The 72,089-nt window shown below is 47.4% G+C and overlaps 1 protein-coding gene across 1 annotated transcript; it reads left to right on the top strand.

The window, feature by feature from the left end:
• Window positions 1–13,527: 13,527 nt before the first annotated feature.
• Window positions 13,528–65,100, top strand: LOC144134104 (uncharacterized). Its single transcript, XM_077667088.1, has 10 exons — window positions 13,528–13,581; window positions 14,687–14,693; window positions 15,580–15,684; window positions 18,209–18,431; window positions 22,056–22,206; window positions 25,011–25,156; window positions 28,466–28,589; window positions 40,518–40,685; window positions 63,204–63,332; window positions 64,542–65,100. The coding sequence occupies exons 1-10, from the start codon at window positions 13,528–13,530 to the stop codon at window positions 64,713–64,715; spliced, it is 1,281 nt and encodes a 426-aa protein (XP_077523214.1). The 3' UTR covers window positions 64,716–65,100.
• The last annotated feature ends 6,989 nt before the right edge of the window (window positions 65,101–72,089 follow it).

Here is a 72,089-nt window from a genome sequence, read left to right as displayed (position 1 = left end):
GCAAGCGAAAAACCACATCCGATACATTATGCGATGTTGGTGAAAACCGCCGTCATTTTAATGCCTGATGTGTTGCTGAAGACGTTGGCCATCAATAGTTTGTACAAGACAGAAAACAGAATGGTTTGCAGTTCCGCTGCAGTAGGCCAGTCAGGATACGTGCAATATACTTTCGTTATTTTTCGTTTGCAAACTTCCATTCGTACCAGAAAAGACGCAATTCCTTGTTGCAGCTAATTTTGCCCGAGCTGTCTCTCAATGAAGGAAAAAAAACAACCAGATTTGTGAAATGTCAGTCGGGGGTTTCGTGTGGTTTACAACTAGGCGGTGTACGTTTTCCATGTTGCATGCAAGCGAAGCGACGTAGATAATCTTTTTATTAAAAATAATAATAAAGGGTGTTCAGTGTCCTGCTTTCAGCGTATTTCTGCAAAACTGTGCTATCTGTCTTTGTATGGAATATTTTACCCCAAACACAAAAATTTTAGCTTAAAAATGTGTTTACGTGCAAGGGGTGGATATGTACCTCTTGTGCCATAACAATTAAAAAGGTAAATATTAGAGATTAATCGTTGTCATGAAACCAACACACATTCATTTACTTTAACTACAGAAAATATATCTTTTTGTCGCTTTTAAAATATTTATGTCACTGGGCGTGAAATTGGAAAGCAGTAATTCGGTACAGTCCAAAGGTGGTAAGTTCTATTCCACGCATTGCAATTAATGTAGTGGTACTTCTTAAGCGAGAACAGGCAAATCAAATGACCAATTTGGTTCAAATTGTCTGTTTATCAGTTTATTTGTTTCGTGATCATTGGGTCTTCTTCTCTCGTGAGGAAAAATTATAGCAAATATGCAGTAGAATTTTTTTTAAAAGTGCAGTGTTTTTAGTTTGAGTCGTTGCAAATTGTGGGCGACTTGTGCTTCTGTTGGTATCGGCACAGCGCGAATTCCGCTGCTTTCTGACAACGCAGTACCGCCATTTTTATACCATCGCGAAGGACAGAAATCACAGCTTCTGCTGGTTTGCAATGCTGCATTTCTGTGAGCAAAATCAGGCGCAAACTTGGCAAGAAACGAGCCAAACCAAACCTTAAGGTTTATTCGGCATTTGGCGTTCCATACTAATTAATGCTAGAATGATGTATCGAAAGACTGCTTGCAGTCTCACTTGGAAGATGAATGTTTACTGACAATAACAAAATCAAAATACTTAAGAAATATACAGCATGAGACCCCATGGTACAAAACCGCTGGCGATGCTTCGAATTGCATGCAGGGCTAATTTTCGGCCCGCCTTCCAATCGAAAAGCGATTGCTGTGCCATAAGACCTGTGGGCAGCCAGTGATGGAAAGGCCAACGGCTTAGTTTGGATATGCCAATAACTGAAAAGGCACTGTTCGCTCATACAGGCCACGGATCGTTGTTGAATGTCGGGCCATTGTCGGTAGTCAAACTGGCTGACTTTGGCCCAGTCCTGGCATGGACAATGGGCCAGTGATAGAAAAATTCGTTTAGGACTGATTTTAGTGCCTATTTTCGCCACCATTGTGCCAGTGTAAGTCAATTGTGGGTGCGCTGCTTGGGCTGCGTGTATACATGGCTAGACAGTTTCTCGTATCAGGTTGGAATGTAGTCAGGATCACCGTCGTGTGTTTCTACCGCAGTGAAAAATCCCTGTAATAGGAGAGAACGACCACAGAAATATGCCGCTGAACACCAAGCATCGGCGGCTGCACAAGTATACGCGTATCAAGCGAGCAGCCATGACGGAAGCGCAGAAGCCGGCCAAGGACCCTTCAGACTTTTAAAGGGGCTGCGAAACACCGCTTGAACGGACGCCAGTTACACTTCAGATGGATTCTTTATGTCGCACAGATGCTGACTCAAAAAGAATTACGAGAATCGATGCATAGGTACGGAGTTATTCAATGAGGAAATTTCAAAATACAAGCAAACAAAATGCCCTCAACTGCTTTCCCGCAGCTTCCCATTCCCATTTCACTCTCCCAATGACGACACACAGTGCGACCAATCAAAATAGCCTATTTTAGCACATTGCGGAAGTTTACATTCCATAGTTGCCTGTTCTCTGTAACTCGTCCATGCCAAGGCTGGCGGCGCCATTTGCATGGTTACAACAACCATGTGAACGTCCAGCTGACCCAGCGATGCTTCATCGTCACCTCGACGGCGCAGAAGGGAACACTGATCAGGGACGTTCCCTGACTTATGGATCCCAACTCGAGCGCGAGATACTGCGATGGTGTGATGGCCTGCACAGGATATCAAACACATTTAGCATAGCGCGTACCGCTACTGCTTACCGCCAACCATCGCCCCTAGCGCGCTGGTTGGTCACGGCGAGCATGGAGCGCGCGCTGTTGACGGGAACGTGGCGCCATCTGGCGCCGCCCGGTGATCCTCCACAAGCTGACGATGCGCACTGTCTGCTAAATGTTAACTGAACGCATCATTTCTTGGGACCGAAACAAACGCTTATAGAGTGCAATGGCTCGATCGGATCAACTCCGCAAAGCCGCTCTCAGATACTTAGAGAGTACCCATAAGTATTAGTGCTAGGTCGTAGGATGTTTACAGAGAGGCGCAAAGTCCGTCGATGCAAAAAGTAGCCAGAACCTCTAGTGGTGTATTCTTGTTTTACTTGCTTTACAGTGCTTTTATATAGGGCGAACAAGTTGGTTTTGTTAATGTAGTATAGAACACAAAAACTTGACAAAACGTATCTCTAGTTATTAACACAATTTGCAGTATATTTACTCTTTGTCCAATCATAAAGCTCGCCCTCTGTGATGACATATCCGATGCCTAAAAAAGCCACTGTATGGTGACACCGTCAGCGCCATGAATTTGTTTTTGCGAGCCAATTAAAATATAAAAAAAGGAGTATACGCGGTACGACCGATGCTAATAGCATCACTATAACTCATTCCATGCAACCAACGGGCGAAACAATGCATTGAAAATGTGTTTCGGGGCCCCTTTAAGCTATCGCATTCTCGACACGTAATGCTATTTGATGATACTGATGATATCCTCAGGCTTAATGACACATACACCTAATATTATTTACTGCCCTCTAAACTTTATCTTCCTCGTTGCTTGAGCACAATGCACTGCGTTCTCGCGGAATAGTGATGCCAGCCAGCACTTCTATAGTGCGGACTCAGTCGAAGCCCCTTTCGCTGTCCCAGCATTTTGAGCGGGCTGGAAATGAGTCAGTTGGGACGATTACTTTACTATACTTCTCCAAAATAGGTTCATTTTTATTTTCTGATAGCATTAAATGCCTAATCACAAAACAAGACACGCCTTTGTTAGTCAAATTCTGATGATAGGTCGGGATTGTGATGACATTACAGGGTCTCATGTCTTAACGCTGATTGCTCTTAGGCAGTGCGATGTCATTAGACTACGTGACATTCCCGAGCTTGCGAGTGCACTGAAAAAAAGGTGTTTTCCATAAAAGCGCGGAAATTTTAGTCAGTGGTTAGCCATAAAGTTCGCTGCTTAAACTTTTCGTTACTTTATTCTCCGTATTTTTCCTGATAATGCGAATCTTCTCATTGTCGATTTCTACTCTGTGTAATTGACGTTAACATAGCCCAACCTGCACTTGAAGATTCCTGATCTTTTCAATCATCCAGCGGGCGCCAATTCACATGCGGTTTAATGGTCTATCTCGTACAAGCTCCGGTGAAGCGTTATTAACACCATATTAATATTTGAACAACAAGTTAATCTTACTTCAGATTCATTTCCGATCATGTGTAATATGAACTGATTTCAAGAGAAAAACCGTTGCGCTTCTGCTGCAGTCACATGCACCGAAAAATGACACAAAGAAGAAGAGGCTTCCAGAAAGTGCTCGCAGCCATTTTTCGAGAGCCCTGCATTTCGTATTAGCGACGACATTCAGAGCCAGGAATGTAAGTCTACCTTCGTCAGCCTCCCTATGTGGAATAGAGGATTTGTTCGTGGTAGTTGGCTTATCATGGTTGACGAAAACCAGCTGCGCGAAATGCAATAAGGACGATGAACCCATTAAGCAGTACTCTAGGGCCACCTCCGACTTTTGTACGCGTTTCAGCGTCCGTGTTCTGTTTCGCGCTACCATTCTTCGCCTTGCTCAGCATGCGAAATTTCAACTGCCGACAAGCGCAGAGCGGACAGGCGCCCATTACGCAACCGCTTAGCAGGTTCCTTTAATTGCTCTGTAGTTAAGAAGGAGGGAGGTATACTGCTGTTTCCACAGGAGCAGCATCCAGCCGCAGCACGTTCGTTTCCATACGCTTTGTTGAAGTGATAAAAGATCTGGAAACGAGCTCCTCTATGCAGTAGTAAACCTCAAATAACAGCTGTTTTCAAGCAGGTGAGGTTGCGTTAAGATGGCCAGCTTCTTAATTAACACTCCTTACTTGTGTAGCTTTAAAATTGCAACAACGTGTATCGTGCGGGCTGTATTGGAGCGTCATACGATAAACGGAGATTTTTAAACGTTATAGGCTGCTATTTATATATTACAGATTTTCTCAGGTCTCCCTCCATATTTTCAAGCGGTATGGCGGAAGAGCTTCCAAGTGAGTGCTGAATAACTTCCTTTCCTAACACACATGTAGAGTCGCCGTCAAGCAGTTGATTGCATATCAGTGTGTTCACGCGATGCTTTTCATGAGGTACGTGATCATAAAAGCACGGACTCTACAAGTAAGGGCTTCAAAGTAAGTTGTTGATACAACAGTTATGACCCGGTATTCAGATACAATCAGCGAAGCTTTAGAAACGCAGACAAAGCATTGCCTACTTGAACGTAATTGCAAACCTTTAATTCTGATAACATCACACGGCACATCTTACCAATGTTCTGCCTGCAAGGCTTTTCTAAAGGAGCTCACTCGAGCCTGTTTCGAAAGCATGCCGGCGACTGGCGGTTACCCTAATTCTGAACAATGTTTGGCGCTTCCTACAGGCACTTAAAAAACTATGCTACAGGGCAATGCCTAAGGCTGGCTTCACTTTTACGAAACCTGTTTTTCGTTCTGAGATAAAATCTGCACTTAATGTTTTCTCTAAGAATGTACTGATCGGGAAAGATTTTGACGCGAAATTCAGCGACGTGATTCGCTGTTTTCTTAACTTGTGTTATTGTAATGGAGACCTTCTTTCAAACAGTATGCTAATAAACCTGTGTTTTTGACGGCTTTCGATGACACATCAATGGTCACAGAGCTTACCGTCCAGAAAGTAGAGCTTTGCATTATTACAGTGAACGCTAGACTCGTCGTCATGCCTGTTTTAGACCCGGCAGCCGAGTCGACTGTAAGGCCCATACAAGCACAGGAGACTGATGAAGGCCAGGGCTTGCCTTTGTTGACAAAAGCACGACCAGACTCTTCAAGAAGCCATACTGAGCAACCGGGACATGGTGGGCAAGTCGACGCCAAAGAGCTGGTCGTGTCACCCGAGTCTCCGCGGAGTCCTACTGAGAAACCGCTACCTCGGGACCAAGTCGACGCCAAGCACTCGACCGTGTCGCCCGTGTCGTCCGAGTCTCCGCAGTCGCCTTCCGAGGGACCGCTACCTCGGAGCCAAGTCGATGCCAAGCAGTCGACCGTGTCTCCCGAGTCTCCACACAGTCCTACTGACAAGCCGCTACTTCCGCTCCGAGTTGACGCTAAACAGGCGGCCTTGTCCCCCGGGTCTCCACAGAGTCCTACTGAGAAGCTGCTACCTCGGGACCAAGCCGGTGCTAAACAGGCGGCCTTGTCCACCGGGTCTCCACAGAGTCCTACTGGGAAAGTGGTAGCTGAGCATGTCCAGAAGCATGGCCCGGATGTTCAGGCTAAAAGAGGGACCGGAGACGACGGCCACTTGTCACCTCCGGAGGAGAGGCATGCTGACGGCCGGCCCAGTTTCGAAGAACTGCTGCGTGCGGAGCTCCGTGAGAAGGCCCTGTTCAAGGTGACTCTAGTTGGTCATCGCTACCTACAACGAACAGTGCCGTTAGGTTATCGCAGTTGTGGTAATAAGTGCGATATAACAAATTCCATGCAACGAGCTTGTTTTTTGTTAAAGGCTGCCAACCATTGTGTCATTTAGAAATGAAGCCGTAAACACTAGGCGAGGAAAATGCGCCAAAATTTTCCTTTGAGGGGTCTAGACTAGGCGGCAGCGACATGCGCCTATTTGTTCCACCTTTTCATTTCCCATCTTTTTTTCGACTTTGTATTTGCACGAATACTGATGCCAGTCGATAGGTCCCCTTCTTTATTCATACAGCCATATGCAACTCCAATGGATACTACAATCTGAAAAACAGCTTTAATTTTCACCCGGCAGCCGGATGACACGACAGCCATGCCTTATATTCCGTCAGTTTTGCTGCTGCAGCCTGTCTACTTATTAAAAATGCCAGCTGAACCAGAACATAAGTAGAGATCTGAAGATGGCGAAATTTCTTCGAGTGATGGTGCTCTGAATGCTCTGGAGGAAAGCCGTTCCTCATTACAGGAGTCAAGACGTGGTAGTGTTCAAGCGGCGTTTTCGGCAGGGTGAAGGAGACGCTATATCTATCCATTTTATGACGCGTCCGTCATTCATGCGAGGTACAACAGCAGCAATGTTTACCCCCTAGAAATTTCCCTGTACAGGCATAATTACCAAATGTTCATTGGGTGCTTTTCGATATCACCTCTGGTATGAAGGTGCAGTCATGGTAATAATCTCGTTGTAGACTGGAATGTAAGGGTGGACGGTGAATGGCAGCGCATTCAAAACATGGCGGTGGCAGGTGTTTCCTAACTCATTATTTTCTGCATTTTCAGCACCTTTCTGGCCCTAAACTTTCTGGCCATAAAGCACCTTTCTGGCTGGCCTGTAGCTCAGCATTTTTTTCATTATAAGTTAAAAAGAAAACTGAAGCGAGTTTCACGTCTATAGTCATAACCCCTCTGTTCTCGGCTTCCCTGCTGTTTGCAGACCATTTCTCTAGGAACTTCTAACGCTATTTACCGCGCATATATTCAGGTTGTCTTCGTTGTAACTGAACACACAGGCGTTAGATATGTTAGTTACGTCTTCATCGGCACTTAGATAAGTTGTGCAGGATTCAAAAAGCTAAAGTTGATTGTTCTATTCAGTTTCCAAAAAACCGCGGATGTATGCGCCAATATTGTCGTCATACTTCCTTCAATAACGGAGCATTCATATAGATTGTAATGTAGCTTCAAGATGCAGCACATTGACTATTGTATTACTGCAACTTGGTTCCTTTTCTTCTAGCTTGTGATAAATAAAATGAAACACTCAACCTACTTCTGGCCATTTAAATGGCCCCACCGATGCATTCACCGTGCCGCGCTCCAGGCGTCTCCACAGGAGGAAGAAAAATCTCCAGTGGACATGCTGCTGTTCGGTGGAATTGGGAACCCTACGGACGGCACGAAAGAAGTTCCGACGCAGGGGCATCAACTGGAAGGAGGCGCCAGCCCCCTGCACATGGTATGGACTGGAGGCTGGATAGGGCGCGCCCCGCTGCAGCCGGAGCGTTCGTGCATTCTCGCGGGATGTGACTACAAACGAGTAACAGCAGCCCATAAAATCATTATGGCAACTTCTTCTCTCTTGATTTCATCATTCCTCTGGTGGCTTACAGACGATAATATGGGAGTCAATGTCCTTTTGACTTAGTGTAAAGATGCGGCAAAAAGAACAACACGAAACAGGTACGATGACTATAGCAAAGCAGAGTTTTAGGACTTCTCTCGTGTGCTTCTTCTTCAAAGTTTAAATTGCCTCAGTAAGCTACGAACAGTGCAAATGAGTGGTGAGCTTGAAAATATTTTGTGAAATGCTACCCAGTTAATGCTTATCTATAGACACTACCAATCAATATAGCATGCTGCCTCCATGTAGCATATGTGTAACAGCAGCTCTAGCACGCAGGTGTAGGGCCTAAAGTTTGCGCCACCTCGCAGACAAGGATGTTTTGGTGCTAAGCAGCTTATGGACTAGAGAACCTATCTTATTCACTAATGGAAAAAAGAGCCCTTCACTGTCCTACGCGAAAAGATCCACGAAGACCGCTTTGAGGTTCGTATAATTCATCATTCGAGGGGCTTCACGCGGTAACAGCCAATAATTATGGCGACGCCCGCCGTAGTGGGACCAGACGTTGCGTTACCTCGCAATCACCGTCCTATTTACTCCTTCTTTGTGCCATTTCTTGTTCGTGAAAAAGTTTGTCAACCTGCCGCATCACTCACACCTTGCACCATGAGGAGCTCACTGCCACCACTCCGTTATCGCCGCGCGTATTATTCTGTTAACGACAAATTAATGGCTAATCTAGTCTTCACTTAGGCTGTTTTTTCTTCAAATATGGCCATAGAGACAAACTGTGGTTCGCTTATACCGCAGGTTGTGTTGTACTTAAGCTGACGAAGGCCGATATTCGGGTCGCTACGTCGTTGGCTTATAGACTGTGTCGCAAGTTGTACTGCACTTAAGCTCACGAAGACTCATATTTGGGTTTCTACGTAAATAGGGTCGTTAACGAACGACACGTACTGATCAGCAAATTTACCTTACTCAAGGAAATGCCTAGAAATATGGCTAACGTATCCAACAGCATTTCTTTTTAGTTTGCTTCTTGTGTTTTATGATATAAAAAGAAAAGATGGGATTCACGTTTGCAGTTCTCTTTTCCCTCTCAGAAGAGAGGCGTGAGCGACAAACGCAGTTTATGTGCGGCCACGTCCAACCCTGAAGCCCAGTACTCATACGTACCACAGAGAAGGCCTGTGCCGAGCGTTCACTGCGTCCCGAAAGCTTGGATCCACGGTGTCAAAGTCTCTCTATTTTGGCGAAAGCTTTTAATGGCTCACACTCACGTCCGTTCATTACATCCTAGGTCACGCGACGGTGCCCGTCCATTACATCTTAGGTCACGTGACCGTGTCCGTCCGTTAATTCTTAGGTCACGCGACCGTGTCCGTTACATCGACACCCAGGTCACGTGACCTTGTCGCATGATCACAACCGGACCTGTAAACTTGGGACTTTGGCATGTGCCGGAAGACAACTCGGGAACTAAAAAGATTAGGAGGAAAACAGCTGAAGAATGGTTGCTTCAGATAGATGAGGACCGCACCCCACCCGCAACCCGACGAGGAGTCAGTGTCCAGTTACGGTCAGAGCCTTTCGGTAAGGTGACATGCCAACCTGGAGTGCATAGCATGTTGCACTGCACAGAATTCCCCCACCTGCTACCTCCCACGCGTATGCCGAGCTATCTTAATCACTAAGCTCTGGTGCTGGTACAATGTTTAGTGTAAGTTTTATATTCAGTAATGATATTGAACGATAATGAATTTTAGCGCGGCAAATTCAAATTCAAATCAGTGCAATGACTCGCAAACGGCTTTCGTCTTCCCGCACTTAAGAGATATTTAAGTGCCTCCAACGAATTTTTTTGAAGCGAAAAGCTTCACTACGCTAGTAAACACCGCGCTTCGCGCGATCCGGCGTATGTCGGAGCACGAATGACGTCACGCACGGCGCAGGTGGCCGCCGCCAACTCCGTCGCCTGTTTCGCTCCCAAGTCACTACTGCGCATGCGCCACTAGTAGCACCGAGCCACAGGTGTTCCGTCGCTGCGCAGCGCCGCGCCTTTCCTGAAAATCCAAATTTCAATTTTCAGTTTTCTCTTTCCTCTTTCCCTCCCTCCTTTATCCCTTCCTTTACGGCGCGGTTCGGGATTCCACCGAGAAATGTGAGACGGTTACTGTGCCATTTCCTTTTCTGAAAAACCAAACAAAACAAGTTAGCCGACGGCGTTCATAGAGTTAATTGGCGTTTACAACTTTGGAAAGACTGTTCGCTTTCACGAAAGGAAAGGCGCACAACCGTCTCCGTGGGCCAGTGGAGACCTCAATCTCGCTTTCGCTTTGTATATGCTGGATTAGCTGGGCTAATCCACATCAATTTTTTTTTTCTGAACAGTTTTCCCACGAGCCCCTATCCGGAATGACCACCCATGACCCGCGAACCGGTAGGGGCCTACGGTTTACGGAATATGACCGCAGTCCACGGCAGAACTTCCAGAGCCAAATAAGTAAGGCGTAAAGCTCCTCTTTCGCTGTCCACCAGTGTGAAAGCGATGATTGGTTTAAACAGGTCTAACCAAAACCGCCTCTTCACCGCCTGCACTGCCTCAGTGGCTATGATACTTCACTAATGAGCACGCAGTGGCCGATTCATTGCCAGCCACTGCAGGCGAAAGTCGATCAAGGCGAAAGCGTACATTCCGCAGGGCTGCGCGATCTAAGCGCACGTTAATGAAAACCACATGATCGAAGTGGCCGAGGCCTTTGATTACCATTATGCTCTGTAGAAACTAAGTATGTTTTTGAACTCGCTATTCTTCACCTTTTTTCGCCTAATACATTTCCCTAGTGCAGGGTAGCAAACCGGTTTCTTGTGCCATTATCCCCTTCCTTGCTTTTTCTCCCTAAAGAAACACGCCACAGTAACACTCGCTGTTACGTAGGCCCTCTGCAGGAGTCAGAGTTTCGCGTTGCAGTTCATCCGCCGCTCGCGACCCTATTCTTTTCGCAATCACTTGGCTCTGAAGCCAGCACCTTCGCACTCATTAGCGCTCAACTGTTACCATAGCTTAAGGCGTTCACTTATCGTGATTTCTTTTGTTTTTCTTTCTTAGTGGCACACATTTTCAATTAAAAATTGCCTTTCTAACAAGCCATCTATGACTGGATTTTTAAGAATACATTTAGAATAGCGCATGCCGCACCCTTCGCTGTTCATGTGTATATCGCCCTGGGGGCGCCAGGTGGCGCAACATTCCCGAAAATATCGCGCCCGCCTGCCGCGTCGGGACCGATCGGCGCGTTCGCAGTGGCGGGAACGGTACGCGGTAACGCTACGCGCTATATTAAATGTATCTATTCTAAAGGACGTGTTAAGGGACTGCGGTGTTTCCTTTAGGGCGCCACGCATCCACATTAATGCAAGCATTTTGTTGATAACGCGTTAAGTATGGCTACTACCGCCACGATACTGACGAGCCCTCTCTCACGCTGCGACAGGGTTCCTCGGAATAAACCAGTTTGTGAAAGTCCAAAGTTCGCTAACTGAGCGAGCACTCATTTATATTGCCGCGCCTACCATGCCTGCTGCGAGCAAAAGTAGTAATTTTCCTTTATAATGTGAATGCTTCAGAGAAGAAAATGGAGGACCTTTGCGCAACTGTGCTCCCGTGGAGAGCATAATAGAGCGGCCTTAAAAAGAGGAACGTGTGGGTGAATGGCATGCATGACGTCACGGCGTAATATGACGTCTGCAGAACCTGCAGAATGTTTGACAAACACTGATGCCAGGTCTCCACTAATCGCTATAACACAAATTGTTAGCCTCTATTTTTTACACTTGGTCGTTGGAGAAGTTAGTAGTACATTAGTCACCATTGGGAGCATTATGAGGCCAATACGATTACAATGCATGGCTGCCGATTTCTCCTGCCTGGTCAGAAATAGAACAAATGGCTGTTAGGTCTGCCTTATGTACGAGACGATCTCACGCCGGTTCACCGTGACGAAACATCGAAACGGACAGTGTCGCATATAAGGAGGCCATACTGGACACGCAGCAATAATTTAGGGTTCTCAATTTCTCAATTTGCGGTGAGTCACCGGTGACACGCACCGAAATATGTGCGCACCGGTATGTGCACATGGCGCCTTATCACTTGATCTCATGCTCAGGAGCGTCAAGCCAGAGTCACTGAGCAGCCACGCATGGTAGGTGTGACACCGTGTGATGCGTGTTAATTTAGGAAGAAAGTAAATTTGGTTACCGGGTGATGTCTATTAGCTTCTGAATGAGTGCTTTACTACCTAGCTGACACTAGAGGTCATATACAGAGATGCACGGCACGATTCTTTGATTATTTTCTGCTGTTGGCGCTGAATATTTACGCTGAAAGGTTTGGCGAATCTAAAATAAATGATGCAGAAAACGACTTCACATTTGTTCACTAAAAACTTGTGTTTTGTGCTCTTTTTAGTGAACGCGTAAGTACTCCATTTTTGTTTATATGCATGTGGTAGCTTTCAATACGTTAAGATCAGAAATATGTAGCAACGATAATTGAGGCTAAAAACCAGCGGAGCGCGCTAATGGAGAGCGGTGTCCACAGCTTCGTCCAAGGTCTTGCTCTGTGTGAGAAATACTTTTGTGCGAAGCATTGAAATTTCTGTAAGTATTGCGGCTTTTCGGCCTTTCTGATTCTCGCTTTTACAAATAAGTAATTTTTTGATCCTTCGAACTACTACCTTTCATGGAAAAATATTACAGTTCCGCCCTCTTGTCGAACGTTGTAATACAGAGAGAATCAATATCGATGCGCAAGTAGTAGCCGATCAAGTTTAGCTGTCAGAGACTAAAAGGAGACAAAGAATGGTTGCTGCAATCAACGCTGAAGCCCCGTTTTTAAACACCTATTCGATTCTATCCCGTGGTCCTCATTTTGTGAGGAGAAGACTGAAGCCCATAAATGCATATTAACGCCAGCCTGTTTCACTCGGAAGACAATAGAGCTGTTGCAAATGCTTATTGATATGGACGCATCCTGAAACTGGTCGCGGATTCTTTTGAATTCAAACTTGCAACATGGAAATGCAAGCGCGGCGGCTTCGACTCACTTCGAATGAAAGATTGCAAGTTTATTGCTCAGTGTCATTGTATATGTGACGACAGCTCAGCAGAGAACACGGGAGGGTAGTCGGTGTGTGTCTACTTCATTTGAAGTTAAACCACCACCACCCTCGTTCCACTTCCGCCCACATTCATTCTCCCTGAACATTCTGTAGCTTGCGTCACACTTCAGCTTAGCGTAAAAGCACTTAGTCGCGTAAAATCTCCGGAGTAATCATCGAGGGTAAATATCGGCAATAAATGTGTCTTTCGCTACTCGGAGAACGACATACTCATAAAAGGCCAGAGAAATTATTTTTAATGAACCTTATAGCTCGATGAAGTTGTCCACATGGTTCCTTTCAATGTAGCTGCAAAGGCGGTAATGGCAAATCCTCTATCAACTGTTTTAAAGTGATACTAGACATTGGATTCATTTTTATCAATGCAAGATCAAAACTGATTGAGTTCACCAGCTAGTCGGAATATTTCTTTAACTATGTAAGCAGTGGCGCAAGTCAACTAGCCCAGCATGTTCTTATTTACTAACCTTTCTTAAACCAACTCCCGCAGTTTCATTCCGGAGTATGTGGCGTAGAGAACTGCCCTTTTTACGATTTGCCAATGTTTTAGCCTTAAGAAGAAGTCAAGGCATACGCTTTGGATAGGATGCCTTTCTCTCAAGCGGTAGCCCTTTGCATTGCTTACGCATTTCACCTGAGCGGGTGTGCTCCGGTGAGCCAACGAAAATGTGCCTCCTCTCTCGAAACAGGACAAGCAGCAGCACGGCCATGATCATCATGTTCTCCTGCTTCTGCTGCCTGCTTCTGCTCAACATCTTCGTGGTAATCAGCCTGTTGTGGGCTTTCTGTAAGTGTCCACGCACCAAGGCATGCAATTTAACCTGGAGCTGCTAAGTTGCCCCGCCGCGGTGGCTCAGTGGTTAGGGCGCTCGGCTACTGATCCGGAGTTCTCGGGTTTGAACCCGACCGCGGCGGCTGTGTTTCGATGGAGGCGAAACGCTAAGGCGCGCGTGTGCTGTGCGATGTCATTGCACGTTAAAGATCTCCCGGTGGTCGAAATTATTCGGGAGCCCTCCACTGCGGCACCTCTTTCTTCTTTTCTTCTCTCAGTCCCTCCTTTATCCTTTCCCTTACGGCGCGGTTCAGGTGTCCGCCGATATGTGAGATAGATACTGCGCCATTTCCTTTCCCCAAACACCAACCAACCAACCAACCAGCTGGTAGCTTCTTCTCAACTTCGTTCAAGGTGTCAAAGTGAACTCATTTTCCCCCCTTTTTTCGAAGCCTATGTATTGCGTTGCATATCATTTCCTTCTTTCATCATTATACCGAAACAATGCGCACATATCTCTCCTCCCAAATGGTCCTGTATATCCTGATGTTCACGTGTTGCTGCACCTATGGGGCGCGACGATATTTGTGGTTACTACAAAACGGTGCATAGCACTTTTTTTTTGTCGCGTTTAGAAAACTACGATGGAAGCAAACCTGACTCGGCAGTGGAGGAACGCAAGGTGTAGGCTTTCAACGCGGAACCGCACCAGCCTTCAGAAAGAAGGAAATGAAATTAAACTTTCAGTGAATAGCTTCCTTGACGTGCAAAAAAGGGCGTTTTGAAGAGGGCACTGCTGGGGCTTCTAGGCACACATCATTTCCAGGGCCGGCTGCACCTTCGGTATTCGTCACCAACAGGACCCTAACTGCGCTCACTGCAGGACAAAGGCTTCTACCAAAGCTCCCCCATTCAGTCTGCTCTCCTAGGTACGATCGCCTTATCCTCCGCTAACTTCCTAAACATTTTCTTTATCGCGGCAGCGTGCCTGCTGGCGTAAAGTGTTATTTGCACATAGAGATACACGCCGGAGTCTCGAAGGAATTCCAGTAACGTCTGGTGGTGCGGCCCAGAGATCCTGTCTTCTATATTCAGGTGCGGGGTACGTACTATCTGTTATCTTGCCCTCGCATTACATGTCCTGCCCATGCCATTTTGTCTTAACAGTTTCGACTAGAATACCGTGAGCTCACGTTTGTTCCCTGGCTCACTCTGATCTGTTCCTGTCTTTTAACGTAATACCATTGATTTTCCTTTCCATAGCCCGCCATGTTGTTCCTGAACTTAAGTTCAGCCGTCTTCGTAAGCTTCCACTTGCAGCAGCTGTGGCCTAGTGGTAACAGCATCAGCCTCGCATTCAGGAGGTGTTGGGTCCGACCACCAGTGCCGCCTGGTGCCTGCCGGTTTTCAAATGACTATAAGCTTTGATCCAGCCAGTTGCTTTGCTATCCTGGAGCCAAGCGCTTAGAAAATGGTCTTTGGCTAACCCTACTGGATACTGATGCGCCTATATTAAAGGGCATGTTTGCGAAGCTCCATTCTTTTGTCGACGTCCCAGACTTCAAAGGTATAACCAAAGTATAACTGGACTTTAGTAAGGGCCCATTTAGTTTCAATATACGCCTCACGCTCACAGCATTGTTAGGGAGCAGTGGATAAAATGAATAATTCGCGAGAAACTCCCTGGGCCCTGAAAAACGCAGTGCATGCAACAGCAAAAACAAACGCGGAATGAATATGGGAAAAAGCGAAACGTTGAAACAAGCTTACCTACTTCATTCTTCAAATATAAAGTACTCATTTGAAGAACTACTCGCACGAACTTCTCTCTTGCGCACAGATATTTATTAAATGCTCGAATGTGTTGTAAGCATGCAATTTAACCTATCTGAAGTGCCCTTAATCTTGCCTATTCGTTCTCCTGTGCGGACAGAGAGTATTTGAGATATTCCGACGATAATTAGAACGTGTAAATGCCTCGGTGCCAGAGCATGTATATGTCATCTTTTACATCCTTCCTCCATTCATTACAGTGCTTCAGTCTGCGCCGATTCCCCTGACGGAGCCGCCGCACAGGCTGGGCGATCCAATCGGTAAGCGACCAGGTTTGGAATGTTTTACCAGGCTGTTTAAGAAACTGTGCAGAACGTCTGAAATGTGGAAGCAGCTGGTTAGACCTAAAGTTTTATTCTTGCCTGAGCGGCATGAGCGGTATATCTTGCCTTCAGCAAGATATACCACTCATAGTTAGAAAACTTTCGAACTGAAAACTCCTTGTCTTACTCCCTGGCAGCTTACATCGGCAGAAAGAAGACATGAGAATGTGTACTATTCAAGAGTCAGTGCCGTGCCGGTTTAAGAGAAACTAGGACGTTTTAGGACGCGCTAGTATGGAGCAAAATACTCCAGTTATGACCCTTTATATACACTGCGTAGGCGTCAATCCTGTGGAAAAATTTGGGAGGACACTTTGGAAATTGTAAAGTGTGTTCGACGAAAGCCTGCGGCCACTCCACTGCGCGTACCTCACTCGACTGGAACGATACGTCTGGAAAAGGAGCGCCGTCGCAGTGCGTACTCGCTCCGCTTGCAGGTGCAGGTGACGTCACTGTTGCTATGTGCAGCTGCGCATGCGCTTCGGCGCCGCCGACTGTCGCCGGAGGCGGGGAGGGTGTGCGCCGGTGCGGGGGGGGGGGGGGGGGGTCGCACTGGCACTGTTCCAGGCTTTGGATGTAATGGACAGACGGTCGCCGCGAGTATGAGCCATTAAAAGCTTTCGCCTTAATAGCTTTATTGATCAAGATATCGAAGAAGTGCCGTTAGTATCTTGAGGCCTTAGCGAGCTGGCACAACGAAGGTAATGAGAAATACGTCTGTTGCAGACGTTAATAAAGAGCAGTTTGAGTGCTGTTGGTCTAAAATCAGAGCGGTGAAGTAGAATTCGGAGGCCGATATAGATTAAAATGAGTGAAATTAGCGTTAACAGAAAGGCAGGTGTCAAGTAAGCACATTACATGGTTTCATGGATTATAAAAAATTGTGCAAGAAAAAAAAACAGCCACATAACTCCTAGCAGCAACCCGTTTCAAATCGGACTTTTCCAGCGTCCATCTCATCCGTCCCTGTTTGGACAAATGTTCCATGTTGGCTTGACGTATGTAGGCCTTGGTATGGCACATTAGGTGGGGATATGTGGCATCCGTTTCTGCTGCCGGACAAGTGAGAGAAGAGTGAGTGCTTCTTAAGGCAAAAACTTCCTCACATCATGGCCTCAGACTGCTTGCTGTAACTGCCCTGAATGTTTAGTGAAAATTCTCAAAGGGCATTCGGCCGGTAGGCATAAACCGTGCTGCAAAACGAAACGTATATTGGTCCTCTTGCTGAGTTAAAACTGTGTTGTGACTCAAAATTCGAAGATAGCGGTGACATTATTGCTCCTAAACGTCAGTAACTATTTCGAAAAATATCGAACTTACAAAAAATAAAGGCACAAACTTCTTTATGGAAAAAAAATTAAATGGAAGCGATGTCACTTCTTCAGGAAGCACAACGAATGCACTATTGCTGCCAGTGTGCGCGTTAAAGGCAGTAATGTGTATTACTATCAACACACACCCGCTACTAAAGTCACATGCGGCAGCTACAATTTCTTGCGTCTAGCAGCACGCGACACATGATTCACAAGTGCGGAAGGTTGGGCGAGTTGATCGTCATTCTTCTGACAAGCTAGCGCGGCTCGGCGTGGACAGAAAAGGAAACAGCGCCTGTAAATATGTATGTCCGCCCCATTTGTCGTTCAGTTTGCGGCGCCTTAATTAAAAATAGTACCCATATAATCAGCCAAACCTATTTTGGGTCTTTCGCAAGGAAATGGAGTAGAAGTCCTTATCGACGTATTTCCCAACCACATTACACCAGTATCTATCTGGCTTCAAGTCGTGGCCCCTGAGGCAGCACCGCGGCTTGTGCAAGCCGCCGCATAGTTGGCAGAGCGTTAAAAAAGATGAAGGCTCTTTCAGCTGCGAGTATTCCGAGAAAACTGCGTAGTTTTCTTTCGTTGCCACATGGCTGCTTTTGGACGGAGGCTGATGACAGTTAGTTTTCGTGATCGTCATCAGCGCTGCTTCAGTAAAATAAAAAGTAAAGTGGACTGAAAGTTAAAGGGGACACCAAAAATCAAGAGCAGTTGTTATTGGTTCATGCGCATTTTTGTTCGCTGTATGCGTTAAAGCTGGAGCCGCGACAGCAATGTAACAGTGAGGCGACGGTGCTTGACGCCGAATTGGCACATGTAGCCTATGCCACGAAATTCGCAACCACGGACCAATACGCCTGAGTCATCCTGAGCCATATCATTTGCCTAACATATTATCCCTCTGCCCTTTGAGTTGCTCTGCAAGCGAGGAAGACCTGTAGCACCCGTCATTTTTCATCTGTGTTAAAAAATCTAGCTATAGTTTTCGCGTCGATGTTTCAGCTTCCGAGCTATTGTCCACCGTCCAGCAAATGCTACACAGCAGCGCACCTGGCGTAATCTGATCCCCTCCACATCGCTCGTGTCTTTTATGCTCTTTTGTATTACGCCTTCATTTCCTTCCCTGCTTTTCCGCGCTGCAGCGGACAAGGAGCAGGACCTGCACTACCCGTTGGTGTGCGGCTACCGCTGCCACCCCGGCTACGTGACCCCGCTGCCACCGGATGGATTGTGCGACCTGCTCTTCTACCAGCTGGAAAAGAACGCCTCCTTCCTGGAATGGAACAAGTCTCTCTGCCTCATATCTTTTCTACCGCAGGCAAGGGCGTCGGGCGTCACGCGATACGGACTCGCCGTCTTCGCGATGTGAGCTATTCTCTACACTGAAGCGCATTTGATTGAACACTTTTTTTTCATGGACGATCACGGTGAAAATAAATCGCAGGCGTATCCGTTAAATATGGATCGGTCTAATACAGGAACGCTTGCGCCTGCCTTCTAGCGTCACAGCTTAACGGCCCCATTATTCCCTTGGTTCTTGGCGCTACATGCACTGCGCCCTCAGCGGCACCCTGCCATAAGGATTAAGCTGAGAAGCAAGCTGAGGAACAAGTATCTGCAGATGTATGGAAGTATGATGTATATGTTGCCCCTGTACTAACAAGTTCACCACGCACCATGACGAAAATCGTGCTGAAAGTGTGGCACAACGGCGACGTTACAGATTCATAAGCTGTGGGATGTGAATAAAAGTTTCATACAAGTTTGATTACGGTCAGAGCTTGCAAAGCTTCAAAACGAAAAGTGTCCAAGAATGACAGTAACCTTAAAATACACTAACAAGAGAAATTGCTTGAGTTTACGAAAAAAAATGTTCTCTACATTCAATAATGATCTTTTCATGATTTTACTTAAAACTAAATGCGCAGAATAAAACCTGGTCCTAATATAGATTTCACATATTGCGAAAAAAAAACCGAACGCAGTCACGCCATCAGCAGTATTGTAAACACTGCGCAACCTGGGAGCTACGCAGGGACGGTATTTTTCTCAATAAATGTGATATAATTTCATTTAAGATGGGCGCCAGGCAAAGTGACAAAACTTGTTCACTGGTAATCATTGCGAGTTTATTAGATGTACTCATATTACTGAACGGCGAACAGCTGGGTGTAAGATTTAATGCAGAAAAGCTATCTAAACCTCCGATTTTTGATCTTGTCGTTCTGCTAGTTAACTCAACCGTGGAGTTTCAGCGCATGGTTCACGCAAGATTGAAAGTAAAATACTAGCCGTGAAAACTAAGACTAGGAAAACTAATTAGCAAAGAAGGGAAAGGAAAAGTGGTGTTTAAAATAATTACCCTAGTGATCTCCCATTGATGAACTGCGCAAACTAAGAAAAAATCCCCTATGAACTTTGGTTTCGGTGTTAGGAAAGCTAGTGTAGCCCATGATTCATGCATTATATAAGACAGAGCACTAGCCCTCAAAACTAACATTAGGAAATCTAGTGTTCAGCAGTATGCGAAAAGAACAAGAGTCGACAATAGGCAGTGAAATAGTGTGAAAATTAACGAAGTTCATCCTACTGCAGGTAAATCAGCAGCCGCGGATCCAAGCCGTTAAAAATAAATAACCGGGAGAAAAAACTATTAGGCGATCCTCGTTAAGCCGTTTAAGTGCTTGAGCATTTTCTTTTGTTGCTGATTCGGTTGTAGCTCCTCTTTAAGGGTATCACTCGAGAACGTTAACGGGTTAAGTGCTATATATGCGGAATTGGTCGTTCTCTACTTTACATTCATAGATCGCTGGCAGTCCTCATACCACTCCTGGCGCAGTGGTGCAGCAGTTAAAAGATGTACCACTGCTTCAAAAATAGCCACCGGTGGGCTTGTGCGACCCAGCTTTTCGAGGAATCTCTCGACGAGTCCTTAATTTATGTGCCACGTGCCACTGCTTGCAGTTTGCCCATTATGCGGGAGCAGTTTGTCGCGTGCCATGGTAGGCAGGTTGTAATGAAGCCACAAGGATGACATTGCATCACGCTGACGCATAACGATGGCGATAGCGGAGGAATCCGGGCTGATAGTGATGATAATGATGTTAATGAGCTACCATTCCTCAATTCCGCTGCCTGCGAAGTGCATATAATCGAGATTCACTCTCCGCTAAAAATAGCCGCTAGTGGTACTCCCATCGTTTCTGAAACACTGCACATAATTTCTGCTTGAAGGCAATGTACCACGCTTGCAAGCGTCGACCCACAAAGTTCCATGCGTGACGCGCAAACTCACCGAGTGTGTTCGGCGTGCAGACATCATCATTTCGTTAGGAAGGGAATTGCCTCATCTCACTGTGTAGCAGTCTCCACCATTTTAAAAAGAAGAGTATTCGCAATCCTTTTGAACGCCCAGGAATCCGCAAGAAGATTTGTATGCTGCTGCACATCCCACGTTGTTGTTGGCATCGCACTCCATCTCTCTCAAGTGATCACCGATGGCATACTCTCGAGAGATCAGGCTGTAATGCCAGCATGCGCCTTACAGTTTTAGCACACCCGCCCAACTTCCTTAACAGCCGAAGAGGGGACAGCCGAGTTTCCGATTACGGCGTAGTGGGATGCCGATGGCGATAGCGCTTCCCCTTAATGCCTTGCTGTTTTAAACGCTTGACTAATCGCTACCTGCCCCAGCAGCCCAACTAATCGGCCGAATATCGGAAACGCCGATCCTATTAGTGACCGGAGTAAAGCCAGATATTTACAAAATTGGTCCGACTACCTGTGCTGCCTGGGTGGGTGTCGATGATTTAACAATGGGAGATTTATTCATTTATATACAGGGCAACAGCAGGTTGCAAAGCATGTAGCTTTTGTTAAGCATTGTCGCGAGAGTATATTTACTTAAAGTAGTTCACTCGGAGTAGGATAAACCTAACATGATCAGCTTCAAAATGCATTACTCGCTCAAAAAATCTGTACAAGTCTCCATAAATAAGAAGCATCAAAATAACTATGCAAAATAAGCAATACTAATAAATACGCAGGAATGTTTTATTTCTTTCAGTCGAAAAAATAATACGTGCACGTTAAAAACCTAATGACAACCTAAGAAAGTAATTATTCATTGACATCGACGCAAGCGCAGCCATACGGCTACAAAGGAAAGCTATACAGCTTTCCTTTGTAGCCGTATGGCTGCTTTTGGGTGGATATTAATGAGTAATTAGTCCCTTATAACAAATATACTCACCTTGGGGTTTCCCTTAAACATTTGACCAAAAATTAGAGATCACTGCAGCTATCCGCATTGAAGGAATGCGAAAGCGCTGACGCCTCGCCGACACTCGTAGCCTTTCAAATTTGGCGCCATGGTTGCATTGCCGTCCACTTAATTCTTCATTTTTTTCAATTTCCGTAATTACTCACCTTAATTAACCATTCTTTCTCTGTATATACCCTCTTTTGATCTAAATCATTCATTTTGGGCTTTCAAATTTTGCCCCATGGCTGCTTTCCCGTCCACTTACTATATACCCGTCCAGCCTATTCAACCTTCCATTGTCTCATTTCTAACTAATTATTCCATTCCAATAGAACTTTTCTCTTCGATTAATTGTCACTCAACGAATACATTTCAATCTTTTTCAAACTTTATTTTCAATTCTTTGCCTATTTTTCTACTATTTTGCCGTCCACGGCTGTTTTCCCTTCCACTCACTGTATCGACGTCCACTCTATTTCGACTTTTTGACATTATTGGCTCTGATTAATTAACTAATCATCCCATTGACATCAAAGTTTTTGTGTATCATCCTCACATCGTCCTCTATATTTGATGTTACCCCTTCTAAGAACGTCACAATCGCTGCGCACATGTTTTGGTGACACGTTTTGGTTAGTCGACCCCGACGACATAGCCTAGAAATGCTTCCGCATTAATAATGACAACCGGTGTGAAATGCGACCTTTGCTCGGCGCGCGGAGCAGGCAGGCACGGACTTCCCTGCACCAACTCAGCACGTCAACGGGAGTGGTGGAATTCCTTCGCTTGTGGTCCATGGGCGTCAAACATTTCGGCCTCAGTTTCGCCTTCGGGAATGCAGAGGCACTCGCCGCGTACGACTTCGGCCTTCTAAGCGTAAGTTCACCCAACAGTTACTACTTTTCTGAGTTGTTATCACGTAAAAGGGTTTGGTGAAAAAAAGAGAGATTTAGCGTAGTTACGCCAAATGCTAAGTCCGCTCCCACACTAATTCTCACTTCGTCTTCGGTTCGAGGCTCGTTTTTCAAGATGAAGCAGGCTTCAGACAAAGATCGTCGAAAATGGTTAGGGGGTCGTTAGTAATATCGCACTAAAACTGGATCTGAAACGCAAGCTACGCCTTAAGCATATGAAGCTATAGCGTTAATTGGTTAATGCTCACGTATGTGAAAATGGTCATTCTCTACTTGAGAACCATAGATCACCTCACGACACTCCTGGCAGAGTGGTTTAGAGGTTAACCCATGCGCCGGTGCTCTGTGATGGCAAGTGATGTCGCCGGTGGGGCTTGTGAGACCCAGGTTGCTCTTTTCGAGCAACCTCTCGCGACCAATCACTAACAGAACTGCCACTTGCCACGGGTTCAGTTTGCTGACAGTGTGGCGCGCAGGTTGCGTTGACGTCGCAATTCATGTGACCTGGGTGACCCACCTGTCACCTAGGGCACGTTGCCCACAGACAGGTGGGCACACGCAGGGACTTCACTGATGAAGGTGAAACGGCGGAGTGGATGCTCAAGCGCTAACGCATAAAAGGCAGGCGTGATCACGTGATACGAGACAAGCTTGATCATCAGCTGTTACTGGTAGGCATGCGGTGTTAGTTGGTCATGGGGGACATTTAAGTGAAGGTCATGGTCACTTGAGGCTATCCTGGCCAACTGACAATCAGAGGGTCATGTCACACCAGGCCCATAACCGTTTAATGGGGCCAATGGGGCATGTTTTCAATGGTGGCTTTATTTGGTAATGCTCATCTGATGTTGGCGTAATCTCGTGTAACTGCGCTAAATCGGCCCCCACAGGAAGCCGATGTAGAGGTACTTTGCATTTCCCCGACGATATAGTGCCTAGTGCGGTCTGTCCGTGTCTGCTGCTTAACGTGCCCCGAACACTTAATCATACGTATGCTGTGGTCATTTTGCGCAATTTATTTTACTTATGCTTTGTAAATGTGTATATAGGCGTAGATTATAGTATAAATCGTAACAAATGGCACACATTCAAGTTAACTATTAAAGAATAGATAAAAAATAACGTGCATGCACACTGATTTGTCAGTCCCGAACAGTGGATGGCGGGCTAACAGAGGGTTTCCGTTGGCTGCCCTCCAATTTCGGCTGACTGAAGTTTTTTCCACATAGAGCCAACATGAAAGGTAAGTCCATCCTTAAGTTGCCAGCTAGGAGCCGATGAGGCTTCAGCTCCTGCAATAGAGATATCGGATTCATCCAGGATAAACAATGGACAAGCCCAAATTGGGCCTGAGCACGCAATAGCCTAAATGGGCCGATGTAGGCAAGGGATGCCCAACCCTATACCGCATATTGGGCCCACAACGGCGCAACTTCGTGTGTCATTTACTGGTATAAACAATCATTTTCTTTTGTTTTGCACGCAGCACTGTAGCTAAACCTTTATTTCCGTTTCTAAGACGTGCATGTCGCAAAAAAAGTAGCCACAAACCTAACATGCCTCCGAAACGCATGCTGCTCCTAACATTCATAAACCACTTCGAAAAACTTGCTGCATACCGTTTTTGGTAGCATTCTTTTATCCAACTATTTCTATGTATAAAGTATTCGACACCCCCAATACTATAATTTTCAGAGGTTAGAACTTATACCGCTTTTGCACTTATTTAAACACAATCATGAAGCTTGTTGCCAAATTCTGCGACTCTTCTTACGCTATGCCATCTCCTTTCCTGCTAAGTTACTCTCCGCCTCAATATTTATTGGTTTTAAGCGCGAGCAGCAGAAGAGCAAGAGCAGTTCTCGTTAAATTTCGTAAGGAACAGACATAATATTTAAATTTTACATGCCTGTGCCTGTCTAAAGCCCACATAAACTTCGATTTATTTTGGCGTTTGAAAAAGTACCTTCGGGAAATTCAGATTTTGATTATAGTAGAACAAGTTTAGGCAGTATCTCCAAAGTACAACAGTAATTAGTTATTAGCATCCGGTCAAGCGGAGGCATGCTGCTACCAAGGAAAGCGGTTCAGCTTTCACAGAAACTTTGTAGTCGAGGAAAAACTTGTCTCGGCCACGGAGATCAAAACCTTGGCCATCGCCTGCCCACGCCAATCACTCCACCCTCAAAGCTGATCTGAACTGCGGGCAGATGGCATAATGAGAGCGTATTTATCAGCCATGTGATGTGAGAATGCTGTTAGTTTAATGTTTAGCGGATTCCCATTTGTAAAGAAGCTTTACTTTGTAGCCGTATGGCTACGTTTGGGTACGTGTTAAACAGCAACAGTTATCATGATTCTACTGATTTTTTGTGTTTTTACTGGCGGCCCTTTAGCACATTTCAACTAGGGCTACAGGACAGTGTGTCCAGAGAATTAGTCGACACCTGATGACAATGAGAGTAATTACGTCGACTATATATATTAAAGAGGTGAGGGACAAAGGTAGGGTGATACGAAACTAAATACATCAACATAAATTCAATGCGCATTGTAATTCCAGTTCGCAAAACTTTTCCGGTGCACTAAATATTCTGTGGTGTTAGCCTCTAGGTTGCTTACGACTAGAATGATTCGCACAGCAAACCGGCGTGTCTCTCATCGCGTGATGCATGCACTAACTGCAACATACGGACACTGTGTCCAGACTGCTCCTGTTTCCGGACGCTAATACACATTAATTTGCGCACCTGTAACCATTCACAGAAGCTAAGGAGCCTGCAAGAGATGAGTGATGAGACCACTGGCAAGCAGTACAAGCGGCGCTACCTTGTCCTCGGTATCCAGGCCTGGTATGGCAACTTTGAGTCCGAGAAGGAACAGCTGGCCAAGATCATCCACAACATCTCCGTGTAAGCCCCAGGGTGTCACCTGAATAGGCATTTGAAGTACTAGTGGCGGATCTAGAATTGAAACCACGGTGGAAGAATAGTCTATTCTTCCTCCGTGATTGAAACTGAACTCTCAATGAGAAAGAAAATGAGAAAGCAGTCTACTTGTGTCTAATTTGAGCTGCAGATCTTTGCTTCTTGTGGTAACAAATTCTTCAAAGCTGTGGAGCAACTAGGTGTTGACATGCGACACAAATAATAATCATTCCTCATGATACCTTAATATTTAGTCTAAATTGTTGCTTTGGTTGTGTGCGCGCGTAGATAGGCGGGTAATATTATCACAATACCAAAGTACGGGCTTTTCCCAGCCATGACAGAGTGATTTCATGCTTGTATTCCCAAAAATGGAATTTACCATTTCTTTATGGAAAAGAAATATTCGAGGACCGCGCACAGAAAAAAAATGAGGAATTCAGTCGCATTTGTCGTTTCTTATTGGATGCCTTAGTTAGGCAATCCCATATGCTTACATTGGCACCATGAAAAGTATGCAAAAGTTTTCCCACATTAAAATAGAGCTCACAGGTGGTATGTATTATTTTGCTTAGTCGAAGACACTTGTGAGCCTGAACCATGTTGCCAGCAGTGCGTCTCATGTTATTGATCTCGCTGCTGCTGCAGTGAAGCAGTCGCCTTGAGACGATACGAATTCTCGCCTCAAGCTACAGAGCAAAATACTTTTTAGATGCGTCTTACAAGATGTTTCTTGAAGGATTGCCAGGTTCACGCATCATCGAGCACAACTATGGCGGAGAACTGAAACTTGAATCTGCGTTCTGAGGATTAACATTCTCAAAAACTGAGAAACATAAAGTATTTAAACGAAATGTACGGCAGAGAAATGCACCGTAAGATAAACTTCAGAGAGCTCCAACGCAAATAACTGAGTTCTTTAAATTCTACAAGTGCCAAGCAGAATCTGGGCAATATTCTGTCGAGTGCGCTGAAAAGTTTCAGGATGGAGTGAGTGTAATAAATCCATTTCTCAAACTCTGCCAAAGTAAAACAGAACAGCGCGCACTTTGACAGGGACACGAGGAAGACACGACACAGACGAGCGCTATCTTGCAACTGACAGCAGTTGCATGACAGCGCTCGTCTGTGTCGTGTCTTCCTCGTGTCCCTGTCAAAGTGCGCGCTGTTCTGTTTTAAAATGAATTACCAACTCGCCCAAGCATCCGTTCTGCCAAAGTAACTACTTCGGTCAGTTCTTGTGGTCTCTGCCTACTTGTCTGCGGCCTGCCTTTTGAGGAGCTGTAAGCTCTTGGCTACACGCACTAATGAGTCGCATCTCTTTTGACGCCGACAACAAACTTATGATTCTATTGAGTATAATCGTAGCAGTGCGTTAATTACGCACTTATAGGCTTATATGATGCCCGTTGACCATTAGCCAACAAATCATGGAAGGAGGGAAGTGTCAAAGCCCAAATCATGCCACCCCCAAAATCGCCAATGTTTATTTAAGGCAGCTCCTGTGGCTTGACTAGGGTACTTTCAACTGCCGCCTTGTTCGATCCTCACGTTCCACACATAACACAAAGCTCTCATTGTCTGGATCAAGCAGGATTATACGCGCGTGCACGGCTCCACTAAGGCATTTAACAAGTCATTTCTGCCTGTTGCCATTGAAGAATGCAATTCAACACCTTAATCCATTGTCATCGAATGCGATCCATGTAAGTTCCGCCAATTGCTCCTGTCACACTTCAATGCCTGATGTTGATTATTCTTCCCTTTGCGTTTTACTGCCCGTTCTATATATGTTTGGCCACTCTGTCTGATAGATTTATGTACATTTTCTCTTTATATCCTGCCAGTATATCTATATATATGGCACTGATTGTGACCTGTTGTATTTTTGTGATAGAACGCCTCCCCCTTATGTAATGCCCCGGCACCCAGGGGTCTTTAATGGTCAATAAATGATGATGAAGATGACCGTCTTAAATAAACTGTACATTCAGATTCGAACTCATTTTTTTTCTTTGTTTATTGAGAATGGATCAAATTTTCCCAACTGATTTGTCGCCTGCTCGAGCGAAATCTTGGTGGAGGTACAGCCCCGTTGAGCAAGGCACTAAGAGAGAAAAACAAGAAATTTGGCAGTGGCTTAGCTCGGCTATGCCAGAATATACGTAGCGAGAGGTGCGTTTCCCTGGCTGAGCTTGTTGTGGTCACTTTATGTATAGCAATGAGAGACATTGGGTATACACATCTTTTATTCATTTTGCTTGACAGAGACGAAGACTGCCCGATGACCTGTGAAATAGCAGCGAGCGGTTTCCATTTTGTTCACACAGTATTTCAATTTGGTAGAACCTCTTTACTGTACAATCTCTATAGTAGTTCCCCATTGTGCAGTCTGGATGTGAGGGTCCGAAGCTAAATTAAATTGAAACTTTTCTTTTATACACTGACTAAGAGAGTCCTGTTTTCTGTTGAAATAACCCAAAGTAGCACACAACTCTGAAACCGTGCCGTAGGCAACCACATCAATTGTCTGCTTGACAGATGCTCCCGGTGCCATGTAGACTCCTTGGATGATAATGCTGCTTTCCAGAAAGCGAACACAGCAGGCTTCACCATTATTCACCGCGATGGAAGGGAGATGTCTGACAGCGGTGATACCTTGTTTCACGTACACAGACTTCAACTTTATTTGGTTCAAGCCAAGCGCCAGGTGACAGCCTCAGGATCAGAAGAGTTAATCTTCTCTTGTCTATACCGCCGTTTAGCAGCGGCTGGACTCTCCTTCTCTGCATGCATGTCAAACGTTGTGATGCAGACGCCCACTACATCGCGTTTTATACGCAATCCTGCGCATGCGACGCGGGGTTCGGGTGACAGCGGCGTGCGGCGAGGCGGCGATGAAGAACGCGGCGCAGCTGTGGGGTCTCACTGGTTACAATGGTATGGGCGCATGAGCACAACTGCTCATCCTTGTGACGTCGCGCTCGGCTTTGAAGGTGGAGCGGGCGCGCGGCGATAACGAAGCACACGCCGCACTTCGCTCCTGCACCTCTTCGCTCGCCATGGTAACGGCGCATGCGCACAACTGGCCTCTCCCATGTACCGCGAAATTCTGGTCTGGCAGCCCAGTGTAGCTCTCGCTATAAAAAAAACCCATTAGGATGAAGCAACACAAAAGACTCGTTACCTTATCCTTACCCGGCCTGTATCTAACAATGCCTTTTTTTTCTCCCGATCGTGCTACTTCTTTGTCGGAGTTTTCATGTATTGCACAGACGCAGCGTCCGTGTGCAGGACGCATCCTATGGACATGCTGGTCCTCTACACGCACCTGCTGGACGATAGACCCACCACTCAGTGCGTCGTGGCCGGTCCGACAATATACGACAACAGCCTGCCCCTGCCGTTGCCCAGCATGGTGAGTGAGGGCGCCTTGTGCTCCTCTCTCTCTTCCGTGACTCGATTCACTCGGGACAACATGTCTGGCTGCTACGCGATCGTTCCGTTCGTTATGTAGAAAACGTTTTCAGGGTGTTTTATATTATTCACGAGTCGTTTGTAAAAATAGTGTAATAGAAAAATTATAAATAAATATTAATTGCTTTTTGGGAAATTACATGGCGCCCTATCTATCTCTGCGGACACCTGAACCGCGCCGTAAGAGAAGGGATAAAGGCGGAACTGGGAGAAAAAAGGAAGGAAGAGGTGCCTCAGTGGAGGGCCCAGAAATAATTCAGGCCACCTGAGGATCTTTTAACATGCACTGACATCGCACAGCACACAGGCGCCTTTGCGTTTCGCCTCCATCGAAACACGGCCGCCGCAGAAAAATTAGTTTTTGGGGGAAAGGAAACGGCGCAGTAACTGTCTCAATACATCGGTGTACACTCGAACCGCGCTATAAAGGAAGGGACAAAGGAGGGATTAAATAAGAAACGAAGAGGTGTCGTACTGGCGGGCTCCGGAATAATTTCAACCACCTGGGGATTTTTACCGTGCACTGACATCGCTCAGCACACGGGCGAATTTGCGTTTCTCCTCCGTAGAAACTCGATGGAGGCGAGACGCACAGGCGCCCGTGTGCTGTGCGACGTCAGTGCACGGTAAAGGTCCCCAGGTGGTCGAAATTATTCCGGAGTCCACCACTGCGGCAAAACATTTCTTTTATGCGTTGCATATTGCAATCACTCAGTTCAGCCCTTGGGCGCGGCCGGGCAGCCAGCAAACCACGTGACGTGACGTCACGACAGCCGGAGGAAAAGCTGGGCCCCAACTCGGCGGTCGCGCGCGGCCGCAGCCACCACCTGACTCCCGCTCCTCCCGCTAGGGGCGCTGCGCCGGCGCGTGACGTCACGGAGGAAAAGCTGGGCCCCAACTCGCGCGGTCGCGTGCGGCCGCAGCCACCACCTGACTCCCGCTCCTCCGGCTAGGGGCGCTGCGCCGGCGCGTGACGTCACGGAGGAAAAGCTGGGCCCCAACTCGCGTGGTCGCGCGCGGCCGCAGCCACCACCTGACTCCCGCTCCTCCCGCTAGGGGCGCTGCGCTATGATTGACGTCACGGCATATGTATAAAAGAGCTGCGCTCCTTCGCCGGGACAGTCTTATACCCCTGTCACACGGCCATTTCGAGGGCCCTCGAACCGATAGTCTATCGACTCAAAGGCGATCGAGCGCTGCTACACGGGCAGTTTCAATGGCGATCGAGTCAATAGCCTATCGAGTCAACGGAGCAGCACGGAACTCCATCGAGATATGCAACGCATTCTTGGCTTAACCAAGCTTAGCCTGGCCATTTTTTTGATCGGGTAAGAGATGTGTTTTTCAATCGTTATATGCAATATCTTCCACACTATTGGCTGATTTACATTGAATGTTTAGGCAGGTTAAGCACCGTGTTGAAATTGAAATTTGATTTCCAGGCAAGGAAATGACGAAGTAACTGTCACATATCTCGGTGGACACCCGAACCGCTCCGTAAGGGAAACGTTAAAAGAGGGAGTGAAAGAAGAAAGGAAGAAAGGTGCCGTATTGGCTAAGTGATTAAAGCGGTCGTGTACCCGGTTTCGAACCCGACCGCGATGGCGCGAAACGCTAAAGGCACCCGTGTGCTGTACGATGTCAGTGCACGTCTTGTCTGTTGCTGCAGGACGAAAGAAAGGAAAATGCACAGGCCTGCTCACTGGCTCAAGCCGAGCCACAATTGCTACCATGTGCAGATAGTAGGAGAGTTGAAAGATGGGATAGAAAGACAGGATAGTAAAGACGCGCTAAAGACAAGGCCGATCCCGGAGGTAGTGCAATACCGGGCCAACCGGTGGCGGGAGTGAAGCATCCTTCAAACTCTCCGCCACGTTTCCAAAAATAAGTCCAACTAGGACCCGTAACAGATACTCTCAGTGCACGTTAAAGATCCCCAGGTGGTCGAGATTATTCCGGATACCGTGTTCGAACTAGTCGGCACTGAGTAAAATAAACGGCCTTATTTAACTGCGACCGGAGGCTTTGCGAAGTCGACACAGCCAACCGTGTATACTCAGGCAGCTCCTCTTACAAATGCTACCAGCTATTCCCAAATGAGAAGTTCTGTAAGGGCGTCACTGGCGTCGGTCAGAAAGCAGCATGAAGTAATGTACATCAGCTATTTCGCATTAAATTTTTTTTCTGATATTCTCACGAATTTTTTGCGTGTACCCACCGAATACACATAAGGCAGTTCCTGTGCCCATCTGTGGCGTCTACAAGGGCCCAAGATGTTTGGTTAGATTTAATCTTTACTTCCATTCCAGCTGTCGCACAAAATTATGAAGTCGATCAGGGTGACCAATTTACACTGAATGGATGAGTGCCTCTGCCGTCTTGTTAAGACAGTTTGCAGTACCCTGCATTGTAAAGGCTAAGCATGGGAGGTTAGAACGAGTCTCAGCTCTCAAGGAAGATCGGAGCAACCATCGATGGAAGTAGAAGGACGCCGAGCATAATTGTTTAATGAGCGGCGAGTTTACAGACCAGACTAATTATCATTGTCAGACAGGTGGAGTACCCTGCAAAAGAAAAAAAAGGCCTTTCTCAGAGGTCCTCAGCCAGCCCGTCACTCATTTATTTCGAATCACCTCCTCATCTGGCTTATTTTAACAGGTTTCCCTTACGTAGGAATCAGTTAGGATAGTCTCTCAACCAAAACGTTAAGTGCGCATGCTTCATGCACGGAGTGCCCGGGTTCGAACCTCACCGCGGCGGCTGCGTTTCGATGAATGCGAAACGCAAAAGGTTGCCGGGCGCTGTGCGATGTCAGTGCACGTTAGAGATCCCTAGGTGAAAAATTGAAAATTGTTTTGTGGCGAAAGCCCTGCACTACGGCACCTCTTTCTTCCTTTCTTCTTTCACTCCCTCCTTTATCCCTTCTCTTACAGCGCGGTACAGGTGTCCAAAGATGTGTGAGACAGATACTGCGCCATTTCCTTTCACCAAAAAACCAATTATTATTATTGTTATTATTATTATTGTTATTGGCGAAACGAAATGTCGCAGTATCTGTACCACATATCGTTGGACACCTGAACCACGCCTTAAGAGAAGGGTAAAGGAGGGAGTGAAAGAAGAACGGAAGAAAGAGGTGCCGTAGTGGAAGGCTCCGGAAAGGTGGTACCTTTAACGTGCACTGACATCGCACAGCACACGGGCGCCTTTGCGTTTCGCCTCCATCGAAACATAGCCGCCGCGGTCGGGTTCGAACCCTAGGTGGTCAAATTTTTCCGCAGACCTCCACTGCGGCACCTATTCCTTCCTTCTTTCACTCCCTTCTTTATCTGTTCCTCAAGTCTCATACGGGATGGCTCGAGTGTCCACTGATATATGTGAGACAGTCACTGCGCCAATACCTTTCCTCAAAAGGAATTTTCATGTTTTATATACCGACCGCGGCGGCTGCGTTTTTATCGAGAAAAAACGCTAAGGCGCCCGTGTGCTGTGCGATGTCAGTGCACGTTAAAGATCCCCAGGTGGTCGAAATTATTCCGGAGCCCTCCACTACGGCACCTCTTCTTCCTTTCTTCTTTCACTCCCTCCTTTATCCCTTCCCTTACGGCGCGGTTCAGGTGTCCAACGATATATGAGACAGATACTGCGCCATTTCCTTTCCCCCCAAAAGCAATTATTATTCATGTTTTATATACAGAAGAACGTACGCACATGTATACGTATGTGTGTACTCTATTCCTGGCCGCCGCGGTGGCTGAGTGGTTATGGCGTTCGGCTGCTGGCCCGAAAGGCGCGGGTTCGATCCCGGGCGCGGTGGTCGAATTTCGATGGAGGCGAAATTCTAGAGGCCCGTGTGTTGTGCGACGTCAGCGCACGTTAAAGGTCCCCTGGTGGTCGAAATTTCCGGAGCCCCCCACTACGGCGTCTCTCATAGCCTGAGTCGCTTTGGGACGTTAAACCCCCTTAAACCAAACCAAACCAATCTATTCCTTCCTGTTTTTTTTGTCGCTCAATCTCGATTATACTGTGAAACAAGCTGACCAACCAAAACATATGTAGCAGGCGTTCTGCAAATTGGATGCAGTCATCTCGCGTTTATTTGCTTGAATTGGCTGTTGGCTGTTGGTCAAAGGAAATGGCGCAGTATCTGTCTCACATATCGGCGGGCACCTGAACCGCGGCGTAAGGGAAGGGATAAAGGAGGGACGAAGAAAAGAAAGGAAGAAAGATGAGCCGTAGTGGAGGGCTCCGTAATAATTTCGTCAACCTGGGTATCTTTAACGTGCGCTGACATCGCCCAGCACACGGGCGCCTTTGCGTTTCGCCACCATCATTTTGTTCACTTATGCGCAATAACTAGCACCAATTACACGAAAACACAAGATGAAAATGGTGCTACGACTTTCAAGGCATCCGCTTACTGCTTAAAGTGACACAAGGACCACAGGCATCCCTGCCGCCCATCATGTTTTGGTAAAGAAATACAGATCCGGGCCGACCTTTCCTTACTTTAGTTTTAAGGCTCCTAGTGGTGTAAGTACAAATTTGTGAAAACGTTTCATTGAGAACATACAAAGCCTCTTATAGGCACAGTCTTTGTCAAAAGTCCTCAGGCCAATCGCTTTTCGCTTCAGCCGCTTAAGGGAGCCATCATCATCATCATCATCATCATCATCAGCCCTACTACACCCACTGCAGGGCAAAGGCCTCTCCCATGTCTCTCCAATTAACCCTATCCTTTGCCAGCTGCATCCACCCTTTGCCTGCAAACTTCTTAATCTCATCCGCCCATCTAACCTTCTGCCGCCCCCTGCTACGCTTACTTTCTCTTGGAACCCACTCCGTTACCCTTAAAGACCAGCGGTTATCTTGCCTTCGCATTACATGCCCTGCCCAAGCCCATTTCTTTCTCTTGATTTCGACTAGGATGTCATTAACCCGTGTTTGTTCCCTCACCCACTCTGCCCGCTTCCGATCTCTTAACGTTACACCTATCATTTTTCTTTCCATGGCTCGCTGCGTTGTCCTTAACTTAAGCTGAACTCTTTTCGTTAGCCTCCACGTTTCTGCCCCGTAGGTGAGTACCGGTAAGATTATGCTGTTGTACACTTTCCTCTTGAGGGAAATTGGTAAACTGCCACTCATGATCTGCGAGAATTTGCCATATGCGCTCCACCCCATTCTTATCCTTCTAGTTATCTCCCTCTCATGATCCGGATCAGCTGTCACTACCTGCCCTAAGTAGACGTATTCCGGCACAATTTCTAGGCTCTTGCTGCCAATTGTGAACTGTTGTTCCCTTGCTAGGCTGTTGAACATTACCTTGGTTTTCTGCATGTTAATTTTTAGACCCATTGATCTGCTCTGCCTGTCTAACTCGTTGATCATGATTTGCAGTTCACCTCCTGAGTGACTCAGCAAGGCAATGTCATCAGCAAATCTCAGATTATTTAGGTATTCTCCATTTATTCTTATTCCCAACTGTTCCCAATTCAGGCCTCGAAATACCTCCTGCAAACATGCGGTGAACAGCATTGGCGAGATCGTGTCTCCTTGCCTGACGCCCTTCCTTATTGGAATTTTATTGCTGACTTTATGGAGGACTATAGTAGCTGTGCAGTTGCTATAAATATCTTCCAGTATTTTGACATAAGGCTCTTCTACCCCCTGATTACGCAATGCCTGTATGACTGCTGAGGTTTCCACTGAGTCGAATGCTTTCTCGTAATCAATGAAAGCTATATATAGAGGTTGGTTATATTCTGCGCATTTCTCTATCACCTGATTGATGGTGTGAATATGATCTATTGTGGAATATCCTTTACGAAAGCCTGCCTGATCATTTGGTTGATTAAAGTCTAACGTTGCCCTGACTCTATTAGCGATTACCTTAGTAAATACTTTGTAGGCAACGGATAGTAAGCTGATCGGCCTGTAATTTTTCAAGTCCTTGGCGTCTCCCTTCTTATGAATTAAGATAATGTTTGCATTCTTCCAAGCTTCTGGTACAGTCGAGGTCATAAGGCATTGCGTATACAGGGTGGCTACTTTTTCTAGCACGATGTCCCCTCCATCCTTCAACAGATCTGCTGTTACCTGATCCTCCCCAGCTGCTTTTCCCCTTTTCACTGCATCTAAGGCTTTCTTTACTTCATCTTTCGTTACTGGCGGGATGACGCATTGCTGTGCACTGCTGTCTTTCTCATTAGCGTTCTGATTACATTGGCTACTGTACAGGTCTGTGTAGAACTCTTCGGCTACGTTAACTATCTTATCCATATTGCTAATGACATTGCCCTGATTGTCTCTTAATGCATACATCTGGTTTTTACCTATGCCTAGTTTCCTCTTCACTGTTTTTAGGCTACCTCCGTTCTTTAGAGCATGCTCGATTCTCTCCATATTAAACTTCCTTATGTCGGCTACCTTGCGCTTATTTATTAACTTTGATAGCTCCGTTAGTTCTATTCTATCGGTAGTGTTAGATGCCTTCATGTTTTGGCGCTTCTTAATCAGATCTTTCGTCACCTGAGATAGCTTCCCGGCATCTTTTCGAACTGTCCTACCGCCTACTTCTACTGCGCACTCCGTAATTATTGATGTCAGGTTATCGTGCATTGAATGAACATCAAGATCATCTTCCTCAGTTAAAGCTGAGTATCTGTTTTGCAGCGCTATCCTAAACTCCTGTGCTTTCCCTCTTACGGCTAACTCGTTAATGGTCTTCTTCTTCGCTAGCTTCTTCCGTTCCCTCTTCAAGTCTAGGGAGCCATTGCGGCCCTATTGAAGACCGAAGGACCTTAATATGCCAGCAGGTTTCTTGCGGTAGAGTATCTTTCTTTGACTTGTGTTTTCAATGACCCTCTACACGGAGCATTCTAGACAGTGATTTCGCTGCACCTGAACGCTGCGGCCTTAAGACTTTCTACCAAGACTGTACTCGCTCGGCTGCCGATCCGAAGTTGCCAGATTCGAATCCGACCGCGGCGGCTGCTTTTCAATGGTGGCGAAACGTTAGGGCGCCCGTGTGCTATGCGATCTCATTGCAGTTAAAGATCTCCAGGTGGTCGAAATGATGCCGGAGCCCTCCACTACGGCACCTATTTCTTCTTTCACTCCCTCCTTTATCCATTCCCTTACGGCGCGGTTCAGGTGTCTGCCGCTATGTGAGAGAGATACTGCGCCATTTCCTCCCCCCCCCAAAAAAAAAAATTTCTATTTTTATTATCGAGACTGTATGTCAGAAGCCACGAGCCTTTCGATTGACTCTATATCCCAATGAGCAAAGGGCAGTGCGACATACCATTCCATAACTGCACTTAGGATGCGGTGGTGTGTGCGATGAAGAGAACTGATTGTATTTTTCATTCTAAAAATTTAGAACTTTCCAACCTTTATGATTGTTTCGTAAACGGCGGAATTAAGCGAGACCTGCAGTAAATGGTTTCACTTTTTCTAACTGTGTGTTCTTTTTGACTGTCTTCTTCCTTAGTTTCCTTTGCTCTTCTTATAACTACTTATAAACCCTACGAAGACGAGCGCTATCTCTGGCTGCGACAGCGCTGGGACGATCCTTCCTCCAGTCTCGCAATGAAACACGTGTGCAATGTAACGACAGCGGAATGGCCGTACGGCTGTCTCAGACATTCCCGAATTACGCAGCGTGGCAACAATGTTCTCCATTTGCATTATGAAATGCGTAGGGAAAGACTCTCGGGATGTTATCGAGTAGCGTCCCTTGAAAGCGCTGCTCGGGTTCAACCCTTCGCATGCTCGCGAACTGCCAGCTACCGCCAACGAGCAGTGCCCGAGAGGACTTTGAAAGCGTTCGGAGGCGTCTTACGGCTGGGAATTCCACCCGATTACCACAAAATAAAAGTTCTCACTCGAAGCGCAAGGCTTCAGGGGCTTGCAGGAGGTTGTCCCGAGATCACGGCTTAGTGCGCCGCAACCGAAGTCGAAGTGAGCGTGAGCATATGCAAGGGCGGGACTGTGATCCCTCTGTCCTGTTCTGTCCGCTCAGTTCTGTTTTCATGCCTCTTTTCTTTCTCCAATTTTTTTCGCAGCCGCCGCGGTGGCTCAGTTGGTTATGGCGCTCGGCTGCTAATGCGAAAGACGCGGGTTCGATCCCGGCCGCGGCGGCCGCATTTGGATGGAGGCAAACTTCTAGATACCTGTGTACTGTGCGATGTCGGTGCACTTTGGAGAACCCCAGGTGGTCGAAGTTTCCAGAGCCCTTCACTATGGCGTCCCTCATAGCCTAAGTCGCTTTGGGACGTTAAACCACGAAAAAATCGAAATGAAACTGAATTTAATTTTTGATTAAAGGAAATGGCGCAGTAATTGTCTCACATATCGGTGGACACTCGAACTGCGCCATAATGAGAGAAATAAAAGAGGGAGCGAAAGAAGAAAGAGAGTCAGAGGCGCCGTACTTGAGGGCTCCAAATAATTTCGCCCGCAGGGGATGTTTAACGCGCACTGACATTGCACCTTACACGGGCACCCGGAGTTCCCTGGTTCGAACCCGGGAACTTCGGCTCAGCAGACGAGACTTTTAACCACTGATACACCGCCGCAGACACACAAGTATATTCCTTTAGTAATCACCTAGCCGGTGTAACCGTTGTCAGTGGCTTAAGGTGTCTCACAAGTAGCCACCGCTGTAAGACCCTCACAATCACACAGTGGTCATTCTATGCATAAACACACGATAAGCAAAAAAATTAGGCAGTGGCTTAGCTCTGGTTAAGCCTGGATATACAAGCGAAAAGCCAGTCGTGCCCACTAAGTCGTACCACGTGGTCGTTGTAATAATAATAATAATAATAATAATAATAATTGGTTTTTGGGGAAAGGAAATGGCGCAGTATCTGTCTCATATATCTTTGGACACCTGAACCACGCCGTAAGGGAAGGAATAAAGGAGGGAGTGAAAGAAGGAACAAATACGTCCGTAGTGGAGGGCTCCGGAATAATTTCGACCACCTGGGGATCTTTAACGTGCACTGACATCGCACAGCACACGGGCGTCTTAGCGTTTTTCCTCCATAAAAACGCAGCCGCCGCGGTCGGGTTCAAACCCGGGAACTCCGGATCAGTAGCCGAGCGCCCTAACTAACCACTGAGCCACCGCGGCGGGCTCGTTGTAACGGCGAGACTTGGGATTTTCCCGGCGAGACTTGGGATTTTCCTCTTCTGACTTCCTTGTTTCCTCTTCCTCACTCGCTTGGCTGCTGCTGGCTGAAGATGCGGCCAAGACACGCTTTTCGGCTTCTTTCCGATGTCGTTTAGCAGGGCGTATTTTCCGTTGTTCAGGTGTTTCGGCTGCACGTTTAGCTTTGGCTTTATCATTTTTTTCGCTGTTGTGCAGCCAACTCCCAAGCGAGTACTTCTGGATCGGACAAATTCAGTTCTCGACTACTGATCTGGAGTTCCCGGGTTCGAACCCGACCACGGCGGCTGCGTTTTTATGGAGGAAAAACGCTAAGGCGCACGTGTGCTGTGCGATGTCAGTGCACGTTAAAGTTCCCCAGGTGGTCGAGATTATTCCGGAGCCCTCCACTACGGCACCTCTCCTTCCTTTCTTCTTTGACTCCCTCCTTTATCCCTTCCCTTACGGCGCGGTTCAGGTGTCCAACGATATAGGAGACAGATACTGCGACATTTTCTTTCCCCCAAAACCAATTATTATTATTATTATTATTATTTTCTCCGTACTCTAGCAGCAGCCGCACTCCCCTTCCATGTCGAGTGCGCACGCCTATTCTCTGGCAAGCGGTTATATAGTCGGCCTCCGCGATAAACACGCGCTTGCGGCGAACATCAAACGATGACGCATAGCGCGCGGCAGGGGCCACATGCGCCGCGCTTGACGTCACGCGCGGCATCGACGAAAGGTCAGGCGTCGGAGTCGGCGGCGGCCATCTGCGCCGTGCGTGACGTCACTCGTGCCCCGACATACGACGGCTAGCGCGAAGCGCAGTCTTGACTAGCGTAGTGAATCTTTTCGCTTCAAAAGGGAGCGCTTAGCTTCCTGATGGAAAATAAAGTTTTGAAATATACGCGTGGAAGTTGGAAATTACCGACAGCTTTTATTCGACAGCTATTTTGACAAAGGTAGGCGCACAACATTATCTATTATCTACATAGTCTCCTTCCTTTCCGATGCACTTTGCCCACTGGGCCACAAGCTTGCATATGTATCCTAAGGAGAAAGTTATCGGTTGGTCATAAAGGCAAATTTTCGCTGTTTCTCACACGTCTAGGGCCGTGGAAAATCGATGCCTTCGCAAAGCTTTCTTGTGCGGATCAAATAGGTTAATGTCGGAGGGAGCAAGACCCGTAGTCTAGGAAGGGTATTCAAGTACCTCAAAACGCAACTTGATAATTACAATTTTGTAGCAAGCCATGTGCGGGCTTCTGTTTGGGCCACACAAGGATGCATTGCGATGTCGCCGATTTATCACAACCCAAGACGTGCGGGAAATGGAGCATAAGTGGAATCTTGACTCACCGAAAACCTTCTCGGAACGAGTACGGGCGCTTGCGGCTCAATTGACTGAGTGCATTAAAAATGTATGTAGAAAATTATATACGTGTTGGTAAATTATTTTAGTGCAACTTAATTGTAGAATGAAAGAGCTGATAATTTTTTTATTAACTTCTTGTGCAGCATTGCCTGGTTTGATTTTATATTTTTATTGAAAAGAACCCGGGTTCGAACCCGATTGCGGAGGCTGCCTTTTTATGGAGGAAGAAACGCTAAGGCGCCCGTGTGCTGTGCGATGTCAGTGCACGTTAAAGATCCCCAGGGGGTCGAAATTATTCAGGAGCCGTCCACTACGGCACCTCTTTCTTCCTTTCTTTGTTCACTGCCTCCTCTATCCCTTGGCTTACGGCGTGGTTCAGGTGTCCAACGATATATGAGACAGGTACTGCGCCATTTCCTTTCCCCGAAATCCAATTATTATTATTATTATTACTGAAAATAATTTAAATTTAACAACAAAAATGATAAAACAGTCAAGCATAAGCGAAAATGGTACAAATACTTTCAGAAGTATTTCAAGAATAAGGTATTTTAGAAACGGCCTCTGACAATTCCTATCCTTGTGTTCGGATTTTTTCACTAGCACCCCTCCCATAATACTTGCCTATGTGCCATAAAACCCAACACAACACAACACACGTTCCATAGTACTTCCTGCTGTGAGCACAGAAATTCAGGGCATGAGGCTATAGTCGCAGAATCTGTTGCACATGCGTAAGAAAATAAAAAAAATTGCTGAGGTTAAATCCAGCTGTACCTGGTAAGACGAGCGATAGATCTGTTCAGCAGAGTTATTCAATCTTACAGCTTTCCATATCGTAAAGTGCATCAGATACCGCTTGCCGCCGATGGCGCATCGTCGAAGCACTAGTTGCGGCACGTTGCTCATCCATGGCTTTGTGTAAAGGCAAGCACACGCCACACGCTTCTCTATATAGCGAACGGTTCGTCACGCGATTTCCGGCAGTTGCGAGATTGCCGTCGGCTCCGCATTCGCAGCTGTGGCGAGGCTTATCAAGTTATGTGGCGTGACGTAAGAGCGAAGCATCGGCTCCTCCTGGTTTGAAGGTCAAATTTCATACCCACATGACCTTCATCTTTTTGCGGGAGGAGTAGTGCTTTTAGCACTAAAAAAGAGTAGAGTTGGTGCAGAAACGTTGTTAATGGTTCACATTAGAAGTGTAGCAAAGATATCATAGAAGCTATGCAATTAAGACAAAACTTTTTAACAAGGCGAAAACTCTGACACGTGTTGTCCAGGTGTGCCGCTTCATTGCTGTCTGAAAAACCAAGCGCTGTGTCGTACAATGCACGCAGGTATCGACTGTCGAGCTCATGGGCCAGGCGAAGATACCGGACACAGTGACAGTGCTATTCTCCCTTAATGTGGGAGCGACCATGTTTCAGCTGCCAGGGAGGACGGGCAAGTCGACGGTTAACTACGGCGACGCCTGCTGGGATGTCGGTACTGTTATGTATGAAGACGTGAGTGCGCCGAAGGGCAGCTTGACGAGTTTTTTCAAAGCAGAGAGATGACTTCATGCTCTTCATTTCATTGCGCAAGTGGTGTAGCAGCTCCTGAATTTAGTTATAATAGTACAGCTTAGAACTTTAAACAACTTTAGGGTTCGAATAACAGCGGATAAATCACACGGGTACAAAAAATGAATATCGATTACAGAAGCAGTGGATATATTTAGGACATATTACACAATGGAGGAAAGAGAGAACTGAGGAGAGGCGGTTGCGTAGCAATTTTTGAAGCAGGCTCCCCCTAGCCCCCCCTTCACCCCCCCCCCCCTCCCTTCTTGGCCGCCGTCTCAGCGCGCTGGCGCCGCAGGCATTGCAGCACACGACACCGCCGCACCCAGCGTTACTATTGGCTGCGTCATCGGCCAAAGACTACCAGTAGCCTATGCAAGTGCGCGTGACTTCCGGCACACTTTTTGGCGTGCAGCTTGGAGAGCGAGGGCCTCTTCTAAGTTTTCCTTCCTCCATGGACTACACACATTTCCCGACGAAACCTCTGGGTGCAATGGCCCTGTCTACTCTTTTTTTCACCCTCAATGCCCATAAAACGCTCATTCTGTCCCCCCCCCTCCCCCTCCGAATGTGCGCATGGCTTGGTGGCGGCCATGCCCCCTCCACCGCACCTGCACCGTAGCCATCATCTGCAGTTCGCGCCGCCATAGCGGGCCAGACGGAGCGAAATCGCTTCCCATGAGCTCCTGCCTCGTTGTCTCATTTCACCTGGAAAAACTCAACTTAGTCGAAGATGGAGTACCGCATTTTCCGGTGTATAAGACGCGGTTTTTTTCCAAACATCTTGCTGGTGCGTCCTATACAAGGGTGCGTCTTATATGCGAATTTTTCGTTTTTTTTTGTGGGTTCAGAAATTACTCAGGTTCATGCTCAAGCTTTTTTCACCGAAAAAATATCACTACCAATGATGCGGTAGTAGCACGGTTAATACTTCAATACGGGGACCGCCGTGCGCAACTTTTTTTAGGTGAACTTTATCATGAAACGGCGGGGATGACGAATTCCAGAATCGCAAACACGCGGTCGTTTCGGAGGCGCAAGCAAAAGTAATGTGAAATTCCCAAAGATGGCGACAGTCGCGCTTCTCGACATTGTCAAGACAAGCCAAGCCGGCGTTCTTTTTTAGTCATTCTTTGCAACTTCGCAACCGTGTACGTATTACGTCTGTGTTGGTGACTTCGGCGTGTGTTTTCCACTACCTACACCTGTCGTGCTCGGTCTTACTACAGTATGCCACCGAAGTTGCGTAAGAGCTACACCGCAAAGTTCAAATTATCTGCGGTCGAGTATGCTACCGAAAACGGAAATCGGGCTGCGGGCCGCCATTTCGACGTCACCGAGAAGATGATTCGCACGTGGCGACAGTCGTCCGCCAAACTGCAGGCGATGAAGAGCGGAAAGAAGGCTGACCGCGGGAAGAAGGCGCGGTGGCCTGAACTTGAAGACCGTCTCCTCAAGTGGGCTCTTGAACAACGGGCTCTAAGTAGGGCTCTGTCAACCGTGCAGTTGCGCTTGAAACCACGCACTTTGGCGAGTGAAATCGGTGCCGCTGATTTTGTTGGTGGGCCGTCATGGTGCTATAGATTTATGCAGCGCAAAGCCTTGTCTAGCGCGAACGACAATGTCTCAACAACTACCAGACGATTTCGGAGAGAAAGTGGAAAAGTTCCATGAATTTGTGAAGAAGGAAGTCGAAAAGAATAACATCATCGACAGCCACATCGTAAACGTGGACGAAGTGCCTCTAACATTTGACATCCCTATGTCAAAAAGTGTCGCTCAGAAAGGTGATAAGACTGTCACAGTACGAACAACTGGGCACAAAAAGTCTCACTTCACTGTCGTACTTGCGTGCTGTGCTGACGGAACAAAGCTGCCGCCGATGATAATTTTTAAAAGGAAAACGATGCCAAAAGAAAGCTTTCCGCCTGGTGTTATTGTCACAACTAACAAGAAGGGCTGGATGGATGAGCAAATGATGGGAGTTTGGCTCGGAAAGTGCTTTTAGAAGCGTCCGGATGGATTTTTTCACTCCCGGAAAGGCCTTCTGGTTATGGATAGCATGCGGGCGCACATTACTGACTTGACACTGAGGCAAATCAAGGCGAAGAACTGTACCCCTACAATAATACCCGGTGGTTTGACGAAGGTTCTACAGCCTTTGGATATTTCCGTCAACCGCAGCTTTAAAGCTGTTTTGCGACGTATTTGGGAGGCGTGGATGACGGAAGGTGAGCACAGCTACACCGCAACTGGACGCATGAGGCGCGCTTCTTACAGCGAAGTTGTGAAGTGGGTCCATGAGGCCTGGAGTGCTGTTAGAGTGGCAACCATAACTGCAGGGTTCCGGAAGGCTGGCCTGCTAGCTTCATCGCCAACCGAGCACGACGACAATCAGACCAGCGGTTCTGAGTATGAAGAGAATGCTTCAGCCGCGTTGCCTCCAGAAATGGGCGAGCTTATTGAGAGCGCATCCGAAGATGAAGACTTCGATGGTTTTAAGTAAAAATAAAATGTTGTTATGGACATATGGGAGAGTTCTTTCGTCGTATTTTTCTTTCTTTTTTGCTAAAACGTGGGCGGGTATGGCGTGAGTGTTGCCTTTTGCGATCACTTAGCGTTGCTTAAGAACTTCTCACAGGCCGCCGCGGTGGCTCAGTGGTTATGGTGCTCGACTGCTGACCCAAACGACGCGGGTTCAATCCCGGCCGCGGCGGCTAGAATTTCTTTGAAGGAGAAATTCTTGAGGCCCGTGTACTGTGCGATGTCAGTGCCCGTTAAAGAACCTCAGGTGGTCGAAATTTCCGGGGCTTTTCACTACGGCGTCTCTCATAGCCTGAGTCGCTTTGGGACGTTAAACCCCATAAACCATAAACGAAGAACTTCTCACAGATAGGTAGGTAGGTGGGTAGGATAACTTTATTTAGCTCTACGGAGCTTTTATGCGATCAGATGAGTCCACCCATGGTTCATTTCGCGATGGTCGATCAAGCGTGTTTAATTAACCCTGACTAGCCTAAGTGGGTAAATTGGGGTGCGTCTTATACACGGGTGCGTCTTATATACCAACTTTTTTCAATGAGAGCCTTCATATATGGCGAGTGCGTCTTATACAAGGGTGCGTCTTATACACCGGAAAATACGGTACTCCGTTTTCTTCTAGTAATCAAGCAAAATCCGTGGATCACCGGCTTTCACCCGTTAGTCTAGATTTCGCCATTCTCTGCACGTCTGAAAATCCAAGGTGGAGAACGCTGCACCAAACCCAGGCGGCGTCGGGCCGTCAGCCCGAAGGAACGCTGCTGCCTCCAACGCGGGACCCGCGAGGATGGCTGACGACGACGCGGCGGCGTCGGCTGCAGCCACGACACCGATTGAAGAGAATCTTCAGCCCGAAGACAACACAACGGACCTCTCGCACAAGAGAACCATCGACACCGTCGGATGGTTCACTGGAAAATACCACAACTCGAGACTGATATCCGTTCCGGAGACCGGGGCCGACGCGGCGGACAACTGAGCACTGAGCCAACCCGAACTGAAGTGGAATCCCGTTCGCAGAGAGAAGCTACTTCCACTGCAAAAAACGATTTGAAAGTCATCATAAGAACGAAGAATCAATAACATAACAACACCACAATACTCACCATCAGCGAACTGAGCACGCATCAGATGACGCCGGCTATAACAAAAGCGTGCGAAAAACCAGACATCTGCAACGAAGGCAGCTTTCTTATATGGCTGCGCAATGGATCCAAAATAGCTATACTCAGCACGACAAGCACGGAGACTGCAAATGCTTTGCAGAGCATTTCAAGTCTACGCTTTTGTGCAAAAACCTATGTGGTGGCGGCTTACGTGGCAGCGCCGGAGAATTCGTGCAAAGGTGCCATTCGAGGACTGGACGCAGAGACCAAGCCAACTGATTTACTATCGCATCTTGGGTTACATACCTAAGGAGTCAAATATTTTATCTTAGAATGCTTGCCAAATCCGCAAGCGCGGTCATTAACTTAGAAGAAATATATTCCCCCGCTACGTTTACTACTACGGCGGCGAGATCCGTTGCTACCCCTATCGATCATCGCGGCAAGTTTGCTATATATGCTTCAAGGCCGGCCATAGGGCGGACGTCTGCCCGACACCTGACGCCGTCGTCTCATCCAAATGCACCCAGCCAGCGATCAAGGATATGGGCACAGCTGCGAGCCCAGATGTGCAGTATGAACGGAAACACACCCTACAGGGGCAAAGGAGTGGAAGGAAAGCCTCAGGAAAGAGAGACCACGGACGAGAGAAAAAGAGGAATCAGGCGGCGGAGACAGGGGTGACGGTCGCACTGGAGGACATGAGCGGGCCCGGAAACGCTGGTTTAGCGAGGACTACAGTTCGAAATCTGAGTCTAGATCGGCATCAAGATGAAGATAAGGTAGAAATCGGCGTCCAGGAGAAGAGAGGCTCCAGAATCCAAAACGAAGGAGCAGAAGAAGAAGATCATAACGAAAAAAGGAGAAAGGAGCCAGGGTGAGCTGGAAAGAGCATCTTTTCTCTACCTCTCGCACTGCTCCAAAAAAGACGAACGCAAAGACAGCAGTGATAGGTAAAAACAGTAATTAACAACCTAACGAGCAAGTTAAGAAGTTAAGACAAACAGTTCAGACGCTCAGAGCAGAAAACGCCAAGCTGAGAGAAAAACTTAACGATCTCACAGAAGAACTAAAGGCGCAGCGAACAGACTGGAACAACTCAAACCCGCAAACAAATGAAGCTCAGACGGCAACTATAGGGTGACAGGAGTTTACAACTGCCATGGCGGCTGTAACAAGACACTGATATCATGGACGTTGAATGCTTGGTCGCAAGGATGAAGACAGACAGGCAAAAACAAACCCGAGAGGTCACCCTCACTACCAACACACCCGAGGTGGATAAACATCTCTTACGCCTTTGGGATGCCAGACAAGGGCTGCTAAGAAGATTTAAAAGGCAAAAACATAACAGGCAGATCAAGCTTAAGATCGCCAAGGTCAGCAGACAAGCCGAGGAATATGCGATGAAGCTCTCGAGGCGCGACTGGGACCAAAAATGCAACAAGCTGTAGGGGACACTAGGTTGGGCAAAGAAAGACATGGGCCTTGCTAAGGGTTCTCATAGACCCAATCAAGACAAAATCCGAAACACGTAGGTCGACCGAAAGGATCACGCACCAATTCCAAGGCACCAACAAGGAAATGCTAGAGAACATCAAGCAGCTCTATATCGGTAAAGTGACACGCGCATACAGCCGTTTGGCATGCACGGACGAAGCGAATCCTGCTCTGAACGAACCCCTTACCATAGAAGAATTCAGATAGGCTGTGATGCCCGCCACAAGGAACACAACTCCAATGAAGGATGGCATCATTAACGCCACGATAAGGAACCTAGATGACCATTCAGTCAAAAGATTCCTGGAATTTGTCAACAAACAATGGGAACAGGGGTCCATCCAGAACTACTGGAGACATGAGGAAATATTAATAATTGCGCAGTCTGGAAGGACTCCAAACCTGAAAAATCTTGGACCCGTATCGTTTACTCTATGCTAGGGAAAATTATACAAGAGAGGTGTTCATCAGATGTTGCAGACCCGCATTGAAGACAACGAACTCCTGCAGCACACTATGTTTGGATTTCGAAAATACCTGTTAGCACGAGACGTTCTCCTGCAGATCAACGAAGAGGTGCTCAATACTGTTCCAAAATATGGAAAAAACATCTTGCTCGCTCTAGATCTTAAAGCGGCCTTCGACAACGTCAGTCACAGGACTGTGCTTGAGAGGCTTAGCACTTGGTTGCGGGCAGAGATTATACAGCTATGTAAAAGCCCTCCACAGCAACAGATCCGCTACCATTGGAATAGGAGGTATCTGGGCTGACACGCTCATCACCCTCAAAAAAGGAACACCGCAAGGCTCTGTGATATCTCCTATGTTTTTAACATTGTTAAAAACATAGATGTCACCATTGTTATCAACATTGTTAAAAACATAGGAGCTTAACAAGGAAGCTCGAAGAAATTGAAGGAATAAGACATGCCATCTATACGCAGACGATATCACATTCTGGGTGACATGTGGAACCGATGAGAAAAACAAGACCTTCTTCAGCGGGCAGGAGACACGGTCATCGCTTACGCCCAACACTGCGAACCTGCATGCTCCCCTGAAAAATGCGACGTGCTCAGAGTGTACAGAAGAGGGTATGAACTGTAAAACTCAATTACCGTTTACATAGGGGAAACGAAGATTCCAGAAGTATCGAAAGTTAAGATCCTTGCCATGTGGATACAGAGTAACGGTTGTTAGGTAGCACAATCAGACTGCTCGCAAATACCAAAGCACAGATCACAACAATGATTGCGCGAATTACCATTCGAAGAAGAGGTATGAAGGAGGAGGGCACATTTAAGGCTAGTACAGGCCTTCGTGGTCAGTAGAATAATATACAGCGTCCCTTACCAAACACCGCTCCACGAAGAAAAGGAACGATTAGAGCCAATTTCTAGGAAAGCATACGAATGCGCCCTCGGGCTGCCTGACAACACTTCGACGGAAAAATTCCTTAAATTGGGCATAAAAAGCACTGTACAAGAACGTATCGAGGCCCATCTTCTCGCACATAAAACCAGACTCATGCTGTCCCGAACGGGCATAAACGCGTTGCGTTTATTGGGCATAGGGGCTGCTTTCAGAGTAATCAAAAGTACAGCGAGCGTACCGAATGTATTCAGGAGGATCATTGAAGTCAGCCCGATTCCGAGAAACATGCATCCAGATGTACACAAGGCGAGGAGAAAGGCATGATCGGAAGCCCACGAAAGAAGCCTCGCCGGAAAAAAAAAAGGAATTATACGTTGATGTAACCACATACAGAGAACGATACGGCTCTGCAGCCAGCGTCGTGGATCACCAGCTCAGAGAAATCAACTGCGTTTCGATCAAAACCAACATCATCTTTGAGGCTGAGGAAGCAGCAATGGCACTCGCCGTCACCCACCAGGGCGAGGAGGCCCCATGCACACATAAATACAGACTCGCATGAAGTGTGCAGGAGGTACAGCAGCGGACGCATATCCACTGCGGGCATCTGCATATTCAAGACGAGGACAATAGCATTTACGAGGTACTTCATCGCGTGTACACCAGGCAATGAGGCTGTCAAAGGGAACCAACGCGCGGACGCCAACGCCTGAGCATACGCCCACCGGGAGGCGCCCACCGAAAGGGAACTAGACGCAGTCGCTAGACGGTATGGAACACCAACGAGCCCTCAGGAGGACCTTCCCCCTTCCACAAAAACCTTAGTAGAGAGCAGTCAGTTGACTGGAGACAACTACAGACTAATACATACCCGAAGCTCAGTTTACTAAGCAAAATCTATCCTTGAACATATGACAGCAAATGCCCGCCAAGCGGGGACCACTGAACGCTTTATCACGTTACATGGGCCTGTCAGAACACGCAAGCAGCGCCAATAAGCAACACACCAACACCGTAGCAGTGGGAGGTTGCGCTGTCTTGTTCGAAGCCGGAAGAACAGCTCAAGCTGATCGACAGGGCTCGCAAGACTGCAAAGGCCACTGGGGCCCTGGACTGAGGGACCCACCTACGCCACGAGAATACTCCTTGGAAATAAAATTTTTCATTCATTCATTCGGGACAGGAACCGTTCGCGTTCCTGAACTGTAGACCAGAAGCGCGGTTTGCTGTTGACCGCGTGGCTCCTCTCAGTGTCACTTCCAATTAAGAGCGCCGTGATCTCAGTGGCCTTTTTCTCCGCTGTTTTTTAGATTCCGCCTTTCGGGTGTCTCCAAGAGGGCCCTGGCTTCTGCTGCAGTCTCTGCTTGATTGATTTATTTCGTTTTCCCATGGGTTGGCGTTTCGTCTCAGGGAATTATTGTTTCTCCTTTATGCTGTATTGTTACGTTGTGTTTCTTTATAAATGATGTTGCTTGAGATTTCCTGCACTGGGCGCAACATCATAGGACGTTGCCCGCCCGGTGGTGCTTGTCAAGCTATGACTGACAGAGCATAGTTACGCTTCCCAAAGTTAGTGAAGTGATGGGCACGATCTACGCCTTCTGTATTACTGCCAAGAATTGGAGGCCAATATGTCTGTTACACGGCACTTTTTTTTACGTTTATTAGGGCGAAAGAAGTACTTTGATTTGGGCTAGTTGGTTCATATCTTGAAAGAAGTTAGGACGGCGCTAAGACGACAAAGACAAAGAGGCACGAACACAACAGGACGGGCGCCAACTTGCAACTGAAGTTTATTGCACCAAACCCCTACATTTTATGCATCAACTGAGCCGTATCACAACAAGCTTATCACACAACAAAATGCAATTTCTTCAATAGTCAGAACATCGGAAGTAGGCGCTACTTTTACAGACCAGAGACGCCTTCTGCACTATCCACTTGATAACAGCATTATTCTTACTTTATAAGTCCCCAGATTAAATGATTGCGCAACCCACATGAAAGCAATTGATCATCCAAATGATACACACACGCTTGGGCAAGGAAACCAGCGCGCAAACTCAACAATCGTGATTTAACACAAAGAGTGAAAATGAAAGAATGACCAACAACAAACGCGGAAAATTTGGTGGACATGAAAACTTAAACCTTCGGGGGAACCTCCCAGCGTCAATGTACTATAATTATCGTCAAAAATTAAAAACCTTTGAGAAAACCCTCAGCGTCAAAGTGCTACAATATTGGTTTCTACACAAACGTCTTTTCGGTCGATAAAACACATCGATGAAAAACAATGTATGCAGAAAACTTGCAAACGTTGAAACCTAAAGACAGCCTTCGAGAAACGCCACCTCAGCGTCACTAATTGAAATGGACGGCCTACTAACACATGCGCTTCCCGCTTTCTTAATAAAAAATGCCTCCACAACTTCTCGCTCAAATCTGTGTTTACCGCTCTTCAAAAAAGTTGTTTTGCTCAGATCCGGACTACACCCCTTGCACGTCTTGCAGTGATCTGCAAGGAAACTTCCATGATGTTGGCGCACATTCCGCAAGTGTTCACTGGCACGTTCATTAAAACAGCGACCGGTTTGCCCTATGTAAACTAAACCGCAGCTTAGAGGAATCTGATATACAACTTGTGATCTGCATTTCGTGAACAGTTTTTGATGTTTAATAGGGCAAACCGGTCGTTTCTTATCCGGTTTTGACATTGTGCAAATCTTTGACAACTTTGATGGGGCCGAGAACACAACCTGCACCTGATGTTTGCTTGCGACTTTTTTTATACCATGGGACACCTTATGCATGTACGGAATCACAGGGACCAATTTTTTTGCTTCCGGAAGTTTCTCATCACAAGGCCGCTTGAATTTCTGGATTAACGTTTCAGAAACAGCCAAAATCAAATGGGGCGGGTAACCCGCTTCGTGCAACCTCTGAATTTGGGCGCCAAAGCTCATAGACATCGTGTGATGGCACGACTTTCTTAAGGCATTCTGAAGGGAATTAGCGATTATTGCTCTTTTTACAAGTTTAGAATGAGCACTATCAAACGGTAACAGCCCTTTCTTAGATCTGGGATTGTACGCCCAGCATAGGTGATCCTCCATAAAAACCAATCTAACGTCTAAAAACTGCAGTTCGCGATTCACTGGTAACTCCCACGTGAACTTGAGGCCCTGGCTGTTACTGGTGAAGACTGATAACACACTTCCTGCCGCCGAAGCTACATCGGACTCATGAACATTCTTCATGATAACCAAAAAATCGTCCACGTATCTAAAAATAGATACTACACGTGGATCTCTAAGTTGAACTTTGATTTGATTCCCAACAGCTGACAAGAAAATATCACAGAGTACAGGTGCCACTGAAGACCCTATGCATACACCTTTTTTCTGGACAAAGAAGCTACCTTCAAATGAAATGGCTGTCGAGTCTAAGTAGAATTGTAACAAAGCTACAAAACTATCACTGCTAATGCCAGCTGCATTTTGAAACTGAACTTCACCTGTTGTGATGATCTTATCTCTGACCGCGCTTAGAAGTCCATGATGAGGAACAGAGTAATATAAATCTTCAATATCGATGGAGAAACCCATGTACTCGAGGGAGGGCAAAACGTCCAGTTGCTGCACGACATACGAGGAGGTGGTTCGTAGTTCCTCGTATGTCGTGCAGCAACTGGACGTTTTGCCCTCCCTCGAGTACATGGGTTTCTCCATCGATATTGAAGATTTATATTACTCTGTTCCTCATCATGGACTTCTAAGCGCGGTCAGAGATAAGATCATCACAACAGGTGAAGTTCAGTTTCAAAATGCAGCTGGCATTAGCAGTGATAGTTTTGTAGCTTTGTTACAATTCTACTTAGACTCGACAGCCATTTCATTTGAAGGTAGCTTCTTTGTCCAGAAAAAAGGTGTATGCATAGGGTCTTCAGTGGCACCTGTACTCTGTGATATTTTCTTGTCAGCTGTTGGGAATCAAATCAAAGTTCAACTTAGAGATCCACGTGTAGTATCTATTTTTAGATACGTGGACGATTTTTTGGTTATCATGAAGAATGTTCATGAGTCCGATGTAGCTTCGGCGGCAGGAAGTGTGTTATCAGTCTTCACCAGTAACAGCCAGGGCCTCAAGTTCACGTGGCAGTTACCAGTGAATCGCGAACTGCAGTTTTTAGACGTTAGATTGGTTTTTATGGAGGATCACCTATGCTGGGCGTACAATCCCAGATCTAAGAAAGGGCTGTTACCGTTTGATAGTGCTCATTCTAAACTTGTAAAAAGAGCAATAATCGCTAATTCCCTTCAGAATGCCTTAAGAAAGTCGTGCCATCACACGATGTCTATGAGCTTTGGCGCCCAAATTCAGAGGTTGCACGAAGCGGGTTACCCGCCCCATTTGATTTTGGCTGTTTCTGAAACGTTAATCCAGAAATTCAAGCGGCCTTGTGATGAGAAACTTCCGGAAGCAAAAAAATTGGTCCCTGTGATTCCGTACATGCATAAGGTGTCCCATGGTATAAAAAAAGTCGCAAGCAAACATCAGGTGCAGGTTGTGTTCTCGGCCCCATCAAAGTTGTCAAAGATTTGCACAATGTCAAAACCGGATAAGAAACGACCGGTTTGCCCTATTAAACATCAAAAACTGTTCACGAAATGCAGATCACAAGTTGTATATCAGATTCCTCTAAGCTGCGGTTTAGTTTACATAGGGCAAACCGGTCGCTGTTTTAATGAACGTGCCAGTGAACACTTGCGGAATGTGCGCCAACATCATGGAAGTTTCCTTGCAGATCACTGCAAGACGTGCAAGGGGTGTAGTCCGGATCTGAGCAAAACAACTTTTTTGAAGAGCGGTAAACACAGATTTGAGCGAGAAGTTGTGGAGGCATTTTTTATTAAGAAAGCGGGAAGCGCATGTGTTAGTAGGCCGTCCATTTCAATTAGTGACGCTGAGGTGGCGTTTCTCGAAGGCTGTCTTTAGGTTTCAACGTTTGCAAGTTTTCTGCATACATTGTTTTTCATCGATGTGTTTTATCGACCGAAAAGACGTTTGTGTAGAAACCAATATTGTAGCACTTTGACGCTGAGGGTTTTCTCAAAGGTTTTTAATTTTTGACGATAATTATAGTACATTGACGCTGGGAGGTTCCCCCGAAGGTTTAAGTTTTCATGTCCACCAAATTTTCCGCGTTTGTTGTTGGTCATTCTTTCATTTTCACTCTTTGTGTTAAATCACGATTGTTGAGTTTGCGCGCTGGTTTCCTTGCCCAAGCGTGTGTGTATCATTTGGATGATCAATTGCTTTCATGTGGGTTGCGCAATCATTTAATCTGGGGACTTATAAAGTAAGAATAATGCTGTTATCAAGTGGATAGTGCAGAAGGCGTCTCTGGTCTGTAAAAGTAGCGCCTACTTCCGATGTTCTGACTATTGAAGAAATTGCGTTTTGTTGTGTGATAAGCTTGTTGTGATACGGCTCAGTTGATGCATAAAATGTAGGGGTTTGGTGCAATAAACTTCAGTTGCAAGTTGGCGCCCGTCCTGTTGTGTTCGTGCCTCTTTGTCTTTGTCGTCTTAGCGCCGTCCTAACTTCTTTCAAGATAGGGCGAAAGCCTTTCTTGGCTCATGACTGGCATTGACGGAAGGAGTAAGCGGAAGTTGTCCGCACGAACTGTCAGTGATAAGCGTAGAGGTAAATCAAACAAAAATGTAAAGGTTGATTAGGCGACATTTTTCTTCTTAGGGCCCATTCACACTTGAGTGTCGCAGGGGTCGCGCGACCAGCAGTCGCCTGCGACTACACCGCAGTTCGAAAACACCGATGTCCAAACTTGCAGAGGCGACCTGCGGGTCGCCTTCTCGTTCGATTCTTGTTTTGAATGAGAACTCTTGGGAATGACGCCGTTCGCGCGCTTTCGAGAGTTTCGTCTGCTTTGGCCGCGTCTCCTGCGCTCGCGCTTGGCCCTAGAAAGTATTCTGGTCACTCGATATTAGCAACTGGCTTCGACGACCTGAGAGGAGAGGAAGGTATAGCGGCAATGTGCACCGGGGCTGTACAAGCGGCCTGCCAGCCAGCCTGGATGCCGGCCGCTAGCATCAGAAAAATGCGTTAGTATGCTGTTTGTTCGCGTTCATACCATGCTCTGGGAAGTCGATATTCAAAAATGAATCACTTTTGAGGGTCGTTGGCCAATACCGAGCTGCTGGATACAAGATTTCTTCTCATAGCCGCCTTGCTGCTGTTGCCCAAAACGGCTCGATCGCTTGGCGTCTGTTTCTCCGCTGCTGAAGGCGTCGCGGAAATCGAGCATATTTATATATTATCGTAAGACGGGGTTCACAATAAAGCCGTAACAAAAGTAGCATCTTGGTTACAGCGCTGGTCAGTTGCGAAACGTCCTCAGCTGTGGCATCGATGTGAAACCGGCTAGGCTTAGTGACGACTACGGCAGCTCGGCGCACCCGCAAGCGGCGTCGTTGCCGAAAGCTCGGCTCGCTCGCTGATTGGTTAAGCGGTTTGCGACTCGCAGTCGCGAGGCTGCAAAATCGAGCAGCGAGCGACTGGCCCGCGACTGTCGCTTTTCGACCAAAACAGTCGCGCGACCTCTGCGACTCCCAAGTTTGACTGTGCCCTTTGCAACATATATGTAACGAAATAAAGCAGAAAATAAAACAAAAACAAAAAGTGATCAATATATAAATAAAATAAAAATCAAGCACTCAGAAAAATCTAGATCACTGCGTTAGCCCGGTTTGGAGTAATGCGAAAGTTTCGACACCTCCTCGGCGTTGGCCGCGCGTCTCGAACGGATGCGCCTCATTTCGGCTCCGGCGATTTTCGTCCGGATTACCGAAAAACTCCATACGACCGCAGAAAGTTTGCTTCTGCTAGACGGATAACATCTTCCGGCACCCAAAGATACCGCTCTCGACCAGGTGGGCCAGTTTTTGGGCCTTTTAGCGCCATTTATGTCTTCACCCTGTGGTAGCTCCAGCTAGGCCTAAAGCCAAGTAGCCTGTCTCCAGCGTTATTTGCGGACGCCATGGCGGCTGCCGGTCGCCGCTGGTACGATCCCGAGACGATGGCATGGACAGAAGTCGTCGAAGGCGTCCTGCCTCTGTCTGAAACTTCCACTGAGACGCAGGAGATATTGGACGAAAGTCTTTTCTCGTTAGTCGTACTTCGTAAACGCCAGAAATGCCTGAACACCTCGGCGGTCAACGGATAATCCGTGACTGCTGCTGTTTCTGTGCATCCGAATACATCAGCTCTCTCAAACAGTGGTATCGACGAAATGGTGGCCCTCCGCTATGCCTTGACTCCGCAAAGAACATTTCACGACCACCTGGGGATCTTTAACGTGCACTGACATCGCACAGCACACGGGCGCCTTAGCGTTTTTCCTCCGCGGCGGCTGCGTTTTTATGGAGGAAAAACGCTAAGGCGCCCGTGTCCTGTGCGATGTCAGTGCACGTTAAAGATCCCCAGGTGGTCGAAATTATTCCGGAGCCCTCCACTACGGCACCTCCTTCTTCCTTTCCTCTTTCACTCCCTCCCTTATTCCTTCCCTTACGGCGCGGTTCAGGTGTCCAACGATATATGAGACAGATACTGCGCCATTTCCTTTCCCCAAAAAACCAATTATTAATTATTATTATCGTCATCATGCCCAGAGGGACGATCTCCCTGAAGACGGTCCTGCAGAACGGCGAGCTTGGTGCTTTGCTCTCAGCCTATGTAAATGCCTCTTCAGTGGACACACTATCTGGCCCATCTGGGACCAAGATATCATCATCTCCACCACTCAAGTAATCAATGCGGCGAACGCGCTTGCTCGTGAATTTACCCTTAATTCATCCAATGGCTCCATTCGGATGGTCAGCCACGCCAAAGTCGACGGTGAAGTTAGCAGGGGGATTATCACGGTCCATAAAACGAGACTTCTGCCACCCTGAAATCTAAAGTCCAGCGGCGCGGATGAGAGATAGCTTTCATCCGCAAACTGGGGATATCGACGATTGCCCTCTTCACCTTCGTGTGGCATATAGTACCGCGTTACGTGCACAACAGTGTGGTGACTGTGGTGCGCGAATATAAGCAGACTATTCCCGCGTTTTTCCGATGCGGCACCTTCTATCACCGCGTGGACTTAACCCTCATGACAATCGCAGCGGACACTGCGGCCAAACGGTCGATGTCCTCGAAGATGGCAACTTGGTATCCCACGAGTTCAAACCTTCCTGCATCGTCTGTGGTGGCGGCCATCTTACAGGCTCTCAAAACTGCGAAGCCAAATTTCGACGCCTGCACCACGACCGGTAATAGAAAACAATCTCAGAGTGCAGTGGCACCGCGTCCTGGCACCTCTCCGAAAGTCCCCCCGCCTAGGAACAAGATAGTGCAAAGCACAATCACACAAGCGCAACAGGCGGGCGCCTTGCCCGGGTGTGCCCCCAAGCCTCATCGATCAACTAATCAGAAGGCGTCACATGATCCAGGCGCCCCCGCATTCCAAAACGGGTATTTTCCTGCTCTCATGGGCCCTCCGCCTGGCGCGCGAAAGAAGACACCACAGCCGAAGGTAGGCAGCTGAGATGGGCCTCCTCCGCCTCCCCATACTCCCTTACCTTCTGCTCCCCTAAATCTTCCTCCTCCTCCCCTTAACTCTGACGTCATGGACCTCCACCGCGAGCTCGAGACTCTCCGGGCGCAAAATGATCAACTCCACGCCAAAACTCACGCGCTAGAAACGGCTCGCCCCCCCCCCCATTCCCCCCCCCCCCCCCCGCCGCCCGCTGCCCAGGTAGCTCCGGAACCGACGCAAGAAGTGCCGGCGGACCCGACACCCTCTAGCTCTGACGTGCGTTTCAATGCCCTCGAAAATGCCCTCGCCCAATTCACGACTCAGATGTCCATTTGTGGCCAAATCCAAAACAACCTGCTCAAGGCAGTCACGGCCACAGTTACGGCCGCCGTGAAAGCCAATATTAAGACCTGGCTAGAGTCAAACGCTCGGATTCTGGGCCGAATGGGACCCCTCAAAGACGCGAACCGCCCATCAATATTCAACCGACCCATTGATCTAACCGAACTCTCGGAGGAACCGGAAGCGCTCCCGCTGGAGGTGACGGAACCTCTTCCGGCTCTCCAAGGCAATCTGCCTTCAAATCAACATTGCTGCGTCCCCTCCCAGCCAACCACCTAAAAGAAGCCCCCCCCCCCCCCTTCCGCAAAACAGCAAGCTCTTTTACTTGTACAGTGGAACTGTCGGGGTTTTCAAAGACAGGACCAAGCGCGCCAACTTAAGGACGTACATTGACAACCTCGATCCCTCCGCCGCAGTCCTTGAGTTGGTAGAAACCGGGGATGCAGTCAAGCTCTCGGGATATAGTACTATTCAACGAGAACCGTTTACCTGTCTCCTAGTCAATAACGCCTACACAGCACAGGAGGTTAACCGCGACCTAAATCTGGAATATTCGTGATGGTCTCTGTCCTCCCTCTACGGCGAACAGATAGCCCCGCACACATCCTTAATATCTGCTGCCCCCCGAAACTCAAAAACATCAGTTTTTCTAACATCCTTGGCACAGCGCTGAGGATCGCGGGTCACGACCCCCTCATGATATTGGGCGATTTTAACGCGCCCTGGCCCATGTGAGGCTGTCGCATAGAAGAGCCGCGTGGTCGTAACTTGGCGGAACCTATCTATGCTGGGCATCACTCTTCTAACCGACCCTGCCCACTCGACACGTGTAGGGAATTCCGTCACTCGGGACACCTGCCCCGACCTTACCCTGAAGAAACACATCCGATACATACGCAGAGCGGATCAACACTGAGAACACCCTCGGTAGCGACCACTGCATACTGAACCCTGTCATTTACACTCGACCCTTACATCGCCCCCTTGCACAAGCCAAACCTCTCGACTGGAATGCTTTCCGCCAGGCCCTCCCAGTAACTTCTATCGTGGAGCAAGACTACTCCGCTTGGGCACACGGACTCATGCAAACACTCCGTTCACACGAAAAGCAGATCCAGCTTACGGAGCGTGCATCGGACGTGGCTAACCACCTGATGCACCTCTGGGAAGCTCGCCTCAGCCTCATTAAACGATGGCTGCGGCAGAAACACAATCGTAAGCTCTGCACTCGCATATCTGACCTCACCCAGCAAGCTGCCGTGTATGCTGCCCAGCTCGCCGACAATAACTAGGTAAGATAGATGCAACAGCGCAGCAAGACAGATGTCTAGCCGCAACACTTGGCGGCTTTTAAGGAGTCTCATATACCCCACACAAACACGCGCAGAAACCCAGAAAGACATCACTCGCGCGATATACAATTTTCAAGGAAACACAGAGTAGCTAGCGAACTCCTTACGGACACAATATCTCAATCAGGATCAAGATCCGCGTGGGCAGGATTGTTCGTATACAGGCAGCGATAATCTGGAACTGGATCAGCTTTTGCAGCTTCACTACCTTCGCGCGGCTCTTGCCAAAATGCGCAGGGGGACGGCGACCGGGATGGATAAGGTCACAAACTGTTGAGAAACCTTCGCGATCGGCCATACGAAACCCTACTTGAATATATCAACACCATTCGGAACGGGGACACTTCATTGGCACCCGATTGGAAGACATCACTGGTAACCTTTATCTCGAAGGCGGGGAAGCCGGTAAACACATGATTAGGGAAACTGTTGGAAACGATGGTGCGTGTCCGCCTCTCCGAATATCACGAGAGCAAGAACACCTTCGCGGACACTCTGTTCGGTTTCCGACCTCGGAAGTCCGCACAAGACTTCCTTTTACAGCTGCATCGCGAGTATCTCGAACCCATAACACACCCACAATGACAAGATAGTCCTAGCACTCGATCTGAAGGGCGCGTTTGACGGTGTTAAACACGTCTTAGCGAGACACGTCTTAAAACGTCTTAGCGAGACCAACCGCGGTTCTTGTACATTCAACTACATCAAACATTTCTTAACAGACCGCTTGGCCTATATACCCATTCAAGAGACCGAGTACGGTCCGCTTGAGATGGGAATGCGGGGCACTCCACATGGCAATGTGTTTTCTCCGCTTCTCTTAATTATTGTCATGATGCACCTCACGGCACAGCTAGCGGTTGTCGACGGTGTTCAGCATGCACTGCATGCCATCTGGGCTGCTACGGGAAAGAAAAGAGAGATGGAGGAATGCCTGCAAGCAGCGGCGGACATAGTAGACGACTATGCTACGTACTCCGGCGTCCAGTGCTCCCCGTCCAAGTTTGAATTTGTGAATAATCGACATTCTCCGAAATGTAAAATCTCAGTTAAGCTTTCGCTCGCCAGCAGCCCCATCCGTGAAGCGCAGAAGCTCCGAATACTTGGTCTCATCATTCATCAGCATCGCAGGGCAGATACAACCCTTGCCAAACTCCGCAAAGTCGGCAAACAGGTGGGCCGAATGGTTCGCCGCGTTACCAACTAGCGAGAAGGGTTGCCAAGTACGGATGCGGTGCGGCTTGCCCATGCCTTCGTAACTATTCGAGTACTGTACTCGACTCCTTATCTACGCTTACTAAAACATCAGGAAGATTGCTTGGAGGCTGTACTACGCAAAAGTTTCAAGAGAACCCTCGATCTCCCGATCTCCTCTTCCAACGCGCTGCTTCTGGCGTTGGGGACGGTGGACACATATCGGGAACTTCGCGAGGCGCATCTCGTTAACCAATACACGCCTCTCGCCCAGACAGTGTCCGATCGCCGCCTCTTGGATCGGTTACATGTCAACCATGACTACCATATGATGGAACGGGTTCGAGTGCCCCAGCTGTGGAGACGTGCCCTCTACGTTCGACCCCTTCCGACTAAATTAACCAGGAGGACCATAATGGGCGGCGCCAGGAGCGGCGGATGCCTTGCACCGCCACTAAGGCTCAAAGAACACCTCTTTTATATCGACATTGCAGGCCCCTACCACTCCTGGGGGCATGGTACACGGCTGCAGTCATGCACGAGGGAAAACTGGTGGATGGCCTCTCGTTCAGAGCGCCCAGCTCAGCTCATGCGGAGGAGGAACGATGGCCCTCGCAGCCTCCCATCCGGATTTGAAATTCATCCTCACAGACTGTCGCGGAGCCTGTCGTAACTTTGAGTTAGGTGGATCACTCTTCTTCATCACAGTACTCGCGACTGCGATCCAACTCATTGCACAATCATATAGGTCCCCCAAGGCATGAAAGGCATGTACCAAGGCATGCAAGGCAAGGCTAACGAAGCCGCCCATGAGGCAGCCTGCGCACTCACTTACCGGGCACCAGGAGTTTCTTGGGATGACCTTAATCCAGATCACAGCCCTCTTCTTTTTTTGAACATATTACGGAGCACTATCGTGCCGAAAACCGGCGCTACCCGGTTCCTATGAAGGGACTGGGTTAAGCTTGCAAACGAACTCTTCTTAGGCTCTTTATAAACACCCAGCTGTGCCCGGCGGTTCTCAAGCACTTTCATTCTTCTTTCGACGGCCGCTGCTCATTCTGTGGGGAGGTGGCCGACACCTTGCACATGGTTTGGGCATGCAGACAAAATCCTTCTCGCCCCCCACCACCCCTTACCCTACTCGAGAGGCCTGGGAGGCGGCTCTGCTCGGCTGCGAGGAACTATCGGCCCAACAGGCCCTGGTTCGGCCGACCTGCGCACCGGTCAGGACCAACGGGGTTCCGGAATGAGGGACTCGGCCTTATATTGTAAGGGCAAGAGACATTAGAGGCCTCTCCCCGAGCACCTCTCTGTATATATAGATAAATAAATGCTTTTCACCACCATCCTCAGTACTCGTCGCCTCTATATCCTCCTATTTTCCTCTATTGCCCATATCTGTCTGAGAATTTGGGTAATTCGTCTAATTCGCACCATGCTTCGTTTTAAACTTTCAAATTTGGCGCCGGGCGTTTGCTACACCAACAGTTCCAGTCACGTGGTACAACAATTTTGGTGTTTGAAATCTGGCGCCTCTTTGCCTTGTCTACGGCAACTTTTTGCAGAATTTTGGCTCTGGTAATTAACTATTCAACCGATCGTCGATAACTTTTTTTTGCGCCGCATTCACTTTTAAGACGTTTGCTCTTTCTAGTTCTGCACAGTGGCTGCGGACACGTTTTGATGGCACGAAACCGCCGACATAGACTAGCAAAGGTATCGCTTTAATAAAAACAAAGGAAAAAATAAAAATAGGAGGACGCATAAGCTTCGTCTTTGAGTTCGGGACGCAACAGCGTCTTGCAGCGTTGCTAAGGGGTCCACTGAACGCCATTGCCCGTTCCGAAGGGCGAGTTGGACAATTTACGGAAAGGAAATGACGCCTGTCTCACATATCTCGGTGGACACCTTGACCGCGCAATAAGAAAAAAATGAAAATTGGTTTTTGGGGAAAGGAAATGGCGCAGTATCTGTCTCACATCTCGGCGGACACCTGAACCGCGCCATAAGGGAAGGGATAAAGGAGGAGTCAAAAAGGAAAGGAAGAGGTGCCGTAGTGGAGGGCTCCGGAATAATTTCGACAACCTGGGGATCATTAACGTGCACTGACATCGCACAGCAGACGGACGCCTATGCATTCGCCTTCATCGAAACGCTTCCGCTGCGGTCGGGTTCGAACTCGGAACTCCGGATCTTTATCCGAGTGCCCTGAGTTCCCGGGTTCGAACCTGACTGCGGCGGCAGCGTTTCGATGAAGGGCAAACGCATGGGTGCCGGTAAGAGAAGAAAAATGAAATGAACATTGGTTTTAAGGAAAGGAAGTGACACTTGCCTCACGTATCTCGGTCGACACCCGAACCGCGCCGTAAGGGAACATTTCCGATGTGCGGTGCCGACACCTACAACTAATAATACTACTACGAAGTCTACGGTGTTTTGACCGAACGAGCTGTATATGCTGCCGCGTAGTAAAAGCAAAAACAAACAAACAAAAAGTACGGAAATGAAAAATGAAGGTAGAATGAGGCAAGGAAGAGGCCTTGGCGTTTGTGCTGTTGCGCAGACTTAAGTGCGATCCGGTTTTTTTTATTTTTTACATACCGTTCTCCTAATTTACGACCTAGAGTGGTGAGTTGTCGTATAGCCTATTGTGAGAATGAACAATCAACGGCAGCAAGAAATAGCGCAAGGCAGCAACAGTATACTATACAATTTCGCAAAACGAAATCGCTAATTAAAAGCACCGACTGAGAATGACATTTTCCCGTTTTCACTTTCATCGTGTGCTACGCCGTTTTTTGCTGTACCGCGATTTTACCAGAAATGAAGACGGGTAAATTCTTCGAATATGTTTTTCTCTTGCGGTTTCTCATTGTTTATTTGGCATTAGAGGCTGTACTGGTTCCTTAAATTATTCTGTTTTTATACTGTACGTCGTGGTCTAGCCATGCGTATTTTAATACCCGGCAAAAGGCTAGAGAATCATATGATGGCTGTCGTTATGCTAATGCGCGAGCACTACATCTTCTTCAAAGTCAGTTATTGCCACTGGCAACAACAGGCGGCAATATGATTGCTTGGATTTTCGTATTAATGTGACGAGGTTTCACGTCCCCCCCATTCTTCGAACTCGCTATGTCATGTAAATACTACAAAATGGCAACTTTCTCCGGTGTTGTTTCGGTTTCAACAGCACAAAGGTAGTTGTGATGTCAAAGGTCATGCGGCGCATACACACACACCTATGCTGTCGTGCTCTTATTCATTCGATGTTGTTAGTGTTCAGGCCAAAGTAAAAACCACGAAGCAACAGTTATATCGCCATGTTCTTTTACATGTCACCAGACCGGTACTCACCCTTCACGCGGTAGTGATAGTTGGAAACCGAATCTTAAACAACGAAAGCTGAAAAAGCTTCACTATCAATTTACAGTCTCTTATTCTCAGGATACATAGTGTGCTGAGCGTCGGATGGTTCGCGAAATTATTATGAGAATAAAGAACGCAGATCCAGATCATGAGATTAATAGAAATAGCAGAAAAGTAAGAGGACTGAGTGCATTTTGCGGGTGCTGTCAGGTTTCGACAAACAACCCTGCAATGTTTCTGTTCCTCTGCGATTTGTGCTCTCTCGCGGCTGCCGTGCAGTAATTGGCCACAGTTCGTGACTAATAAAGCGGATTGTATGTAATTCTTGTATCTTGGTGGTTCTCACGCACGGGTACAAATTTGCAAACATGATGAAAATGATAGAATCCATATTTCGGGCCAATTAAGTAGCAGAAAAAAATTAGAGGAGGCAGCATTACGTGAAAGAACGGAAGCAAGTGCGGTTAGCTTACAAGCACGAGATGGTGATGTCCTGGCTGCAATCAATCAAGAGAAATTGAAATTCATCGGGCACGTAGTCCTATGCAGAGACTATTGCATAGAGCCCGCCACGGTGGCTCAGTGGTTTGGCGTTCGGGTGCTGCTCCAAAGGCTGCGTGTTCGATCCCGGTTGCATCAGCCGTATTTCGATAGACACGAAATACAAACACGTCCCTGCAGAGTGCAGTGAAAGCGGAAGGTAATGAACCTCACGTGTTCTATATCATTCGGGAGGCCTCCTCTATGGCGTGTCTGATAGCCTAAGTCACTTGTGGACGTTTAAACCCCCCAATCGAAATGCGTCAACACCTAACTCGTTCTGATTAAACAGGGGGTATCGAGTATCCGGTAAACATCGAAGAAGGCACACAATCAGTTTGGTACAAAAGACTGGGAAACATGCTGGTAAGGTAGTTGCTGCTGGCGCAGGGAGAAGTAACATCGATATAAGCATAGAGGGACCTTTGTGCTGAAGTTGGCGCAGCTGAACTGCTGATGATTATAATGAGCGTGCTCATTTAGTTTTTCTCTTCAATGCGGTGTGAATTCAGAACAGCTGCCTTTGTCCTGCTTCCAGACGTGCCAAGGAAAAGAACTACATACAGTAGAGTATGTCGACAAAGACCTCGTCATGATGCTCAAGCCGCAGAGCATCCAATTTCAGCCCCTGATTTTGTACGAGAACCACACCACAATGGAAATGAAGGTAAGCTCCACCTCTCCTCTTCTTATTGACTTCGCCTTACAATTTCGATCGTGGGGAGAAGTTCGCTCTGCTAATTCGCTGGGGCTGCTTGTTTTTGTTTCGATGCCTGCCTGCCTACCTCCCTCTCCTCCTCCCCACCCTCCTTCCCTCCCTCCCTCCCTCTCTTGCCTCCCTGCTTCCTCCCTTCCTTCCTTCCTTCCTTCCTTCCTTCCTTCCTTCCTTCCTTCCTTCCTTCCTTCCTTCCTTCCTTCCTTCCTTCCTTCCTTCCTTCCTTCCTTCCTTCCTTCCTTCCTTCCTTCCTTCCTTCCTTCCTTCCTTCCTTCCTTCTATCGCCCTCTCTAAGCCGCTGTTTATAACTCGATCTCTCGACTACCCAAGGATATTAAAATGTCTCACACTTCACACGGCCTCCGTGCTTAGCCAACGATGCCAGTTCTTACGCTGCCTGCTGCACTAGTGATGCAGATTATGACTACTTTAAGGCTAGCTGAAAGAAGTCAAAACCAGTGCCGGAAAGGGTGTCCGACTTGGTGATACACATACCAGGAATAAACGACGTGGGGCCGGCAGAAATTTCCATCTTTAAGTTTGCCATGTTCCCTATAAGAAGTAAAAAAAAAGTACTTACTGAAAAAGAAACCCGTGCAGCAGTGCAAGCGCTGATAGCATTTTTGATGTAACCGCTGCGAATAAATCAATTTTCGAAATCCAACGTAGCAGAAGCTCAAACATAATGCAGATTCATATCAGGACTACACCCCTACAGAGGCACTCGGGCGCAACTTGCGTTTTTTACGGGCTAAGCTCTTCGAGAACTCTTATCTCCTCTCCATATTCCTCTTAGGCTCGACCGGGTTTATGCACCATCAAGCGCGCCGCATATTTCAAGAGAAAGCACTCCCAGTCTTCTCCCCCCTTTCTTGCTACAAAACAGTGCGAGCGCTACAAGCGCAGCCGCAAATGAGACACGCTTCAGGGATGAAATCACCAACTATGGCCAGCCCGCTCCCACTTTCTCCACTGTCCCAAGCTCTCTCAGTCGCTTAATGCTATAAGTATGACGCAACTAAGCGCCTATGACTATGTGAGAGTTCCTCAGGATCAAGTGCTCACATCAGGCTTGACTGGTTTCTGTGCCTGCCCTTCCCGCTGTCTTGTGCATTTTACCTTTTGCGAGAAAGTCTTAACCACAGGGTGCATTTCCCGCAGATGGACCGCGTGTTCGACATGGTCGAGCGCAAGAACTTCGGCTGGTCGCTGAACTACGTCGATAAGGACGACTTACGGGGGCGCTGCTCACAAAGCGAAACCACGTCACATCCGCCATTTGTCGCCCACGTCAAAAACATAATTAGAAGACACCGCCGCGTTGAGTTAGAGTGACCTGCCTTCGCTAAGCATGTACGAGTGGAATCAGCTATTCTCTTTTATTATGGAACATATGATTCTTTTAGTACAGCGTGTACCATGTTACCGTTACCGTTACCGGAGTACCGGGAGCCGGCGCGCCGTCAGTGCGCATGGAAAAATCGCCTTGGTGGCGCGGGTGAACTGGCGATGGGCAGCCTCCCGGTACTACAGTAACGGTAGCGGTAGCATGACATTGCTTAAGGTGCCTGTTATGTTAAAATCGTCAGCCATAGCTGTGCATGCGATTATGTTTTATGTATTCAACAGAGATGTAGTAATGTAAAGATATTTCCCGCCATTGCGATGTTTATTTGTGTTTGTTTTTACATGTTTATGTCGCAGTAAGCAGACATAACGAAACGGATCCATTGCTTCATGAAGAATTCCACACTAATCCTCGCGCTTCCACTGAAATCCTCGTGTAAAAAATAAAATTGGATTTTTTTGCGCGCGTAATTCAATCGGTTTCTTCCTTCTTTAGTATAGAGGTCCTTTGCTTTTTGATCTTCACAATCGCTGGACGGCGACTGCACTCCGCACTGAGTTGCAATGCCCGCTAACGTTCCACAAATCAGGTTTGGCAAGCCAGGACAGAGTAGCAAATCTCACGGCAAGTAATACCTTGTGGCATTAGACCGCAGATGCGTGTGTGGGGGGCCCTCGGATATGACCGTACATGGTCTCTGAGCTTGGATGCCAAGCAACGGTTAAATAAGTTAAAAGCCTAGTGAAATCAGTTGTGAATCAATATCCTTGTGAAATGTTCGCTTATAGTGGGAAAGGAGAGCACCTCAATGCGCGCGCGCGCGCGCGCGCGCCCACACACACACACACACACACACACACACACACACACACACACACACACACACACACACACACACACACACACACACACACACACACACACACACACACACACACACACACACACACACACACACACACACACACACACACACACACACACACACACACACACACACACACACACACACACACACACACACACACACACACACACACACACACACACACACACACACACACACACACACACACACACACACACACACACACACACACACACACACACACACACACACACACACACACACACACACACACACACACACACACACACACACACACACACACACAACACACAACACACAACACACACACACACACACACACACACACACACAGGCTCATTGCCCCCCTCGTTATCTGGCAATAAATGTTTCCACCACCACCACACACCGACACGCGCGCACGCGCACGCACACGCACGCACACGCACGCACACACACAAATCGAATTCGTCCAGCTCGTACCGTATAACTAAACTATGGGAGAGTTGGACGAACGGATTGAGCGGAACTGCTTGAGACGTATACCGCACCAAGCACAAATTTTTCGTGCCCCACGACAAGGGGCACATTCCAGCCATCGCCTAAAGTCCGCTGCTGTAAAACCGACTCCGTTTAGCATGCTCAGATTACCGCAAAACAGCGGCTGAGTTGAAGCACGATACGCCCCATGGTATCGGTGACCGAGAAGCAGCGCGCATTCGTGAATGCGGCTCCCAAAACCGGTTAGCGCTGCCAGCACAATCGCGAATAAGAGGACGGGTAGGGCGTTCGCTTATCAACTTTTTGAGGGTTTAGTGTCTGCTAAATAACGCCGTTTCCGACACCACAGTACACACACCTCGTCCCCTATTTATCAGTAGTATTGGAGCATGCTCCTCGAGCTGCCGAAGACATCCAGCGAGCGCAGACGTCGATGCTAGGCACACGATGCTAGGCCATAAGCTTGTTTTTAACAATGACTAGTTACCGAATGAATGCAGCACGCTGTTTTTGCGAACCACAGCACTCACAGATATGGTGCATTGTCCACTGCTCGACTGCTACGTGGGGTTGCTTGAACATGATGAAACCGCAGGTCCGGTTCACTTCCTTGGCTTCTCAGTCCACCATTTAACAAGGAGGGCTCCTGAAAAAGCGTTGAAAGTTTTGCTAACGCAGTAATCACCTCTCTGTCAACCTCAGCGCTGCCTAGTGCCCTCCTCATAGCTGTCATCATCATCATCAGCCTGACTATGCGCACTGCAGGACGGAGGCCTCACCTGTACCTCTCTAATTTACCATTTCCTGTGCCAGCTGCAGCCAGATCATCCCCGCAGGCTTCTCAACTTTATCTGCCGAAATGAAGTCCTTCCACTCCTGCTACGCTTGCCTTCTCTTAGAATTCAGTCCGTTACACTCAACGACCATCGGCTATCTTGTTTTCGCATGACATGACCTGCATGCCCAGTTCTTCTTGATTTCGGCGTTAATGTCATTCCTTGGGTTCACTCCTTGATGCAATCTGCCGACTTCCTCTCTTAACGTTAAACATAACTTTTCTTTGCATACCTCGCTGTGTTGTCTTAAGTTTAGACCTTTCTCAATCCTCCACGTTTCTTCCCCACAGGCGAGTAACGGTCCGATAGAGAATCTATAATACTGGTAAACTGCCATTTATGATCAAACCTGCGTGACAAATGCGTTCCACCCGATTTATATGGTTCTGTGATCTCGCTCTAGTGGTCCTGATCAATGGTCGCTACCTGCCCTCAGTAGACGTATTGCCTTAGAATTTTCGGTGCCTGGGTACCTCTCGTAAACTTGTTTCGTTCCGAGACTGTTGAGTACTACTGTACAGTTTTCTGCATATTAATTTTAAGATCTTCTATTCTGATTTGTCTGTTTATGTATAATCATGCTTTGCCACCCATTCCCTGTGTTAGCATTGCAATGTCATCAGCGAATCGCAGATTAATTTGGTATTCTCCATTAACTCTTATCCCCAGCGGTTCTTAACGCACGCAACTTAGTGGTGAACGCGGTTAAAGCCAATGGAGAGATAGTGTCCGCCTGCTTGACACCGTTCTTTACTTGGATTTGGCTACTTTCTCTATGGAGGACATTAGTTGGTATGCAGCCGTTATATCTTACAGCACATAGACTTTGCCTCTTTTCTATCCAGATTTCGAAATGCCTGCATGGTTGCTCCGGTTTCGATTGAGTCGAGTGCTCTGTCATTACCTATGAAGGCTATATAGAGGGGTCAGTTTTACTCTGCGCATTTGTCTATCACCTGATTAGTAATTTAAATACGATGTAGTGTCGAATAGACTTTATGAAAGACAGCCTGCTCCTGAGCTTCGTTGAAGCCTGAGGTTCTCTAGGTTCTATTAGCGATTACCTTAGCAAATACTTTGCATGCAATTAGCTGTATGCCATAAGGGTGCTGAATGGGAAAAATATTTAAATATGTACACATGCCAAGGTTACTGGATACAGTGTCATTCATAGGGAGACATGACTAAGCATTTAGAGTTACCATAAGCATCTTTGAGTCACTAACGGAAATTGCTCGTGGGCGAGGCAAAACGGGATAGCATACTTATTTACAGAATGACAGTAGAGGGAAACAGCAATAATATGACAGAAAAAAGGAGACAGAGCCAGTTTCGCGGGTTTGATAAAGTCCTCGTTCCTATTGATTAAACTGATGGCGTTCTTGCAAGATGCCGGTGCGCTCGATGTCATGCGGCATTGCGCATGCAGGGTCGGTATGTCTAGCAGAATTAACCCAACGTTCTTCGACAGATACGGTGTCAACTGATTTTCATGATCTGATTTCTACCTTCTCATTACCGAGGAGATGTACAACCACTCTGTAATGTACCCTCTCTCACTGTCGCCCTTATTGTTTCGGCTACTGAATAGACCAGTGTAGAACTCCTCGGCTGCTCTTGCTGATAAACATTGGTAATGGCATTGACCTCCTCGTCTTCTAACGCGTACATCTGATTTCAGTGTGAAAACGCAACTTCACTAGCGATCCTGAAAAAGCTGACACCTTTATAAAGCCTCTCAAAAAATTCGAGGGGCGATTTGACGACCTAAACTGCGTGAGGCGAAAGCGTTTCTGCGCGACTTTGGCTGCTACTATTGCTGCCTGCGTGAATTATCGCTAATAAATTAGTAATTAATTCATAATAATTTATTACTAAGTACTAATTGTTATCACTAATTAATTCTTTATTACTAAACACGGCGTTTTTTCCCTCCAGTTTGTGTTTTTCACTGCGCTTTGACGACTTCCGGCGGATGTGATGACCGTTTTTTGACGCAATTTTTTCACATTATTTGCTATAATTAACTAATTACTCTACAGTGATCAAACATGGCTTCTAGGTTCATTTTTTTCCTCCCCTATCTAATGCAACCACTTTTTCTCCTATCTTTACCAGTTCTCGAGTTATTTCTTTATGCTGTGACGAGTTCCGGTGGATGTGACGTCCCACCGTTCCCGTGGCTATATTGACATCCGCGCTATTTCGACGCCATTTTAACATTTTTGGCCATAATTATATACTAATTACTCTACAGTAATCAAAACTTTGTTTCTATGTTAATTTTTTTCTCCTCTATCTGAAGCAACCATTCTTTTTATCCTATCTTTATTAGTTCTTATTAAACGAATCGTCACGGACGGACAGACGGACACGATCGTGGCCGCGAGCATGAGTCAATAAAGGCTTTCGGCTTAATATTTTCGAGACTGAGTTTCGAATCCGTGGCGCGTGAATGAATCAGGTTCGCTGGCCACTAAATGAGAGCACTATGCTATCGCCGCAGAAGATCAGGCCTGGTGTTAAATTGCCACATTCTCTTGCTGTGCATCACACATCAACGTCTTCGCCAACTTCCGGAAATCTGTGCACTAAAGCCACAAAAAGAAAGGAAACGCGCATAACTGGCTCTCTGGATCAGTACTACACCTCATTCGTGCTTTAATCTACGTGGTGGTGGTGAGATAGAGATGGGTGGTGCTTGCGTTTGCGTTAACGTTCTGGGAGAAACGCAGCACTGGAGTAATAGGCCGCTGGCACTCTGCGAGTTCATTAGCGCTGGCGGTGACAACGTTGCAATCTTCGTTCATTTCGATGAAAGAAAAAGGCGCATAACTAGCTTCCTGGGTCAGTGGAAACCTCAATCACACTTTCAGATACGTGGCGATGGTGTCCAGCTCAAAAGAAGTCTCAGCAAACCCTGCCTCAGTGTTCCACTTAAGAGCGTAAGCTTCTACTGCGCCGGAGAATCCGGGTTGAACCAAACCGCGGCGGTCACGTTTCGAATGAGGCGAAACGCAAAAGGCGCCCGTGTGCTGTGCGACGTCAGCGCACGTTAAAGATTCCCACGCGATCGAAATTATTCCGGAGCCCTCAAGTAGGGCACCTCTTCTTTTCGTTCACCCCCTCCTGTATCCCTTCCTTTAGGTCGCGGTTCAGGTGTCCGCCGACACATGTGAGACAATTACTGCGCCATTTCCTGTCCTCAAAAACTAATTTTCAAGAGCGTTAGCTAAGGGATCTTCACGTGTTTACATCGATCGGTGCGCTCAGCAAACGTGGAGAAACATCCGCGTATGTTTCCTTTCCGGAAACATTCCTTTTAAGAAGTCACTTTTTCCAATGACTACGTCTAAGTCTAAGATACAAACAGCGCCATCTACTTCACGTATTTTCCACTACTATTGCGATTTACAGCAACCGTCTCAATATCTGGTATATTTACACGTTATATCAGTTAATAAATTATATAAACGTGTGCACCATAACACTACGAATCGTTTGACAGCGTCCGGAACCACCTGCAATAAATGGTTCGTCCGTAATGGCTGTCTGAGGGTCTACCCTCCGCTGGCTAAGACTCTAGACAACGGGGAGGAACTAGACCTCCGAAAGCTACAGACCAACACTTACAATAACCAACGAAGACTACACGCAATAGATCCGGAGTTATTTGATTCATAATGCAAATGCTTCGGGAAGAAGGCGGACCTGTACCATATGGTCTGGGCCTGCCAACGAAATCAAGCGGTCACTATCATTAACCAGCCAGCGCAGGAGGGGTGGGAGGCAGCTCTGACCAGCTCGGACGAAACGAGTCAAAAAGAACTCATCGAATGTACCCCGACAGCAGCCTACGCCAGTGGGGTTCCGGACTGAGAGCTCCACACGCCGCTACCACCTCCTAGTAGTGGTAAGTGGTTATAACTAAAAGAATAATCAGAAAGAAGGAAAAGATTTTTGCTAGGCCCGGCATCTGCCATCGATACTGAAGCACCTGAACTGGGCAGCGGAAATAAAGGATAGCAGGCAGAATGATGAAATGAAATTTGTGTGCATTTATGTACAATCACTAGCACCAACTACATAAAAACACGAGGCGAAAATGGTGCTGCGACTTTCAAAGCATCCGCTTACTGCTTAAGGTGACACATGGACCAAAGGAATACCGGCCGCCCATCATGTTTTGGTAAAGAAATGCATAGCCGTGTCGACGTTTCCTTACTTTAGTTTTAGGGCTCGCAGTGGTGTAAGATTGAACGGTCTTCGTGAAAACGTTTTTTTGAGGATGTACAAGGCCTTTTATAGGTACAGTCTTCGTCAAAAGTCCTCAGGCCAATCGGTTTTCACATCAGGCGCAGAATGAAGCCATTGCGCCACTGTTGAACACCGAAAGACCTTGAAATGCTAGCAGGTTTCTTGCGGTAGAGAAGCTTTCTATTTGACTTGTGTTTTCAATGCTCCGCTACGTTACACGGAGCATTCTAGGGTCAGTGATTTCGCTGCATCTGAACGCTGCGGCCTTAAGACTTTTGACCAAGATTGTACTCGCTCAGCTACTGGTCCGGAGGTGTCAGGTTCGAACCCGACCGCGGCGGGTCTGTTTCGATGGAGGAGAAACGCTGAGACGCCCGTGTGCTGTGCGATGTCAGTGCACGCTAAAGGTCCCCAGCATTTGTAAGTGGTTTTATTAAAATGATAACAAAAAGGAAGGAAAACATTTTTGCTAGCCCCGACATCTGCTATCGATACTGAAGCACCTCAGCTGGGGCAGCGGAAATAAAGGATAGCATGCTGAATTGAGAAATGAAATGAAAGAGGGGAGGGGACAGGAAGAGAGGATATGGGTGAGGTGATATACACAAACTATTTACACAATAAGAAATGTGTCCAGGTTGTGCCCGTAATTAGTTCATGATGGAGCAATAAAAACACGCGCACAGCACTATGTTGACTACAATTGGAGTGGGGCGTCCAGCTATTAATCGTCCAAGGTAGAACTCGCGGAGCGTTCGGCCACTGCGTGTAACTACATGGCGGAGAACAGACGGGACGTCGAGCCCGTCTGTTCGAGGAATGCACAGAGGCTCACCAATGTTCGCACACGGGTGCGAGCACTGCCCTGCGGCCACAGGAGCGTCTTGAGGGAGTCTGGT

The sequence above is a fragment of the Amblyomma americanum genome, chromosome 5 (assembly GCF_052857255.1).
Source record: "Amblyomma americanum isolate KBUSLIRL-KWMA chromosome 5, ASM5285725v1, whole genome shotgun sequence".
Lineage (NCBI taxonomy): Eukaryota > Metazoa > Arthropoda > Arachnida > Ixodida > Ixodidae > Amblyomma > Amblyomma americanum.
The sequence above is the reverse complement of the archived record's forward strand: the minus strand, read 5'-3'. Positions and strand labels throughout refer to the sequence as shown.

Coding starts and splice junctions, on each gene's coding strand:
- LOC144134104 (XM_077667088.1), top strand. CDS start 13,528: ATGATCATCATGTTCTCCTGCTTCTGCTGCCTGCTTCTGCTCAACATC. Junction 22,207..25,010: donor ACGACTTCGGCCTTCTAAGC/GTAAGTTCACCC, acceptor AACCATTCACAG/AAGCTAAGGAGCCTGCAAGA. Junction 25,157..28,465: donor ATCATCCACAACATCTCCGT/GTAAGCCCCAGG, acceptor GTCCGTGTGCAG/GACGCATCCTATGGACATGC.